The 71872-nt window shown below is 33.7% G+C and overlaps 6 protein-coding genes across 8 annotated transcripts; 5 read left to right on the forward strand and 1 right to left on the reverse strand.

Annotated features, from left to right (window-relative positions):
- Positions 1-2166: 2166 nt before the first annotated feature.
- LOC106102384 (facilitated trehalose transporter Tret1-like) lies at positions 2167-21475 on the forward strand. Its single transcript, XM_013281845.1, has 10 exons — positions 2167-2361; positions 13726-13976; positions 15689-15847; positions 16090-16229; positions 17357-17589; positions 18451-18592; positions 19178-19304; positions 19945-20135; positions 20604-20742; positions 21113-21475. The coding sequence occupies exons 1-10, from the start codon at positions 2348-2350 to the stop codon at positions 21235-21237; spliced, it is 1521 nt and encodes a 506-aa protein (XP_013137299.1). The 5' UTR covers positions 2167-2347; the 3' UTR covers positions 21238-21475.
- Positions 21476-24304: 2829 nt separating this feature from the next.
- LOC106100416 (facilitated trehalose transporter Tret1-like) lies at positions 24305-30547 on the forward strand. 3 transcript variants are annotated; one of them, XM_013279257.1, is made up of 12 exons: positions 24307-24678; positions 24778-24936; positions 25556-25695; positions 25772-26004; positions 26234-26372; positions 26630-26756; positions 27269-27432; positions 28089-28227; positions 28353-28566; positions 29041-29167; positions 29333-29502; positions 29646-30547. In XM_013279257.1, exons 1-9 carry the CDS (start codon positions 24477-24479, stop codon positions 28547-28549), a joined length of 1500 nt encoding a protein of 499 aa, XP_013134711.1. In that variant the 5' UTR covers positions 24307-24476; the 3' UTR covers positions 28550-28566; positions 29041-29167; positions 29333-29502; positions 29646-30547. The 3 variants fall into 3 exon arrangements, with proteins under 3 accessions (XP_013134728.1, XP_013134711.1, XP_013134719.1); XM_013279265.1 differs by having other exon boundaries at positions 29716-30547; XM_013279274.1 differs by having other exon boundaries at positions 24305-24402; positions 29333-30547.
- Positions 30548-31512: 965 nt separating this feature from the next.
- Positions 31513-35691, forward strand: LOC106102429 (facilitated trehalose transporter Tret1-like). The gene is made up of 9 exons (XM_013281909.1): positions 31513-31816; positions 31967-32125; positions 32749-32888; positions 32966-33198; positions 33436-33574; positions 33965-34091; positions 34692-34855; positions 34944-35082; positions 35397-35691. Exons 1-9 carry the CDS (start codon positions 31615-31617, stop codon positions 35591-35593), a joined length of 1500 nt encoding a protein of 499 aa, XP_013137363.1. The 5' UTR covers positions 31513-31614; the 3' UTR covers positions 35594-35691.
- A 34-nt stretch (positions 35692-35725) lies between these two features.
- On the reverse strand, positions 35726-40942 carry LOC106102439 (aminoacylase-1-like). The gene is made up of 9 exons (XM_013281922.1): positions 40755-40942; positions 40210-40379; positions 39770-39941; positions 39406-39555; positions 38012-38088; positions 37802-37912; positions 37276-37371; positions 36805-36938; positions 35726-36258 (listed from the first exon to the last, which is right to left on the reverse strand). Exons 1-9 carry the CDS (start codon positions 40837-40839, stop codon positions 36054-36056), a joined length of 1200 nt encoding a protein of 399 aa, XP_013137376.1. The 5' UTR covers positions 40840-40942; the 3' UTR covers positions 35726-36053.
- A 717-nt stretch (positions 40943-41659) lies between these two features.
- On the forward strand, positions 41660-58360 carry LOC106102393 (general odorant-binding protein 70). Its single transcript, XM_013281856.1, has 6 exons — positions 41660-41870; positions 47778-47871; positions 54124-54224; positions 54676-54711; positions 56674-56824; positions 57192-58360. The coding sequence occupies exons 1-6, from the start codon at positions 41787-41789 to the stop codon at positions 57278-57280; spliced, it is 555 nt and encodes a 184-aa protein (XP_013137310.1). The 5' UTR covers positions 41660-41786; the 3' UTR covers positions 57281-58360.
- Positions 58361-63990: 5630 nt separating this feature from the next.
- LOC106101115 lies at positions 63991-67164 on the forward strand. The gene is made up of 8 exons (XM_013280235.1): positions 63991-64163; positions 64371-64508; positions 64790-64971; positions 65237-65441; positions 65635-65736; positions 65828-66015; positions 66120-66353; positions 66764-67164. The coding sequence occupies exons 1-8, from the start codon at positions 64024-64026 to the stop codon at positions 67072-67074; spliced, it is 1500 nt and encodes a 499-aa protein (XP_013135689.1). The 5' UTR covers positions 63991-64023; the 3' UTR covers positions 67075-67164.
- The last annotated feature ends 4708 nt before the right edge of the window (positions 67165-71872 follow it).

Below are 71872 nucleotides of genomic sequence, written 5' to 3' on the forward strand. Positions count from 1 at the left end.
ATATAATATATTTAATAATAGATTTTTTAAAGCGCGGACGAAGTCTCTAGCAGCAGCTCGTCTACAATATTTTGCTAAATATATAGCGCGTGAAAAATTATCATGTTTAAACAAAATAACCAAATAGAACATCGTGAAATCATGTTTTGCCAATTCTATATTAATTTTTCTCGCTTTTGGTATAATATTCGCTTATTAGTTGTGCACGAGTTTAATGTAACGACAATCGAAAATGATCTGCGAAAAATGTTGACGTAAAAATAGTTGCCAGCAATAAAAAATGGTCTCCCGAAAATGTTAACTGGCTTATAAAATCTTGATTAAAGTTGCAAAAAATAACTTGTAAATCTTAAGTAAGTACTAACATTCGCCCGCGACTCTGTCCACGTGGAATTAAAAAAGCCGATTTCTTTTTCAAGACTGTCCTCTACATCTATGCCAAACTTCATCGAGATCCGATTAGCAGTTTAGTTTACAAACTAACACACATCCATTTGGCATTTGTAATATTAGTAAGACTAAGTATACTGTTTGGTCTTTTCATTTCAACTCATTAAACCGTGTTTAAATGAGGAAATAAAACTCATGATGTTTTAATACGTTTACCTCGTGACTTCAGGTCTAGAATACTAAGATAAAGGCAAAGGAAGATTTCAAAGGCGGTAATTTCTCTGAGAGACGCAATTTTTGCGACGCAAAGAATACATAAGCACGTCGATTACCTCTTAATCATGTGGCATTCGAGTCACATGATATGCCTCTTATCGGAATATTTAACTATTACATAAATAGTTTGACATTTTCAGTCAATTATACGTATATTAAAGCGTAAAAGTTATAAAACATAATTAAGGTAAATCTAAGGATTTCGTATATAAAGTAGGATACTTAGGGATACGTAACGGAAGGTGTAAATATCTGGATACTCCGATCTTAGATACCCGCTAAATCGATCCTCGTAATATCTGATACATTATACTGATATTGTAAATGCTGAAAGTTTCCGTCGATGGATGTTTGTTTTAAGTTTGTTGCATAAATAGCTGAACGAATCTCGATAAAATTTGGCATAGACGTAGAGGATAAACGGGAAGAAAACATAGGTTTCCTTCCATAATCCTAGATAAAGTGACGGTTATGTTTACTCGATATTTCTACAACGGTTTAATATATTGATATTTGGCACAGATATAAAACAAAGTCTGTAGTAACACAAGATAGGGTTCTACCCGAAAAATGTCAGTTTCCCGAGGGGATGGTGTTTTTTGTTCATTTAAGTTGTGTTTATTTTATGACTGCACGGACGAAGCTGTGGGTAATAGGTAGTAATTAATAATTCAAATTATAACCAATAGCCAATAGCGACTATAGTGTTTTGTTTTAAATAGATACGGCGATATACGATTTCGTAATTAGGACACCGGCCGCATTTCGTTAATATAACGTTTGGATTTTATTTTTAAAATGTTTATTTACATGAATTGACCGTAGCCAGTAGACCTGGGTTCTATTAACCTTGGTCCAGGGCTCAATGCCTACATTATTGTATAGAAGTTTTTTTTTTACTACATAATCTAAACTCATATTATAAAGAGGGAAGTTTTGTATTTTTGTATGTATTGACATAACTCAAAAACTGGTGGGCCGATTTCAAAAATTCTTTCACCATTAAAAAGCTACGTCACTGAGTAACATAGGCTATATTTTTTTAATTTTACGTGGACGAAATCGCGAGCAACAGCTAGTAATTTATAATGGAACGAAATTAAGGTAAAAATTGTCTTTGAACTCTACATGTAGTTTCACATTAACATTTAGTTAATATACGTATATGGGATTATTTGTAATTTAAAATAATTCTATAATAAATGGTTATTTATGTTAATAAGCACAACGTCCATCGCGCGTGATTGTTTTTAAATGTTTAATACGAATATAAAATTCTTTGTTGGACGTATAGCAAGTTCTATAAATCTAAATCTAGATTTTAGTCACCAAACAGTGCCTCAAACATATTTCTGAACGCCTAATTGCTCTTTAAGATGAACAAACGTCATTTTAAAATAAAAATAGCACATTTCTTGTTTTAGTTATTACCGAACAAAAGAAAATCCTGAAAATGAGTGTGTTTGCGCGGGAAATTGTCCATATATGCGAGCGACAATAATTTCGCGCCAGTTCATACCTTCCCGCCATAAGCGGTTGACGCGTTGTTTTTTTATGCGTGCTCTTTCACGCAAAAGTATAACTTTATTCTGATTTCAAATATGCAAATAATGTGATCAAATTTAGATAGTATAATAAATTAACTGTGATATTGTGAAGAACTATAAGTGTATTTATAAAAATGTCGGAAGAAAAGTAAGTGTTCATTTTATTTTTATATATTTTTAGTTATTTAAAAAAGGATATTAAATTGGCAAAATGAGCCCTTAATAGTTAATGTTCTCGTCTATTTTAGCAATAAAATTCCAAGTGATGTTTTCTGAATTCTATTTAATTTAATTTTTGTTATGTAAATTAGTTTTTATCTGTGCTCGTGCCATCTCTATTCTTTATATTTACAATACGATTAGAAAACGCGTTGGACTATTTTTAACGTAAATATTTCATAATCGCCTTCTGGCCTAGTAACGAATTAATCATTATTTAAAATTATTCTTATGTATAATAAAACATAAAACAGGTTAGAGTTTATTACATGTAATAAAAATGACATCAAATCAAACTAATCAAATAAATAATACAATATAGCAAGGATTTAATATACACTTACGAAAAAAAAATCTTAGTTTTATATTCATACCAATGTTTTAGTTTTTATACATTTGAAACATTACACAGATAATAAAAGTAACTCAAATAAAAAGATTATCGTGCTACATCGAAAAGATTTGCGCAGGAGCAACGACCTGCCTAATTTTGGTGAAAGTAACACAAATTCGTATAATAAAAACCATTCAAGTATGTCTCGAACAAAACAATATTATTATAAAGTAATAATTATTATTACAAACGTATTAATGTAATTGAATTATTTAAAATTTATCAACCGGTCCCGTCCGTAATTAATAGTGCTTGTTTTGATTGTTAATCTATTATATTGCAAAATTACAGTATAAACTCACAATGTGTATACAATACCCATCGTTCTCTCCGTATCCAAATTAACTAATCCATTTTTACGTACTTATTGTAAATATTATTCTGAATACGTAACATTGAAAACATTACAATTAACTGTATTTCAAAAATTAAATTAAGAACATTTTTTCATCCTACTTTTGTTTGAATAGAGACACAGATCATTCTTCAGTGGAAAACGGTGACATGCAAATTAACAAGTTTGGTTGTTCGTACGCAGAGATAAAACAAAGCGTTCCGTCCGAATGTCATTTGCAATCTTTACAAAAGGAATACAAAAAGCTTTGTCCGGTAACGTGAAGAAAATGTTTCAATATATAACAAGGGAACACACATAAAGACATTAAGGTTATAAATAAAAAATCTTTTAAACACACATATTAGAATTAAATAAAACCACAAACTTGTAGGGGTGACGTTTTCTTAATAAGTTTTGTATAAAATTTAACGCACGCGTTTCTATTTGGTAGCCCTCGGAAGGACAAATATGTGCTCGAAAATTAATTCCAGTGATCTACGAATCCTGATCGTAGTACAAGTTAACTTCTGAAATACTCAGTTAAAAAGATTATAACAGAAATATATGTATTTATTTCCTTTGCCCTAAAAAACCGATAAAACGCATTGGAGCTTTAAAATTAAAGTAATAAGGAACTTGTTACTTTTGCGTCAAGGTTTATAATCGACTGCCTATCTCAATAACATGAGATGCGGTTGCTATCCAGCCACATCCTGACTTATCTACATTTACATTTTTACACGCGTTTTATTTAGCACCCCAACGTATTGGTTGTGATAAAAAAGGTCAACATATTGTATATTTATCGCTATTCACGTGTATTAGAAATACTGATAACGAATTGAATCGAATTTTTCAATGCCGTCTTCAAAATAATTTAAGTATAGACTGCAGAAAGTTGACATGGAACGAATATAACCTCCAAAAACTTTATCCACCAGATAGATGGAGCGTTTATAACCTAACAGTTAAAATGGTGCGCGAATTCAACCACGTGGTTCGAATATTTCTATTAAATAATTGATATTAACCATAGCTTAGTATTAGATTTTAATCTTGTATGTAATATACATTTTAAATACTTGAATGAATGAATGAATGAATATGTATTTATTGCCACAAAGTAGAAATTACATAAAAGGTTATTCTAAAGAAAAAACAATCGTGGCAAAAGGTAGCCAGCTCAGCGCATGCAGGACGGACTAAGCCGTTCCTGCTCTGCTTGTAAGAGACTTGTAAGTAACGTAAGGAGAAAAAGGTCCTGGCCACCTCCAGGGCTGTAGAGAGGGCACTAAGTGTCGCCCATTATAAAAACGTAACAGAAACCTGTAGCTTAGTTGATTTTAGTGACAAACTAATTTCTAATAGTCTGCCTACATTTAAAAAAACGCATCATAATTATATCTAATAATAGCTTTCGCCGGCCACTTCGTCCGCGCGAAATTAAATAATAATATAAAACGTAGCCTATGTTACTCACAGATAAATTATCTTCCAAGGGTGAAAGAATTTCTAAAATTGGTCAAGTAGTTTTTGAGTTATTTAATCAAAATTTTTTAAAAAATATTTAAAAAAAATCAAACAAACAACATTTTCGTCTTTATAATAGGAGACTGATGAGCCTTTATCCTTCATGATTGAATTATAACTTAAGTTCTGTTTCTTAATTTAGTCGTGGTATGAAGATGGTGTCAATTTTCCTAAAACTGCATAATTTAGTAACGCGAACTGGTACTGAATGCCAAGTTTACAGCAGTTCGACACAGAGTGTTAGTACCACTGTGACAAGGTGAAGGCGGCTGGCGAGGTTCCAACATCTTTCGTATGCAGCCACACTTTGACAGCGTGCAACGGTTATTGACTTGTTTGGTTTGTTCAGCATCTATTTATAAACAATGCCTCGAGATAAGGAAAAGTTAATAATTCATACTAATGTTCAATGCAAAAGATTGCACGGATAATAAATAAATAAATAAATCCTTTATAATTTCACTTTAAAAATATACACATTTCATGAGAGCCTTGGCTCCTGCACTAGGTTCCCCTGTGCTGCAGGAGCCAATCCCTTTCCCCATTTGTGAAGAGCAATACATATTCATAAGTGTCTAAACATAAAATACAAAGAAACACATTAAATTTACTTATTATAAAAATGACGAATAAAAAAACAAAGGAAAAGAAAAATAATGTTACTAAATATCTCCAAAACAGCTTAAATTATTTAGAAATGCGTAACATAGGTTGGAAGAAGACAGGCTACTTAACAAGTCTCTTTTTAATTCATATACACATATATTCAGATACACCCCTGTAACATTTCGGGGAATACGAATATAACAAGACCGTTAACGTCAAGCCGCTAACGCAGGTCACTAGCGTACACACAACTACCCTTATTTATGGACAATCAAAACAAATCTAAAACAATATTCACCACTAAGTGGGACAAAAGTAGGTGTAGGTCTCTCTTCTATTCCTATGTCCCCAAAGTGGGGCAGAGGGTGTTCACAGTATGCCGCCAGCTCGCTCTGTACTGGGCTCTGCGTAGTGTCTTGGACCATGACAGACACCTACACTTTGGCCTTCAAGTCGGCCAAAGTGTAGGTAGTATGTGGAAAATGTTTTCAAAGATAAGCAATAGTTTTCATCTCTGGCTCTGGCGGAACAGGAAAATACATCTATTTTAGTGTGTTTTCTGAAAACAAGTATAAACAATTGCCAAACGAGATGTCATGAGATTTTGACTAAAAATAAGTACCTCGCTTTCAACGGTATGGAATAATTTTAGCTTAGTTACATAAGTGTTTACTAATTACCATAATTTGGCAGCCACATAACTCATATTGTGTATTGTTTCTGCCAAAACTAGAAGACACCGTCTTCTATTTATAAAACCAAAGTTCTGGTCAAGAAGATAGTTTTAGATTAAGAAATAAATAAAGTCATATGGATCTTGTGTCCAAGATAACAGTAATATTCCAGCGACTTACTTTTTCAAATCAACAAAGGCACGTCATACCAACCAGCAGTGGACAATCTTAGGCTGACAATGTTAATGATGATGTCAATATTATGTGTGTTGTGCGGAAAGTAATCATAACGACATTGCACAAAAAACAAAAAAAAAACAAAAATAATACACGACTACTTTTAAATTAAACTTTGTATCGTTTTGGTGACTTAATAATAACGTACGAAGTTATTGTCGTTTATGAAGTTACTAGATTTCTCCCGCGACACCATCCGCGTGATATTAAAAAAAATAGTAAGTAACCTATGTGTTCTTCCATACTATCCTCTACATCTACACCAAATTTAATCGAAATCTCTCTAGCGCAACAAAACTCTAACAAACATCCATCCATCGATCTAAACTTTCGTATTTATAATATCAGTATGAACTATGATTGCTGCTTTTGTTAAAAAAAGTCGTGTATAGACTGTTGTAAGCAATGATTGTAACCTCGGTTCCTCTTGAATCACTCGAATTCTCGTATACGTCAAACTCTAATCAATTACCTCATTGTTAGCTGGGTTGGTCTAATTACTTAACTTGTCACAGCGGTCCAAACTTCTCTGACGGGAAGTTGAATGAAGATTGCGTCAAAGGTACAAAGTCCCTACAATTCGTGCCAAGTACTTTAAACGAGAGAGAATATTTAGGTTATTTTTAACTTATTTATATCGATCACTTCAATGTCAATGTCGCGTTCAGATTTCTCAAACTCGTTTGGACATCCCGAATTAGCAATGTTCAGTCGACTTGTCATTTTTTGCAGATTTTGTTTGTTTTCTTGTTGAGATAAAATAACATATTTGTTCATATTACAGTTCTAAAACGGTCATTTAAGAACTATTGATTTTTGTTTTTAAAATGTTGCCAGTAAAATATCTGTAAATAATTGTTCACTCTGTACTCCAAAAATAAATAAATAAGTCATAAGTTAATGACGGTTTTAAAAGGGACTAATTATGTACAATTAGGTACTATAGACAATACTAAAATGAGGTCAATCGCCGGAACCGATTCCGTTCATTGGAAAACTGCGAATAAGTCTCTCAATGTCTATGACCTTTGCTGATAAAAGACTAATCTACTCAGAGGCACCAAGCTTAATTCTCTTGTATGATTTAATAAGAGAGGTCTCTAAAATGTGTTACCAGTTAATTCATTTTGGCACCAATTAAGCAATCAGGCTTTTAAAACTTCACCAAAGGAATAAACTAATGAAAACAAAACCCTATCGTTAATGTGAACATACGCTTGGCACATTGAATAAATACTTGTGATTACAGCTGTTTTATTGTCTGCTATATTTACAATTACATAATAAATAACATCTGTCTCATTTACCATAAAGCCATGCTCTCTGCCAACGTTTTGCAGTTTGCTATAAATATTTGTGTGAGGATACGGTGCAATCTGGATAGTTTTAGATCATTCTGCATAAACGTGACTGCGTTAAAGTGTAGTTTTTTTTTAATTGCTATAAAAAATTGTTTTAATTATTTATTTAAAAATGATCACGCTCAAAACCTGATATGCTTTACAATTACGACACGACGATACGACCTATGGATGTTTTTTCGCTATTTAAATTAGGGACGAATAAATTGGATCAAATCACGCGACAGAGAAAAATCTATAAGCCATTGCAGCAAAGAAGCAAGATTGACATAGTGACGGTAATTTTTAGCCAATGGTAAAGAACTTCGTTCTCATTTAAGCATTTGAATTATCACATTTTCAAATGAAAGTTTTGCGGAATGTAAGGAATAAAATAATTTTTCTATGATATGCGGATAAAGCCGCAAGGGAACAGTTAATGTTAGTAATAACGCGCGTGTTTTTCTGTCTAGCTTTGTTTTAATATACCAGTATTTGCTTAGAAATCGTTGAATGTAGTCCACACTTGTATAACCAGTAATTTGCAATGCGTTTGTCGTTTGACACGAGCCGTTTGAATTCGTTATATTGCTCGGAGTTTACAACAGTACTGTTTTATACGTATTTATTAGTATTGAAAATATACATTTTACCGTTTTTTATATCACTTCTTACTAATAATACAAATGCAAACTTTAAGATGGATGGTTGCTTATGTATCTCCTATATGACTATATGTAGAGACTTAGGCCATTAATTAAAGTTTTTTTTTCTCATGGATAGACAACTAGTTTTAGAGATTTTTGATTTTCGTTAGTGTTCTTGTCGCTGCAAGATGCCATTTACTTTAAAAGTGCAGGCACATTACGCCACATGTGATGCGCTGGCGTTGCATCTCCGATGTTCCGTCCATATGGGTTCTGTTACTCCCTCTGTTGTCCGATAATGCCGCATAATGCAAATGACATTTGACGAAGCTGTCACACGTCACATCTTATCACGTCAATAACATCAAGCGAGCACGTCGCGGGCTAATGACTTGGAGTGTTCATGTCACAGATAATAAAGGGTTCAGGGATCAGTTTTAGAGAGGTTTACAAATTCGATATTTGTTTTTATGACTATTATCTTGCCGATCTGATAAGATACAGTAATCGCTGTATTATTGTGTAAGTACAAATGTAAATATACATTTATTGGATGCAATAAAAAAGAACAAAGTAGTAGAATGCTTTTGATAAAGTTGCTTTATTTAAATCAGCCATGATGGTAATAATTTAACGGAATATGGAATGGATTAATTCGAAAAGAATATTGAATGAAATAATCTAATGCAAAAGTTGAGTGGATAGACGGGTTTTTCTAAGAGTTTCAGCCTAAACTTTTAAACGGATCTAGATGTCAAAATGTCCACTGTCCTCTTTTAAGTAAATCCGCAGAATAACAGTATATTTTAAAAATTAAATTTAAAATAAAATGACGGTTCAGAAAAAATTAAAAATATGTTGTTTGTTCTTTTTTTTTCGTCTTTATCTTTTGTTTATAAAGGTTTCTTGTACGTTGATTTTCAAAAAAAGGCCCATTTTTGTACAACTCCTTTAGCGCAGACGTAGTAAGTATGAAAGAACACATAGGCTACTTACTTTTGTTTTTTTAATACCACGCGAACGGTGTCTAAGTCCTAATGCAATGAAAAGTAAAACATGCCGAGTTCCACTAGTCTTATATAAATCATCAGTGGAAACGTGATAAAAATAATAATGGAAAATCACCTTTAGAGTAGTCTCCATATAGCAAGTATTCACGATAATATTAAACACATAACACACACCAGATGAAACTGGTTAATTATTACAAATCTATGCTATTATAATAAAGCGTAAACACACACTTCTTTGTTGCCTAAAATGTCAGCAATTACAGCATGTTTTTGAATAATTCTTTTTTTAATAAAAAGCCCTACACTTACGTCATGCTTTAGGCTATACATTTTCACGTCATTGAACTTAGGGGGCAAAAACTTTGGATAAAAACCCTAATGTGGGAAAAAGACCGTATGTTGCTGCCAACATCAAGGAAGCAAGGTTTCCACGGTTTGTCACCGTTGTCATTTTGAAATTTGCAATTGATAATTTGACACATGTAAACAATAAAATAGAGTTATCATAATTTTATGCGAATGAAGTCGCACGGAAACAGCTAGTATATTAATATAAATAAAATATTAATAACCTAACCAGTTTGTACCGATATTTATAGGACAGGTATGTGTTTAGTTTTTGTATGGAAAATATTTATTTAATAAATATTCAACTTTCATATAACTTAAATACTATTATAGCTATTTATTATAGTACTTTTAACATACGTTTAAAAAATGTTGTACAATTAAATATTGGTTCCCTAAATATAAAATTGCAATAAAGAATAATAATTGGGAATTAAACAAATAAATTACGAGTAATGTAAATTAACAATAACAGACATTTTTACTGTAGTAGATATGTAGGAGAGACGGGATCGCGCCAGATAAAACCGAATCTGCCTACCCCTCTAGGTTAGGACACCTTAAGCACGTGTGTTGAGTTGTTAGTCCATAAACGCTGTTCGATCAAGAATGCTCATTTACAAACACGTGGCGTTAAAAGTGACATCACGGCTTATATAAAATTCATTTACTTTTGCTATTTTTTCATTTGGAATTAACAATACGTGAGGACCACAATAAATAAATTTATGACCGTATAAATATTTTACTACTCCTATTTCTAGAAAGATAACTTCATAATACTAGTAATAACCAGGATTTAGCAGTATTTAGTAGTTCAACATGCTTTTAGGAAAACTGAGAAAGAAATCAATTTATGTAAGGAAGCCAATGTTAAAATACATGCATTTATAATATTTAGATATGTACTAAATTCCCACTTAACTCCATCGTATTGATGTTATTTACTCATGTCTGCGTACAATCGATCGTTAGCTTTGCAATCTGTGATTGCTTTTAAGCGATTTTTAGTATTAGTAACAGTTCTATGACCTCGCTTTGTTGTCCTCGTCCTCGTCCTCACTGAGGGGCTCCGAGCTTACCCTTAGATGTTACTAGGCCATAGTCAACCCTGCTTGCTCAATTTACTTTGAATAGTTTCCGAAACTATGAAAAATTAGAAAGCTACATTTCCACTGAGTATAAAATAAAAAACTGGCTGTATTATTTTTTTTATAAAAGAGTATTAGTAGATTTTTGTTAATTTAGTAATATTTCCTTTTACCATTCCAACTAAGCTCCAGGCTTGTGCTAGGATATGGTTCACGATAATAGTCGAATGTCAGGATTCGAACCCTCGACCGCAAGGTCGGTAGTCCGTACACCAAACCATTATTGGCTATTGGCGCATAAATTTGTTAGAGATTTTTAAATTCACAGGAACGAAGTCGCGAGCTAAAGTTAGCCATCTACAAACACTATGTGGTTATGTTACAGTTGTGAAATTTCATTTACCACCACTAACAGTATTAATTATTGTTATCACCTGACGCAGGATGACTGCACGTGATTACTATCTTGTTTGCGGACCACTTAGAGTACGGTAATTGTAATAAGCAATTACCTACGAAATACAGAGAAAAATAGAATCAACACTTCCTTGACTAATAATTCTCTCACCTTCATAAAGGATTTTTTACTTGATTTAAAGACAAAATAATATTTTCGAGTGATTTGCCGTGAAGTTCTATCAAAGAACAAGTAATAGAAGGTCCAATAATGCCCAACAGATCATAATATATGTCACAGATGTAGAAAATAGTCTGGAAGAACACATATATTATTAAGTTATTTTTAATTTCGGAAGGAGTCACAATAAAAAGTGTTATTAATAAAAATAAAAGTTTTTCGACAATAAAATTCTGGTCATTTGAATCATAAGATAGACTTTATTTAATACTACCTGTTGCCCGCGACTTCGCCCGCATGTAATTATTAAAAATAATAGGCTACGTTAGTCGCGGATAATGTAGCTTTCAAATTGTGACAATTTTTAAAAACGGTCCTGTCGTGAGCCTATTCATTACAATCAAACTAACAAAGTTTTCATCTTTGTATTAGTACTAGCTGTTCCTTCTTTTATTGTTTACATTTGGCAAATTATCAATAGCAAATGTCAAAATGACATGACATGACAAACCTTGGCAATCTTACTTTCTTAATGTTAGCAGCAACTTATGGTCTCTTTCCCACATTAGGGTTTTTATCAAAAATATTTACCCCATAAATTTAATGGCGTTAAAATATATCCTAAAGCGTGACGTAAGTCTAGTGCTTTTTATTAAAAAATAATTATTGAAAAACATGCTGTAATTGCTGACATCTTAGGCAACAGTGAAGTGTGTGTTTACGCTTTATTATATTAAGTATAGATAGAAGATTTATTTAATTAGCATTTACTATATGACAAGTGGAAAATCATGGTGAAGTTCAAATTCATTATCATTAATTAGAAGTAAATTTTCATTTAATGACAGTATGATGGTATTTACACACTTTATCATTGTGTCACGGCCAAATGTATTAAGCAAATAAAGTAAACACGTAATAAATATGTGTACCTACATTTATAACGAAACATGTGAAATAAAAACCATATGTACATATGTACAGTCAGGGCCATACGCATTACTCCACTTTCACACAAACTCGCCTCTAAGAAAAGCAGTCAGTTGTGAAAACAACAAGATAATGTGATTTGACGGTGGTGGAGACGAATAGGAAGGGGAAATGTCCTCTTTATGTGCGTCTCCTCCTCAATCCTCCGTCACTCAAGGGTAGGCAACGCATCCGAAATTGCGGATGTTTATGGGCAGTGGTCGCTTTCCATTTCGGTGGATTCAGGTAGCCGCTTGCTCGTTTGCCACCTTTCATTATAAATAATAATAATAATAAAAAGCAATTCGCTACCTCTAAATGACCTTTTATTATAAACACATTTAAAATGGTTTCTCATTGGTTGTTATCCTTTTCTCAATGCGTACAAAATGTCCAAACGAGAACTATTAAAGTGGGTCACCGTTAGATTCCCTGATTGTACAAGAGTCTACAGATACAACCACGCTACGTCAAACAGGTCGAATTGTAAAATATTTATAGGTTTAACAACACTAAAAATGTTTTACATGTGAAGTTTTGTTTAATTAAATGATGCAAGTGGTATAGATAACATTAGAAAACCTTTGATAAGATATTACTATTTGCATTGTAATTTATTCTATAAATATACTTTTGTAACTGTATTTGATGGAGTAAAAAATAAAAGTATAGTAACCAATTTGTAGAATGAAATGAAAATAAATATTTTTGGTCTAACTAACTACATCTTTGAAGATATTTGGCGCTTTTTTGTTTTATTAAAATTATTTATATTAATTTTTCATTTGTCTTGTCCTTTCTATTAGCATCTAGTAGATCCAGGTCATGGGTTTCTTTGCTACTTTATAGCTTTTATTTTCCTGTAACGTTGTTTATTCGTTAATTTAAATAGCGACTGTATCGGCCTGGATTTCATTGTCCTTTGTTAGGGAAAATAATCACGACCTTTCATCAAAAACGTGATTGATCTACCTGGCGTTTGTACGGTAATATTACATCTAACATGTGCCTTAAATTTATTAATAGCAATTTCACTAATAGAAAAATTGCATTAAAAAAATAATTTTTAAATTACTCAAAAACGATATCTCGTATTTACATGTACGTAATTGATAATATAAATTCTAACTTACATCTCAACAAACGAACATTAGTGTTCAAGTTAAACAATTAACGTTGTTAGGTCAAATAATCGCCATTAACACAAAACATCGATAACCCTGAGTCGACGTGGTCTTTGATAACCTCTTTAATTTCAATGAATTATTCAATGAATAAACAAAGTATGGAACAAAAGAGCGTAGAGTTGTTTGTAATTATATTTATGCTTTGTTTGTACAATGAACGCTTCGCCTTTATAATGTACTTTTAAGTATTTTCTTATTACCAAATAAATATTTTGCTTATATCTTTGCTATTAGAGGCAAAGATATAAAAGAAAGTCATTACTAGGTTTAGATATCTCGAATATTAGTTAATAATTGGTACACATATTACGACAGAAAAATAAAAAATAAATCCATTTCCCAGGAAAGATACAACGCCGTTCGTCAAGAATGGCAACACAGCGATTATTACGAAGACCGCAATACCGGAGAAGCCTCAGAAGTCCAGTAAAGCTGGCAGGGGGAAGGCATTCAAGCAAGTACTGGCTTCCTTTATCGCCAACATTGGTACTGTTAACACGGGTATGGCGTTCGGCTTCTCCGCGACTGCGCTACCCCAGTTAAAAAGTCCTGATTCCAGTATTCATATAAATGACAATCAAGCCAGTTGGATCGGTAAGATAAATCATATTTCTTACTATTGTTATAAATGTGTTTATATGTATGGATGTTTGTTAGAGTTTGTACCTTAAACGGCGGAACAGATCTGGATGAAATTTTGAAGGATAGTATGGAAGAACGCAGACGGAGTCGCGGGCAAAAGCTAGTATTACATATTTTCTAAATCTACTTATACTGTTCGTTATTAAATGGTGACTAAGGGCCACATAATTCTTGGTCTCTTTAGAATTGAAATCGCATTATTGCTATGTGTGATGGTAGTGAAAACCTACCGTTATTTACGATTGTGTTAATGTCAGTCAGGCTTTATCGGTCAGTACTCTACTGATTTATCAGTGTTTTATATCTATTTCGGTTCAGTCAACTGCATAATTTAATATAGGACCTTGTTACCTCATGATAATTGCAATACCAAACTTTATTTATACTCGAAAATTTAAGTCAGGATAAATTCAAACTTAACATAGAACTACAGTAGTTAGAGACAGGTCGAGACAATTTCAATTTTGTTATACACAAGAACCTCGATAACATAAAAACCTCTATAACTTCAAAAAATAGTTTCCTTCCCATCAGAGCTTAAAACCTCTATAACAGAGACCCTTGATAACTTAAAACCTCTGTAATTTAAAATATTTTGTGTTTCCCTTGGACTTTGACTTATCGAGGGTTTACTGTAGTTGCAAAATTTACTTCAAAACACAAATGCTTAAGTTTTAATAATTTTCATTAACCAATAGAAAGTTAATCCATTAAAACACAAAGCTTTGTATTTATCTCTGTTATTGTAATTAGATATTCTTAATCTATTTAATAATATAAGATGTTATTAAGCTGTTATAATAAAGTTTCAATACGATTGATAATGTGATTATATTTTAATGATCAGAAGCGGTCACTGTAATCTGTTATGTATGTGATATCTAAGTAATTAATTTAAACTGATTAATTATAGTTGTATGAACTTTCTTATTGATAATGATTTGAAGAAATCTATACTATCTATACTTCTATACTATCTATACTATTATAAGAAACCGTATAGACACACTTCTTTGTTGCCTAAGATGTCAGCTATCACAGCATATTTTCGAATAACTCTTTTTTTTAATAAAAGACCCTACATGCGTCACGCTTTAGGTTATATATTTTTACGCCATTAAACTTAAGGGGGTAAATATTTTAAATAAAAACCCTAATGTGGGAAAGAGACCATAAGTTGCTGCTAATATCAAGGAAGCAAGCTTGCCATGGTTTGTCATCATGTCATTTTGACATTTGCTATTAATAATTTGACAAATGTAAACATTTCCATAATTTCATGCGGCTGAAGTAGCACTGTAACAGCTAGTATAATAATAAGATTTTTAATTGATAAGCTAGTTTCAGTAAAATAAGGAAGTATAAAAGGATAGAAACAAAGGACTGTTGCTAACTAATATTATAAAGAGGAAAGATTTGTATTTTTGTATGTATTGAAATAACTCTAAAACTACTGGGCCGATTTTAAAAATTCTTTCACCATTAGAAAGGTAATTTATCTGTTATTTTAATATCACACGGGCAAAGTCACCAGTGGCAACTAGTTCTTATATAATTCAATTACATACTATTGTTTATCCTAGCCGGGTGTTCTGGGGACTTCAGGGAATTCACCATCCCAAAAAATCACTGGCAGTTATAACAAGAATATGTAATGTTTCCAGCCAGTTTAAGCGCGGCGGGCACACCTATAGGATGTATCGTGAGCGGTTACCTGATGGACTCCATCGGGCGACGTCGCACCCTCATCGTCACAGAGATACCCCTCATCCTCGGTTGGATCCTCATCGCCACCGCACAGAATGTTCCTATGATTTATGTTGGTAAGGATATATAAATATGAAACCATTAAGTAATACCAAGAAGACTTGATTTTTTACAGAAACATTTTGTAAGATTAAGAATTCTAAAAACACGAACCTTTTCTGGAAACTACTTCACTTGACTCTATACGAACTGATAGCTCTTTAACTGATCTCATATTCCTTACTAACTGGACCAGTTTGTCGATTACCACTACAATATTTTGGTATAGTCTTTTACAAGAATAAATATATATTTGCAGGTAGATTGCTGATCGGTTTCGGGTCTGGTATGGTCGGTGCGCCGGCGCGCGTCTACACCTGTGAGGTTTCTCAGCCACATCTTCGTGGAATGCTGGGTGCACTGGCGTCAGTGGGCGTGTCCACTGGCGTTCTTATACAGGTCAGTGTTTACCATAATATGGTTTTTATCGGGCTTATATGATGTAAATAAGCTTTTTGATAATGTAGTAAACACTAATAAATGAAAATCGTTTATTACATTTTTTGAGTATAGGTAAAGTGCGTCAAATCATTAACATAATAATAGTCTCAGGAACTATATAATAATGTCATCACCAGGATATTTGCAAAGCCAATATGTGCAAAATAATACTAATTTTATGAAAATATCACGATTTAAACCATAGAATATATCATCCGTAATAGTTATTGACAGACTTTCTCATTTTCAAATTAACTTCTTTAAAAATGCATGAGAAGGAACATTTGAAAGCTTCTCTAATTTTATTGAAGGTATACTCATATGTGAGTTTCGGAAAAAAATATTCTATTTTAGGGTTGATACAATGTACAATCGTGACACTTTTATAATCGATAACTGTAAGGTAAATATTGTTGAGTACAAAATTAGATTATTCAACCGCGAACAAACATGTTAACACCGTCATTTGTCATTGACTCGTGACGTCACATTACACCACACTCGTGATAAGGCTCGCTAATTTTATACACAATCAATTTAGACACGACATTTTTGTATAATATTTGAACATAATCAATTATGATTCTTTACTCAAAACAAATGAGTTCGTGGGAATTTTTTTGATTAATTATAAAACTTGAGATGCTAATCTGTAATCAAACAGATACTTTAAAACGTATTTTACACTTGGACACACTTTACACTTATACACTTCGCTTCGTATGCACCGCTTACAATCTGACAGATGTCTAAATGTATAATGAATTTGGTTTTAAACCGTGGCCTGTAAGACATAGCATATTTAAAATTTTAGTATTCGGCCTTTAGTACCATGTCACTTACACTTGGATTCTAAAAAAAATAGCTTATAAAATTTCAAGCTAGAGTTTTTTTTCATTCTGTCCACCATTACAGCTTTTTTTATCTTGAGTATGAGTACTTTATATCATAATTTTGCACCCTCGCCGAATCTTCCCTTAATCCCAAGAGACCTGCAAATCATCGACCTAAAGTGTTGACGTGCTCGTTAGTAATCGTAAGATGGTAGATTGAAATGTATTCCAAGTTGTTACTTTTTATTTCAGTACGTGATAGGAAGCGTGACAACATGGAACATTCTAGCAGGAGTGAGCGCTATCATCCCCATCGTATCCTTGCTAGGCATGCTACTGATTCCGGAGACCCCCAACTTCCTACTGCAACAGGACAAGCGGGAACGCGCTGAGAGCTCCTTAGCCAAATTACGAGGGTCCACCTGCGATCTGGATGAGGAAATACAACGTATGATAGCCTTCAAAGAGAAGAATCACGTTGAACCGTAAGTTGAACATCTTAATATTAATTGCGCAATAGCTTTGTAGTTATAGTCCTATCGACTTGTGCAGCAATTCTACTGCGATCCATTTTATCAGCTTTTAGAAGCAGTTTATGTGAGACTGTGTAGCGCCCCTTTCTCTCCAGCGCTCTGGTTGCCTTTTTTTTGCCGAAGGGGAATGCCTTATGCTTACTCCGTGCCTCGGGGCAGACATGAGAGTTATGTGGGACTCTCCCCATAATGGGGCATACCCACTAAACCCCTCCGTTTCCTCCTGGCCATTATGTGGGGCGCCACGAGATCGCTTTTGTTTGCTACCGCGACGCCCCACTGAGCGCTCTGGGTGCTCGCCCAACTATGCTAAACCCTAATGCGCTAGAAAAGCGTAATTGACCATATAAATTTCAATTTATTGACGACGCAGAGGTAAGAATGTTAGAAATATAACACAAGCAGGAGAAACAGGACACGGTGTAATCAGTTAATTAACAACATTGTAAGCGATAGAATGATTTTGTGTATGTTATAATCATTTTGTTTACTTCATTACGTTGTTTGTTGCTCAAGGTATAGCAAACAATTGTTTATAACTTATTAATACTCGTAATGCGTGGAATTGCGGAATCACGTTTATAGTTCGATTTCATTACTTTATCGATAAATATTTACGTCCCTTGTAACTGTTTATATTGAAAACGTCACAGCAAACAAGCATGTAATAATGTTCCACTGCACAAATATGTTTGGAAAACAGTTCTCTGTTTATTTACTGAAAATAAAAGAAATGGATACATCTTTAGTTTTATTGTAATTGGAATCCTACTGTATTGCAACTCGTAACTCTTTTACGTCTTTCTTTTGCAGATTGAAGACGCCCAAAGAAGTTTTAAAAGCCTTATTGTCACCATCAGCTTTAAAGCCATTTACGATCTTAGCGGTTTATTTCTTCATCTATCAATGGTGTGGTGTTAATACAATCACATTTTACGCTGTCGAAGTATTTGAGGTAATTGAGAAACATATTTATTAGAAACTAGCTGTTCCCGTACGGCTTCATCCGCATGAAATTATGAAAATCTTATTTTAAAGTTTACATGTGTCAAATTGTCAATAGCAAATGTCAAAATAACATGACATAACAAAACCTGGCAGTCTTGCTTCCTTGATGTTGGCAGCAACTTATGGCCTCTTTTCCACATTAGGGTAAAAACCCTACTAAATATGTTGGATAAAAATCCAACATATTTACCCCCTAAGTTTAATGACGTGAAAATATATAGCTTAAAGCGTGACGTAAGTGTAGGAAAAGAATTATTGAAAAATATGCTGTAATTGCTGACATCTTAGACAACAAAGAAGTGTGTGTTTACGATTTATTATAATAAATAAAGTATAGATAAATCTAAATCTTGTTGGTCAGTCAGTTTTAATACTAGTGCTTTGGGTGAGATTTCTTTCTTTTGTAGAACTGTTGAGAGACTGTGTGTTTTGCTGTGATGCCCATTAGTCCGACGCTCTGAGCGGTCGCACAACCTCACGGCGTTAACGTCAGCACTGAAGTTGGTCGATTAATATATTAAATTCTTTACAGGCATCCGGAGCTTCCTTAGATAAATACTGGTTGACAATTTCGATGGGTATCTTACGAGTCATCTTTACAGTTGTTGGATGTATTTTGTGCAGAAAATGTGGCAGACGAATGCTTACTTTTGTCTCAGGTAACATTTATGTTCTTGTCAAAAAAATATCATTCATATTTTAACAAAACCCTGAACAAAAACAACTACCTCACGAATCCTCGCTGTGATGAAATTACTTGTAATATACCTACACTAGCTTTCGCCCGCGACTCCGTCCGCGTGGAATTAAAAAAAAACGAAAGTAGACAGTCTATGTGTTCTTCCAGACTATGCTCTACACCTATACCAAATTTCATTAAGAGCCGTTTAACCGTTTTGGCTACAAACTCTAACAAACATCCATATAAACATTCGCATTTATAATTTAGTAAGATTAATGAAATGTAAAAGAGAACATTGGTTAAAGACCTCTGCCTTTTTTTGTTTTTAAACTTAATTGAACATTAATTCCGATAAGTCTCAAAGAGTTTATTGACAGTTTCGGTACTTCGTCTTTTCTACGCTTTATGTTGTAAAAAAGATTTGTTTTGCATTGAATAAGCTCCGTAACTACTAAACCGATTTCAAATATTCTTTCACACTTAAAAAGCTACGTTATCACAGGAACATGGCTACATTTTATACCAACTGGAATATATAATAATAGAATAGATATGAGACGTATTCTTTCGGCGAGCTGGTCTTGATCGCTAGTATGAAATATGTTTGCCTGTTGCAGCCATTGGATGCGGTTCAACAATGATAGTGTTATCGGTGTACATGTACCACGTCCAGTACTGGAAGGACAACAACCTGCAGCCTGTGTACTCCTGGATACCAGTCGCCAGTATCTACGTGTTCATGATCTCCTGTACCCTGGGCTATCTGATCGTTCCCTGGGTTATGATAGGCGAAGTGTATCCTACTCAGGTAATTAATTAAAATTGAGTTAGTTTTCTATTTGTAGTTGTAAATTTAAGAATTATTATTTCTTATTTTCAAAGTTCGTCGACCATATTTGTGATAATATCATTTTTAATTTTGAAGTACCTAAGAGGTACTTTTACAAATGTTTACACTTGTGAAATAACAACTCCAATAAGGACGTCTAGATATTATGATCTCAGTTAGATTGGTAGCACACATCTACTTCATACTAATATTATAAAGACTAAAGTTTAGATGGATGGATGTTTGTCAGAGTTTGTAGCCTAAATTGTTGAACGGGTCTCGATGAAATTTGGCATAGATGTAGAGGATAGTTTGGAACACATAGACTACTCACTTTTGATTTTTTAATTCCACGAAGACGGAGTCGCGGATGAAAGGAAGTTATAGAAATAAGAGTGAAATAATGCAAGAGTTTTAATAAGTCTGTTGTTTATTGTTTGGTATCAGGTGCGTGGTATAGTGGGCGGCATGACGACGTGCGCCGCGCATCTGTCAGTCTTCTCCGTGGTGAAGACCTTCCCCTTCCTTAAAGCTTCGCTCAATGACTACGGCGCATTTGGGCTCTATGGCGCTATGTCGTTAGGAGGTAAGATGTACTACCTTTTAGGTAAATTCCCTACATTTTCATGTATTTCAATATTTTCCTTCTGGTTTGTTTCTTCATCCTTTTGTTCATACTTCATCTTCTTATTAACAATTACTGTTATATAAAAATGTTCCTTTATTATCTTCTTTACTGTATTTGAATTGATATTATTTGTTTGTAGTAGTACTAAATACTAGACATAAAGCTCGGTACTTATGCTCAATTCAACTTGCTGTCAATTTTCACACACACAATGTTGTAATTGAACAATCGAACTGTAGTTAGTATTAAGCATATGCGGCAGGCTTTATAATTATTATATTATATAAATATTTTTAGCACATTTTTTAACGTAATCCAAAACTTTCAGGTATAATATTCTTCTACTTCTTCCTACCGGAGACGAAAGGGAGAACTCTACAGGAGATAGAAGATTACTTCTGTGGGAGAACGAAGACGTTGAAGAAGAACAGCACACAGACAGCACTACCTTGAAGTAAAGGAAAGAAGAATTGTGATAAGTAGATACATACTCAAAGTACAATATTGTTATTACATGAATAGAATGGCGATGTAGATATTATTAGGGTCGCTTTTTGCATGTAGCTTAATTATAGAACATTCTGTACAATATTTAGATGTACTTTTCAAATTAACAGTAATAATTTAAAATGTATACATTTTTTTTTATAATATAAGGTGGCAAACGAGCAAGCGGCCTGAATCCACCGAAATGGAAAGCGACCGCTACCCATAAACATCCGCTATTGCAGATGCGTTGCCTACCCTTCTACGACGAAGGAGACGCACATAAAGAGGACATTTCCCCTTCCTATGCATCTCCTTCACCGTCAAATCCACTTTTCCTTCCCATCCTTTCTTCTTAAGAAAAGGGTGGAAAGGGAAAGGGACTAAAATTAGGCCATAATTTTTATGAAATCATGTGATTTTCATAAAAATAATTGTTATACAATTTTTGTTATAAACGAGATTATTTTTTATATACCAAGGTATTATTAAATAATACGTATTAGTAATAAAATTAAATCTTACGAGATTATGCTGATACAATTAAAAATGAAGTATGGTGCTAAATAAATATAACGATACGCACAGTATGTATAGTTTATTGAATTTTTGAATTTACATATTTGTATGAGAATTTTACTAAACTTGATAGATTCTATAGTTTAGAATGTCTTAAAAAACTGTAAGTTTAAATGAAACAAAACCATTCAGAATCCAGTCTACAATTTTGTTGAATGTATTGAAATGAAAAACGCGGGAATTAAAATCATAATAAAAGGTATTCTGCTGCTTTCAGAGTTAAGCCGCTTAGTATCGATCTCCCTTACACAATACACTAAGGAACCCTTAGTGACTATTTAAATACACTAAGTGTAACACATTTTCTTTAAAATTAAGTGTTGTTTTACAATAAAAGTGATTAACAATATCTTTTTAATAATAGTGCCATTTAACAATTGTAGATATAGTTTTAAGTTTTATTTATTTAAGTTATGTTTGTAATATAGTGAAAATCTGCATTTTTGAACGGCAGCGTATTTTTCTTAAAATGTAATAAAATCAATGTTTTAATTGTACTGGCCTGGTATATACTGTCTCCAGTTACTACAGTAGAACCTCAATAAGTTAAAGTCAAAGGGAAACACAAAACATTTTAAGTTACAGAGGAGAGAGAAATATTGTGAACCAGGAATTCAAATAACTTACATGCATTTATAAAATGTGATGAAAGTTTGTTGTATCAAAGATTTGACAAGTTAAATAAATAAATTGTAAAAACCGTACCCAATGTTTTATTTCAAACATTTATTTTGAATTTTCAAAAGATACATTTCTTCCCGCGACTACGTTCGCGCGGTTTCGAAAAAAAAAACTAACATGTATTCTTCCACACTATGTTCATTAGACATCATCATCTACTTGCCCTTATCCCTTACGGAGGGTTGGCACAAATGTGCTACTCTTTCATACATCTCTCAGCCGTCATATCTTAATCCACTCATTTCTTAAGCATATCCTCTTACACACAATCCATCCATACTTTCTTCGGTCTTCCTCTACCTTAGTAGCCATCCACATTCAATCTTAACACTTTCTGGTTTATGTCCCCATCGTTTCGTCGCATAACATGTCCATACCACGCTAACCTTTTGCTTCCCAATTTATGTTCATTAGACATTTCTATCCTAAATTTCAGCGAGATTCGTTAAACCATTCTGGAGATACGCAATTACAAACATCCATCAATTTTTATCACACATAAATATTTAGATCTTATTCGTTACGGTCTTTGGTAACAAGCCCCTATTAAAGTAAACCGGGATTATTTTTCAATAAAAAGTACAAGTAAATACAGATTGACTTTTGCATGACTTATTATGGAAACTTCAACGTTGCTTACACATTTGGATTGTAAACATTGACTAGTCGCAATGAAACAGCGTCCATTGATACAAGCGTTGTGTTTGCTGGCAGTGTTCTGCGCGTGCGTCGCTCGTTTGGACGACATTATTAAAATGAAATCAGGTAAATAAAATAAGTATTTTTAATCTTACTAATTTTATAAAGTTTAGTGTTCGAAATACATTTCAGAATGTACTAAAAATTTTTAAAATCGTTCATTTAATTCCTTTACTTGTGCCTTTGGAATTACTTGTTTGAAATCTGTTATCACATAAAAGAGATTGAAAGAACATAACCTATTCAAATGTTTGCAGATAAGAATACAGTTAAAAAGACGGACGGTATAGAATTCAGTAACATATCCCGGTCCACTCTGCTGCAGATATTGTCGGCCATCGAAGAAGAAACGCGTGGTGGCCCACCTGCCGCGAAGCAGGCCCCAGCCTTCACTGCACAGTTCGCAAACAACAAATACACGAGACCATTCATATACCCATTCGTACACACCAGAGATTTATATATGGGCTAATATAAACTAAAAACATCATTGCAATTAATTAAAGATTGATAATATAAATGTAAGATGTCTCATTTATTTCACACTAGCTTTTGACCGCGACTCCGTCTTTGTAGATTAAAGAAAAAAAACAAAAACAAGTAGCCTGTGTGCTCTTCCAGACTATCCTCTACAATTGTGGCAAATTTCATCGAGATTCATTCAGCAGTTTAGGGTACAAACTCTAACAAACATCCATTTATCCATCTAAACTTTCGCATTTATAATATTAGTATGATCTTCTCATTTATGCTTTCTAAAGTGTAGTGGAACTGTCGAATTTTGCAAGAATTGTAGAAGATACTTGTAATATCGACCTTACGTCACCGACTACTATCTTACTAATATTATAAATGCGAAAGTTTGGATGGATGGATGTTTGTTAGACTTTGCACCCCAAACGGCTGAACGGTTCTCGATGAAATTTGGCATAGATGTAGAGGATAGTCTGGAAGAATACGTAGGCTACTCACTTTTGTTTTTTTAAATCCACGCGGACGGAGTCGCGGGCGATAGCTCGTTTATATCTAAATCGCAATAGATTCTTCTCGGATGTTTCTCTGCTATGAAATAAAAAGATGTCAAACAGAAATTGTCAGTCGATGTCAGTATTGAAAATTTAACGTAAAATTTATGTGGAATTTGGTTCATATTTTGGCGACATAATGTAAATAGTAAGTTGTGTGTATTATTGATAGAGGTTACTTTGCCTCTCGTTTCATTCCTGCTGTTGTGAAAATATGGGAACATGGAGGAAGATTCCGAAATCTTGTACCCAGATCCAGGGTTATGGACAAAGACCTCGCTCATCCAGTTGTACTACGGGATATTGGTTAACCTAACATCGGTCACTTTCGGTATAGCTTTCAGCTTTTCGTCTGTCATGGTGCCACAACTGCTGACAGTCGATCCAAAAATTATAACATCAATGACGGAAGAGTCGTTGATAGGTGTGTGTTTATTTCATGAAAAAAGAACCCTAGATGTAAGATGTATGATTCAAAAGTGAATAAAATAGCTACTAGGCCTAATATGCTTTTACTTTTCAGTAAGTGTATTGCCTTTAACCACGATGATTGGTAACGTAATTAGCGGCTTCCTAATGGATACTCACGGGCGACGGCTGACGCTGATCATCTGCGAAGTACCCATGATTATCGGATGGTTCATTATCGGGTTTGCAACTACTGCCATCGAGTTAATTATTGGTAATGTTTGAAAATCAATTGTAAAATACTATATTGTTACAATACTTGATAATAAGATAGTTCACAGACGATAATTGATTAAAGATTCGACTGTAATAGTGTCGGTGGCTCAGGAGTTAATTGCTTGACTTGTAATCTGCAGGTCTTGAGTATGCGACTTCCGAATTTCATATGTACACGAGCTGTCGATCGCAAACTTCGTCAGGGCAGAATTAAAATATAACCTTTAATAAAATTTCCGCGCGCATCAGCTCCTTACGGTCAAAGTCCCGTCAACATCGATCCACCCGATCCAGGGATAGCAATCGATGGCCATATTGACATCGCGAAATTAAAAAAGCCTTTATGTCTATGAAATACCCGCGCGCATCGGCTACCTTCCAAAGTCCTGTCAACATCGAGCCAGCCGTATCGGAGATTACTCGAAACAAACGCGACAGACAATTTTTTTTGACGCGATTTTTGTTATCAGCATAGCATTGTCATCTTTTCGAAATCTAGATTTTTTTCTTTCGATATTATTATAGATACAGGCGCTCCAATTTTGATACGCATATAATTAGATTTAACTGAAGTTCTTACAGTGAAGAGAATATGCAATATTTATTTATCCGTGCAGGTAGACTTATACTTGGCTTGGGGTGTGGCATGGGCATGATTCCTCCTCGAGCGTATGTCACTGAGATATCACTGCCTAATATGAGAGGTGTGAATGGTTCCTTTTCCAGCGTCGGTATTGCTCTTGGAGTTATTTTACAGGTAACTAGGAAATTTCACTCAACAAGTGAGTAGTCCGACTAACAGCCATTAACGCTACCCATAATCTTTTTCCCAGGCGATTTTCGGTGCATTTATGAAATGGCCTAGTTTGGCATGTCTTAATGGTTTCTATAGCGTCGTTTTGGTGCTTCTCGCCTTCATATTTCCGGAGACGCCATATTTTCTTTTGATGACGAGCACGCCTGAGAAAACTAAAATGACTTTAAGGAAGTTCAGATCTGTACACTACAATATCGAAGCAGAAATGGATACGTTATTGGAATTCAAGTCGGATAACAGACTTCGTAGGTTAATAACGTTGCTTTCTATTTACTAAAATTTGCTTTTCCACGATATGTCCACTTTTTCCTTTCAAAAGTTTCGTGAAAATATCTGATAGCCTACTTTTTCCCATTCATATAGTTTGCAACAATTAGATATTTACTGATGGCACGATCGGCCTTGTAGTGACTGATAGTGCAACCTCTGTGGTATCAAACTTTTTTCGAAACGTCTAATGTAATTTAAAATGTTTCAGATTAAGTCTACATGAGCAGATGCAGATGTTGTTCAGTAAATCCGCTTGTAAACCATTCTCGATGATAGTCACTTACATAATAATATCACAGTTAGTTGGCATTAATCTTCTACTAATGTGGACGATCGAGATGTTGGATGTGAGTTTCAACCTATTTATTCAATTTAACACAATAATCATACTTAACGTTATAAATACGAAAGTTTGTTTGCTTAACGAATCATGATGAAAATTGGCCCAGTAGAACACTCACTGAGTTTTTCCATCCATCTAAACTTTTGCATTTATAATATTAGCAACATAAGTAAGATATCTTGTATTAAATTTCTGTTTAAGAAATGAGAACGAATCTAGTCTTGTTTGAAAACTAATATCTAATTTACTATTAATGTCCAGAAATCTAAATCGAGCGTTGACCCCGATGCTGGCAATATTGCACTAGCTATAGTAAGGCTTCTCGTTGGCATCGGTACTTCTTTTTTAATGCTGAAAGTGGGTCGAAAAATTTTGGCATTAGTATCGAGTAAGTACTGTTTATTTATATATTGCGAATGAAATTACAAAGTATTAATAATAACTAGCTTTCGCTCGCGACTCCGTCCGCGCGGAATTTAAAAAAAAAACAAATGTGAGTAGCCTATATGTTCTTCCAGAGTATCTTCTACATCTATGCCAAATTTCATCGAAATCCGTTCAGCCGTTTAGGCTACAAACTCTAACAAATTTCCATCTATCCATCCATCTAAACTTTCGCATTTATAATATTAATAAGAAGTAAGATAAATAAAGATGTGCCTGCTGAAGTCATCGAACAGCAGCAGAGATTGTTTACAAATTCTACGTCCACGTAAGGGTGCTGTGTGTAAGGAAAATCACCCATGGGGCCCTAATGATTATTGAAAACGGTTCACGCATTCGCGCGCTATGCAAGAACAAGAAATCTCTCGATCCTTGCAAAACGACCGAGTGTTCGATTAATGAAAACACGTGCTGATAGATAGAGTTGTGGATATAGTCAATTATTTTGCATTACAGGTTTGGGCGTGTTCGTTGTGTGTTTATTCTTTGGGATATATATAAGTTACAATACTCAACAGAGCGTATTGCCCTTTGTCTTCTTTATGCTTTATGTTATAGTTGCAAGCATTGGTTATTATCCTCTGCCCATGCTTCTAATTTTTGAACTGTCACCTTTGCAAGTAAGCATAGTTTACTCTATTATTTGACTTGTAGCCAGGTCTTTTGACATTTTTTGTGCATATAGACAAGTTGAGGAGAAATAGTTGATTTGAATTAAGGGAAGTGGTAATTTTAACAGTGGTAGAGCCCGCTTTAACATCTTCGCACGAATGGGTCGGCTCGCCCGGTGTAATACCACGACCACACAGAAAACAGGCTTGAAGTGGAAGCAATTCCGCGTTTCGTCTGATGAGTGTGGTGCCGGTGGCCTAATTTTAGTCCCTTTCCTTTTCCACCCTTTTCTTAAGTGGAAAGGATGGGAAGGATTTGATGGTGGAGGCGACTCATAGGAAGGGAAAATGTCCTCTTTATGTGCGTCTCCTCCTCCGTCAATCAAGGGTGAGCAACGCATCTGCAATTGCGAATGTTTATGGGCAGCGGTCACTTTCCATTTCGGTGGATTCAGGTGGCCGCTTGCTCGTTTGCCACCTTACGTTATAAAAAAAAAAAAATTGAAAAGTATTCCAATCTACAGGAGACCAACGGAATCTTCTAAAGACCCCGTGATTAACGAGAGTTTAACATATTATTATATGTTATAGTTTAAGTAAATGGTTTTAAACTTTTGTAATATGTTTATTCTAACATTTCATAAACAAAAAATATTTCTTTCCAGATTCGTGGCGTAATTGGAGGTCTGGGAATAGCAACATTAAATGGTACAACGTTTGCCGTTAACGCATTATATCTACCTATTTGCAGTCTTATTGGATTTGCTAATGTAACACTAGGATTTAGTATATTTTCTTTAATAGGTTAGAAATATCTCCTTTTATTGGTTGCTTACTTTACTTACTTTATTAGCTTTTCTTAAAATATTCTGAGTCTCTGTTTTTTGCAGTTTTTGAATTAACAATTGGTATATTTCGAATGTCCCCAGGTGCCTTATACGTCTACTTCTATTTGCCGGAGACAAAGGATTTGACGCTGCAAGAGATCGAAGAGTTCTTCAACGAGAGACGTCCTACATTGACGTCACAACGTCGTATTCGCTCGATGATGGCGTTGTCGCGTCAGCTCGGCAGTGCAGAGAGCAGATCCCTTATGAGAATCAAGTCCAAGAGCTTTAACAGATAAGATCCAAGCAACGTGTTGTATGTCTGTCGGTTTTTATTAGTCGAAAACGTTTTGTTAAATATTTGTAGAAAGTTGCAATTAAAATATTACATTAATTAATATCTATTGTATATTTCTTTTAGAGTTATAATAACTAATCGTTTAGAAAACCTTTTACGATTTAATATTATTTGCTTGATTTATAATAATTGTGTGAATCGCTGGCGAAAACGAGTTAAGAATATTTTTATTAAAAGCAAATCTGGGCCTTGCGTGAGATTTTTTGAGTACCCCTTTGCATAGCATTTTGGTAGGAGGTATAAAAAGGTTATTCAAGATTCGCAGACCTGTCGCATCTATCTTTCCAGTGGGGCCGCTACAGCCCTGGCATTGTAGCCCAACCACAACCTTCCCTAAAGCCAGCCCTAAGTTGGTCTATCATATAGATTTCTAGAAGTCTTACTTTTGTTTTTCCATGTTTTCAATTAATTAATATATTAAATTCTTTACAGGCATCCGGAGCTTCCTTAGATAAATACTGGTTGACAATTTCGATGGGTATCTTACGAGTCATCTTTACAGTTGTTGGATTAATTTTGTACAGAAAATTTGGAACACGCATGCTTACTTTTTTCTTAGGTAACATCAAAATCATATAATTTATATTTAAACTAAAAAGAAACCTAAATCAAATTTAACTAGCGAATTATCATTTTAGTGAACTTGCTTGTTCACTAAAAAGAAAAAAGAAGAAAGTTTTTAGGCGACAGCTCTTATAATGTAAATACTCTTGCTTTTTCCCAGCTATTAGTTGCGATTCAATCGATGGTGTGATCAGTGTACATGTACCTCGTATTGGAAGGACAACCTGCAGACTGTGCACTCCTGGATACCAGTCGCCAGTATCTACGTGTTCATGATCTTCTGTACCCTGGGCTATCTGATCGTGCCCTGGGTTATGATAGGACAATTGGGTTAGTTTTCGCTTTGTAGTTATGAGTTTCAGAATTGTTATTTCCAGTATTAATGTATTTTGCGTATTATTATTGGAGGCTTTCTAGGTGAGGTTCCTTATGTTTTTAAATTGGTTTAATGTCATCCAACGTTTCATATCTAGCATCTTATGGTCGAATTCTAAAACAAATTTCAAACACTTCGCTTCGTAAGCTCCGTTTACAATCTGTCAGAATCAAGATTACTACTGTGGAAGCACCAAAATGTCAAAGAACAGCACAACCTTGAAGTAATAGAAAGAATTCTGATAAGTAGATACATACTCAAAGTTCAATATAGTTATTTTATGTATAGAATTTCTTACGGCGATGTAGACATTATTAGGGTCGGTTCTTTTGCGTGTGGCTAAATCATGGAACATTCTGTACAATATTTTGATGTACTTTTATATTTTAAAATAATAGTAATAGTTTACATTATGTATACATTTATATTTTGGAGTAATGATTTTTTTTTCCATTAGGAAGTTATTGTTATACAATTTGTGTATGTGTAAACGAGATTATTTATGTTTATCAAGATATTATTAAATAATACCTGAAGTTTATTTTTGAAACGATTGGACTTATTTTGACTGGAAAGTAGATGCACGCGGAAATATTATAGACGACCATTTTTCTCTAATTCGGCGCTAATGTAATTTGCGGGCAAAAGTTGGTTATACAATAAAAGGGGTTAACAATTTTTTTTTTAATATTAGTGCTATTTAAAAATTCTAGACAAAGTTATAAATTTATTTAAGTTCTATTTGTTTTATAGAAAAAAGTTGTATTTTTTTAAGGCAGCTTGTTCTTGAAATGTAATTAAATCAATGTGTAGTGTCATATATTACATGTCTCCTGTTATTATTTACATTATGCCAGTTGCATTCCAACGCCAATTTTTAAGTCTAGGGTCCTATTTTACTGCAGTACTGCACAGCAGGCTGTCAATTAACTTGCATGCATTTATAAATTGTTGTATCAAAGATTTGACAAGTTAAATAAATAAATTACAGTAACTGTATCCAATGTTTTATTTAAAATTTTACTTTCATCTTCTAATTCTATCAATATTTTTTCCCGCGCCATCGTCAGCGTAGTATTAAAAACTAAATATAGGTTTTTAGACTATGATTCACTTCTATCCAAAAGTTGAACAAGATTCATTGAGCTGTTCTAGATACGCAGTTATAGTCCAATCAATTTTTGCCACACATAGCTCTTATTCGTTACGTCCTTTGGATTAACAAGATCATATTACAGTTAATCGGAATCGTTTTTTTTTTGGTTAAGAAGTTTTTTAAGGGACAAGCACAAGATACTAGGCATAAAATACTATGCCTATTTGATTTTCGCTATATTGGCTCTTATGCATGGCGCTGATGGATGCAGTAAGTGGGAGCTATCGACAGTTAACTTCTGCAAGATATATGTCAGGTCAAGGAAACTTTATTTAAAGCCGAGAATACATATGCTCGTAGGTGGGATGCTTGCATTCCAGTACTGGAACGTTCCAGCTACAAGAATGGTTAAAAAAATAACTAGAATACCTAAAATGTAAGTGTTACAGCTGCTTGCATGAAGCTGAGAGAGACTTTAAGGGGGGTAGGAAACTTAGTACTGGCACGTCTTATCTCAAATGATCTCGTGAACATTTTACTGGCATGTGTAAACGCATTGTATCAACAGTAGTAGTAATAAAGGCTACGATATCCGCCACTCCATAGCGTGCATGTTGCGAGAGGGCAGGTCAAGCATTACTCCAGAAATTCTAAATTGCGCCAGTGCTGACATGTAGTCAGCATGACAGCTACTACTCCATTTTACTGGCATAATTTCGTTCTTAAGTCACCGAGTACCATTTATGAAATCTACATCGCATTAGATTCTTCTTGAATGATTCTTCACTATGAAATAAAAAAGACGTCAAACAGAAATTGTCAGTCGACGTCAGTGTTGAAAATTTTATGTAAAATTTATATAGTTTATATTTTTGGCAACATAATGTAAATAGGAAGTTTCATGATACAATCTTTTATAGAGGTAGGTTTGCCTCTCGTTTTGTTCCTGCTGTTTTGAAATTATGGGAACATGGAGGACGAACCCGAAGTCTTGTACCCAGATCCAGGGTTATGGACAAAGACCTCGCTCATCCAGCTATACTACGGGATATTGGTTAACCTAACTTCGGTCACTAACGGTATAGCTTTCAGTTTTTCGTCTATCATGGTGCCGCAATTGACAACAGTCGATCCTAAAATTATAACATCAATTATGGAAGAGACGTTGATAGGTATGTGGTTACTGCACATAGATTATAATAGTTTAGTAAAGGCTTATGATCATTCCGTAAACAACACTGTAGAAGTAAGAAATTTATAGATTAACAGGATTCAAAACTGAACAATGTAGCTACTGTACTTAATATCGTTTTACTTTCCAGTAAGTGTATTGCCTTTCACCACGATGATTGGTAATGTTATTAGCGGATTCCTAATGGATACATATGGGCGACGGATGGCACTGATCGTCTGCGAAGTACCCATGATAATCGGATGGATCCTAACCGGGTTCGCAACTACTGCTGTCGAGTTAATTATTGGTAATGTTTGAAAATCTAGATGTCAAACTATTCTTTATTTATGATACTGAACAAAATAGTTGAAATTATAATTTTTAGGTTATATTTAAAGAGAAGATGACAATAAAATAGTGTTATTCAAAAGTGTCGGTAGCTTAGGAGTTAAGGACTTGACTTGTAATCTCAGATCAAGGGCCAGAGTTTTCGATTTATAAAAAATAATATCTACACGAGTTGCTGGTCACAAACTACGTTACCGCGGAATTAAAAAATAGACATCTATAACATTCCCTCGCGCATAAGCTACCTTCCAGTCAAAGTCCCGTCAACATCTGTCCACCCGTACCAGTGATAGCAATCCATTGTTATTTTGACATTGTTGAATTAAAAAAAGACCTTTAATGTGGCCGTCCATGTTCGCTCCCTTTTCGCCCTCCAGTGAAAGTCCCGTAAGAATCGGCCCAGTCTTTACGGGGATTACCCATAACAAACGCGGCTTGCTGACAGACATACACAGATAGACAGACATGTTATCAGCAACGCATGTACATACATACAGACACTCCAATTTTATTATGCGTAGAGAAGATTTAACCGACGTTCTTATAGTGAAGCGAATATGCAATATTTATTTATCCGTGCAGGTAGATTTATAGTTGGTTTGGGGTGTGGCATGGGCATGATTCCTCCTCGAGCGTATGTCACTGAAATATCACTGCCTAATATGAGAGGCGTGAATGGTTCCTTTCCTAGCGTCGGTACAGCTCTTGGAGTTATCTTACAGGTAACTTGGAAAGTTCACTCAACAAATGAGTAGTCCGCCTTTTAGCTATTAATGATTTCCATGTTCTTTTTTCCCAGGCGGTTTTCGGTGCATTTATGAAGTGGCCCAGTTTGGCATTTCTTAATGGTTTCTACAGCATCATTTTGGTATTCCTCGCTTTCATATTCCCGGAGACGCCATATTTTCTTCTGATGACGAACACACCTGAGAAAGCTGAAATGACTTTAAGGAAGTTCAGATCCGTGCATTACGATGTCGAGGCAGAAATGGATACGTTATTAGAATACAAGTCGGATAACAGACTTCGTAGGTTAATAACGTTGCTTTCTATTAATTACAATTTTCTTTACCACGATATATTCGATATGAAATCTAATGTTACCACTTTTTGCTTTCGAAAGATTCTTGAAAATATCTGGTTGCCTATTTTTACTCTCTACTGAGCAATCGATCCAATGGGAACTATTTTAATTGTGCCATTCTATGGATCGTGCTATCTCTGTGGTATGTTTTTTCTGAACATATAATGTAATTTAAAATGTTTCAGATTAAGTCTACATGAGCAGATGCAGATGTTGTTCAGTAAATCAGCTTGTAAACCATTCTCGATGATAGTCACTTATATAATAATATCACAGTTAGTTGGAGTTAATCTTCTACTGATGTGGACCATCGAGATGTTGCAAGTAAGATTCAGTAACACAATCGTCACTTCATTTACCGTGTACTTTGGTATTTTGATCTTACCTATTATAAATGTGAAAGTTTAGATGGAGGAAGGAAAGTTTGTGAGTGTTTCTAGTTCTAGATCATCTAGATCTATGCTAAATTTTATCGAGATCCTTTCAGCCATTTAGGCTGTAAACTCTAACATCTATACATCCATCTAAACATTCGTATTCATAATTTTAATAACTTAAGTAAGATATCTTATATTACATTTTTCTTTATAAGACAGGCACTTCTAATATGATTTGTTGCATTGGTTGGTTTTATTCAGTTAGTAATTTTAAAAGAAATAAGAAAGATTCTTGTCTTGTTTAAAAACTAATGTTCATACTTAATTTAATATCCAGGAGTCTAGGTCGAGCATTAACCCCGATGTGGGCAACATTGCGTTAGGTGTAACAAGGCTTGTTGTTGGCATCGCTACTTCATTTTTAATGTTAAAAATGGGTCGAAGAATTTTGGCATTAATATCGAGTAAGTACTTCTTATTTATATCGAGGATAACATTACAAAGTATTTACGTATAATTAAATTAAGTTGCGCTTGCTAAAGTTACCGTAGATCAGCAGAAAATGCTTACAAATTCGTCTGAGGGTTTATTTTCATTTATACTATATACTAATATTATAAAGAGGAAAGATTTGTATTTTTGTATGTATTGAAATAACTCGAAAACTACTGGACCGATTTTAAAAATCTATACACAATTAAAAACCTACGTAATCAGTTTGTAACATAGACAAGGTTTATTTACTTTACTTTATTTCACGGTGACGAAGTCGCGAGCAACATTTAGTTAGTAGATAACTCAGTTGTATACAGCGTGCATGGGGTTAATGAAAAAAATCAGTCTGTTCCAAAGCAAGCATCGTCCGGGGACTCAGTTAAATAGAATGCCTGGTAAGAACAAGTAACGACAACCCTGCGGGCCCTAACGACTAAAGAACGGTTCTCGCATGCGGGCGCTATGCGAGAACAAGAAATCCTTCTCCAAGCTTGCTATAACTACAGAGTATTCGACTAAAAAAACTGCGTCCTAGAGTTGTGACAATATTAAATTATTTTGCATTACAGGTTTGGGCGTGTTCGGCATTTTTTTATTATTTGGAATATTCATCATTTACAACACTCAACAGAGCGTACTGCCAATTTTCTTCTTTTTAATCTATATGGCATTCTCAAGTATTGGTTATTATCCTCTGCCCATGCTTCTAATATTTGAACTGTCACCTTTGCAAGTAAGTAGAGTTTGCTGTATTATTCGATTACGATTCCAGGTTGCTACTTTCTTCTAACATTTCTGTAAATAAAGGTATTTGTTTTCAGATTCGTGGCATAGTTGGAGGTATTGGTATAGCAATATTAAATGGTACAACGTTTGCTGTCAACGCAGTATATCTGCCATTTTGCAGTGTTATTGGATTTGCTAATGTGATACTGGGATTTAGTATTTTCTCTTTATTGGGTTAGAAATCTCCACTTTTATGACTTGTTTTATAAGTTTTTTTATATCACAAGGTGGCAAACGAGCAAGTGGCTATTTGAATCCGCCAAAATGGCGGAGCGACTGCTGCCCAATACACATTCGCAATTGCAGACGCGTTGTAGGCAAGGGTAGGCCCTTAATTGACGGAGGAAGAGACGCACATAAAGAGGATATTTTCCCTTCCTATGCTCCTTCACAGTCAAATCCACCCTTTTCTTATAAGAAAAGCGCGGTGAGGGAAAGAGAAAATTAGGCCTATATTTTTAACAATTGGTATATTTTAATGTTCCCAGGTTCCTTATACGTCTACTTCTACTTGCCGGAGACGAAGGATTTGACGCTGCAAGAGATTGAAGAGTTCTACAACGAGAGACGACCTACGTTGACGTCACAACGTCGTATTCGCTCGATGATGGCGTTGTCGCGTCAGCTCGGCAGTGCAGAGAGCAGATCCGTCATGAGAATCAAATCCAAGAGCTTTAACAGATAAGATCCAAGCAACGTGGTGTATGTCGTAGTGATTTGTCGAAAACGTTTTGTTAAATGTTTGTATAAAGTTGCAATTAAAATACTACATTTTAAATTTTCTGTTGTTTATTTCTTTTAAAGTAGTTAATGTTAAATAATACTTTAGAAAACCTATTACGATTAATAATTATTTGCTGTATGAGGATATCTTTTTCGTTTCTATTTGGTAGGTAATTAAGTAATGACTTGCTTCACATTTATTTAACTTGAAATAGAAATAATTTTATTGAAACAAGAGATTAACAATTACAATAACAGTTATACCAACTAAATGATAATTACAAATTGTGGTTAAAATACGATTAATCTGGTGATGCCCACACTAGGCAATGCCTGTATCGTGGGCATGGAAAACAGCAGGAAAAATCTTTTCAAACATTAATTACAAAAAACTTACGCTTAATGACTGACTTTTCGCATAATTAAACATTGGCTAATGCAACTATAACCTTCTCCATAACAATAATGCCGTGTTTGAAATCGTCCACATGAACTCTTTCATTATGAGCATGTATTAATTGAGGCGTGTTGAGTATTGGAGAGAATCCTATAGCGGGGATTCCCTGACGTCGTATGAAGCGCGCATCTGTAGTGCCCGGACAGATCACACTGTTGATATCCAAGCCCCTGAAATTGTAGCATATTTAAAATACATTTTGTACGTATTTCACTTAAACTTCCGACTATCTAATTTACGTTATAAATACGAAAGTATAGATGGATGTTTGTAAGAGCTTATAGCCTAAACTTCTGAACACATCTTGGTAAAATTTGGCATAGATGTCAAGAGAATAGTTGGAAGAACACATCCGCTACTTACTTTTGTATTCTTAAATTCCTCAAAGCCAATTAATTGCAAAAAGAAATATTTTCAATGCCTAATCTTAGTAATATTATATTTTATTAATTTGGTTCAGTTTAAACGCGTGTCGTCGATCGTTGAAGAACAAGAAGTAACTTAGAAGTAAGTAAAGATATCTTTGACTAAACTATCGCACAACTGTTCTGTGATTCTCGATTGTTTCGGCAACCAATTTATCTGTTTTCACAACTACAAATCGAGTAGTGTGAGCATCTCCATATAAGCTCATATAGGAATCAAATCGCGACTAAACAGTTATGCGATAATTTTGTCAAAGGTGTGAGCACGCTCAAAAGGTACAATATACTTACATATCCCGTACTGCTTTCAGTAAAGCATTCCAAAAGTACGCGTCCTTATCAAGTTTGGTTGTTTTTTCTTCTGGATTCTTCTCGAAATATTCCAATGTAACGTTTTCTCCGGCTTCTTTGCACCAGTTTAAAATCTAAGTGAGGAAAATAATTACGATTTCTAATTTGAATTTTATGATAAATGTTATTCAAATAACATTTGAAATAACATACAAAAACCTTCAGAGTTTTAGGAACATCTTAGGCGGCCCGAGCTGATGATCTAGGCTAGGTCTAATCTAGACTAGGATTAGCTACCATTAAGTCTGTCTTATCTTATTACCTATTGTACTGTGTATTTATTATAATTACTCTGACTTTTGTTTTAATTTTCTTTTTTACATTTTATGATCCTTTATGTGGGGCAGTACCTCATATCAGTAAAAATATATTTTAGCATTCTTATGACTAATTTCTAGACAAAAGTCTTACCATATTCTCAAAAGCATCGTGATCTTCGAAGGGAGATATTCTGATGTCGAAATATGCACTAAGCTGTTCCGGCAGCACATTTATTTGAACTCCACCCTGTCGGTGAGAAAATTGTCAAAATATACAACATCGAATTATTTACTAATGCCAGATAATGTTTATTAAATATAAATTCAGAAGAGTCATCTAGTTAAAGTGGGTTTACAAACATTTTGACAAAAGGTGAATGAAAAGAGGTGAAGACATGAAATTATTGTGACATTAAATTTTCAGTCATTTTTATTTTTTTAACCTGCCTTAATATGTAACTCGGTTTTGTTAACCTTTGTTTTGCAAGTTCTGCAGATAAATTAATCACATTGTTTTGTAACAAGTAAGTTAATTGCGCATATTAGCATGTTAATCTTGTAAAAACATTTTGTTTTAAATTCGAATTAGCACGAGGTTATCCTTTTTTTTATTTTACTTAAGTAATAATTCAGTTATGATCAAACTATTTACTGATTAACTAAAAGAAAAAACTTACTTCTAATTTTGTTAAATTGATTGTTGTAACGTCACCCAAAAGCGCACCATTAACAAATTTTTGTCTCTCCTTTTCTCTAAATTCCATTAATTTGTTAATAATATAATTAATCTGTAAAAGAAACGCTTTATTTAGTTTTCTCTTATCTTAATCCAAAATTAATTAGTGAAGTAATATACATTTTAACTAAATAACTCAAAGAAATTCAACCTTTTCGCCGGCGGTGACTTCATTCTTTTGGAGCATAGCACCATGGCCGGTCACACCTCTGCATGTTATTTTGACTTCTACAAATAAATTACGATAATAAAAAATCATTACTTAAATAAAGACTGTTTTACTCAAAAATAATGTAGCTTTCAGACTTTAAAACTATTTTTGAGTTGCCCAGTTTTTTTAAGTGCATACAAAAATACAAATCCTCCCTCTTTATATTATATATAAACTAGCTGTTCCCGTACGACTTCATTCGCATGACATAATGAAAATTGTTTTATTGATTACATTTGTCATATTCAATTGCAAATGTCAAAATGACAGACAGACATAACCATCATGTCATTTGTCATCACAAAGCATGGCAATTTTGCTTTCTTTATGTTGGCAGCAACTTATGCTCTCTTCCCACATTAATGGCGTCCAAATATATAACTTAAAGCGTGACGTAAGTGTAGGGCTTTTTATTATAATAAAAAAAGAGTTATTCGAAAATATGCTGTGATTTCTGACATCTTAGGCAACAAAGAAGTGCTTGTTAATCAGCTAAAAAAATATCTCAAATGTAAAGTAAAATCTAGTTATTTTAGTTAATGTCTGTTAAAAACCTTTGTCAATTACGGCACAATCTATAGACAATTTATTATCTCTTATTTTCTAGGCAGGTAAAAGGGGTTAGAATGTTTTCATATAAATGTTTCAACAATAGAAACACGTAGTTAGTGCGATATCACAAAGATGTTTCCCAGTATGTCAAAGCAATATTGTTCCACAATCATGAGCATTCGGCGTAAAAAGTTGGGAACGCATGGTGAAACTGCGCGCCAATTACCACGTTACTAAAGCGATATTATCTTTACTTGTTAGGCATTTCATAAACAAGAAGCCATTAAATGGATTTTCATATGTAAAAACTACAACTGGTTTCACAAGAGTCGAGGGAACCGGAGCTTATTAGTCCAATTTCGTCATATCAGTTTTTAAGATTTATATGCTCATATTGCACATTTTGTTGTAATTTAACTGCAACTTAAGTTTGAGAACTCATTTTGTACCAGTGATTGGGGGGTCATGGTTATTCCAATTATTATTAAATTTATAATATTTAGCATTTTAATTTTAATTTTAACTTTAGCAAAAGAACATTAAAATATATGGTATATAGTATGCATAATTGACACTTCACTACTTGAAACATTTTTCATCTCACTGACGGTACCTGGTTTCCGATAGTCAAAATCATAAACCAAAAAAAAAACAAATAATTCAAACATCTCAAATATTACCGTATAAAGAAGTTAGCGGCGAAAAAATCTTGTTCCCTATTTCTAGCCTGTATATTTCTAAAATCTCTTTGTCTTTAGACTTTAAGTATACAGAACACTTACGTCTTGCTGTCCGTTCTCCGTGAAATGCGTGGAATACTTTTGAATCATCACTGGGGTAACTTTCGTCCATCTCAAAGCCCACATTTAGTTTCCTAAATTCCTCGGATTCGCAGAATATTTTCATACCATTCATGCCACCAATCTCTTCGTCTGTTATTAAAAATTGTTATTTAGACTAGCTATTCAAATATTTGAAACAATTATAAACTAAACTAAAAACAAGAAATGAAAAATGACCACCGCGGTGTTCTCGTCGCTCGTTTGGCCCTTTCTGTTATAAAAAAAGAATCATCAATCGGTGACGCAGTATTGGAATTGGTCATAGAAATAGTCGTCATGAGTCGAGTTAGTGAAAAAGTTTTACCTGGTACGAAACTAATATGAACAGTTCTCATTAGCCTGACGCCGGCTTTCTTAAGGTTCCTAACAGCTTCTAAATGCAGTATACCATTGCTCTTCATATCCTGTGCACCGCGAGCATAGATCCAACCGTCTGCTGTAATATGCGCCTCAAACGGTGGATATTTCCAATGTTCCTGTGAAAAATCAAATTGTAATCTAAAAATTGATTAAATGCAACAAATGCTATTTGAAAATGTCAGGCGGTGAAGATTCTCAGTTGAAATAGAATAATAAACTTTAAGTGCAAATTATTGTGTTTTAAAATGAAATCACGAGACCATTAAATTAAGAATTAGTTGAAATTTTGATGGCATTTCTTTCTTCTTTAATAATAAGTTATGACCTATAATTTAGGTAGTATTTGGAGAGGTAATCAAAGAGTGTTTATTGAAGAAAACTTACTTCATAAACGGGCACTACGTCCATGTGAGAATTCAATAAGATCGAAGGTAATTCTGGTTGCGTTCCCTGCCATGTTATCAACACTACTGGTTTCTTCTCTAACAACTCGTGCACTTCATAAGGTAGATTTAACAGGTCTGCTTGTCTCTTCAAAAAGTTGACGCAGTCATCTGTTTTATGTTATAAAACTGTATTACATAACCTTTACTTTGTTTTACAACTCTATTTCACACAAACTATCAATTATTTGGTCACTAGCGATTACTGTGTTAAGTAGAGTTAAGCATAGACTGTAAATAACAACTGGTTTATTAAGAAAGTCCAAGTCTCTCACAACCAGTCTAAAACTATAAAAAATTCGATATATCATATTACTTCTAAAGGTTCTATAATATTACTCCGTTATGCAAAGCGTACTTTTGCAAATCAATTCAATCTTTTTAGTTAAATTTGCTATAAAAAATAACAACAAAAATATATCACATTGAAAGACAATTAAATGTGCTTGTTTTTGTAGAAATTTAATAATTAAATGTTTTACTTACTGTAATCAACATTTGGATGCACTGTAGGTATTCTTAAATATTCTCTGAATCTTTGTATCACTTCATCTTTTTCCCATTCACTCATCTTTATCACGGTAACGACTCTAATGGTGGTCACAATATGGCTGTCTGGAAGCTAATGGCAATAACACCGTTTGATAATATGCAAATATATATGTTGATAACCTTATCTAAATGACACATTCATGCAAACATATTCACACGGTTAAATACCACATTCATTTATTTTTAACTTTTAACAATCAGACGGATTTTTTTTTATATTTATCATCAAAACTATCAGTAAATTAAAAAGTATTTAATATTTTTCTGTATTAAAAATGTGAAAAGTTTAACTGTTAGAAAGAGTGAATCAAAACCATTTATAATTAAAAAATATTCTCTAAAACCTCAGAGTCGATTTGACTTATTTTTATTATGAATCATAGGGAAAGGAACTAATGTTATAAACCACCGTAAAGGACATCAATTGTATTGGTGACCGTAATCTGTTTATCTGACAGATCTGTTAAAAAAACTTCACGCTGTTTAGTATAATGATAAAAAAGTAATTCTACATTTACACTACTATTATAAACGAAAGACATGTATTTTTGTAAGTATGGAGTAAACTTATAAACGGTTAAACCGATTTAAAAAAAATATTTTACCAATAAAATGGTATATCCCTGAGTAAAGACATTACAGTAGATTTCAATCTAAATTCACATTTTAATATTGTTATTTTATTAAATTAATGTCGTCTCAGGTTTTATAAATACTTGAAATAAGATTATCGTATTAAAAATTTTCTTGTTTCATTTGTTATAAACAGGTGACAACCGTGAAACGGAACGCGTCAATATGAAATCGGCGCGAAACCCACCTACGCGGGCCTTTCAAAAATCTGTACATTCACGACGCGGGTCCCATACTGAGATCTGTCGCGCGCCTTTCGCCTCTATCCGCACGAAGCGCTAAATAATTTTAAAATATCGTGACTATCAGCAAAATAAAGTGCTTGTGATAAAAATGGTTCGGAAAATCAGTGTTTTCGTGTGTTGTCTCTGCGTTTTTGGTATATCTTTTAGTGATAGTGCCATATCTGCGGAAAATGTATGTAGATTATTTTTGTTTAACTAATTGACTACATTATTTTCTCTGTATACTATATTAAGACAAGCAGATGTTTTTTATTATTATTTTATGATTAAATATCTAATATCGTTAACATTCCTCGGTATTAAAACAATATTACTTTAAAAATGGAGATATCAACTGAGATAAAATATTATCACTTACGTCGATTCCGCTCTATTTCTGCGAAGTAACCTTGAAAGTGTGCGACAAGTTTAATTCTATGCAACACAATTCACACAGAACATTTAATAAAATTACACCAACAAAAACCTGACAAATAACGTGTCAAAAATAGAAACATGTATGACAATAGTTTTGAGTCAAATGTAAAAAAGTCTTTTAAACTCTCATTGATGTTCTCAAAAACATTAATAGTGTTATCATATAGATGAGGGAAGATAGATTTACCTGGGGGGAGAAAACCTGTTGCGTCCTACGGGAGTAGAATAAGTACGGGAATACGATGATGAAGGGTTGTTTAAACATAGGTCTCCTAGAAAAATGTTGATGTCAGCAACAGTTAAGTTTTACATAAATTCATAATTTTACTTCAGAATTAGGGACATAATTAACTAAATAGACTATCTAAGAATACTTTAGTACTAGTTGCCACATTAGTTTATTCTGTTTATTAACATTTTTTTAACCCATGCATAAAAGAACCAAAAACTCGGACAATAGAATATAATAATAATAACCTAGAACTTCGGTTTTGAATGTCTAGTAATACAATTCTTAGTAAAGCTTGTTGCTTAGTCACTAACTCGTAAAATATCAACAATTATATGATTCTACTAGCTGTTTCCGTGCGGCTTCATCCGCATGAAATTTAAAACGTTATTTTATTGTTTACATCTGTCAAATTCTCAATTACAAATGTCAAAATACCAATTACCTTACTATGGCAATCTTGCTTCCTTGATGTTGGCAGCTCGTAGCTTATGGTCTCTTTTAAACATTTGGAGTTTTTATTCAAATTTTTTACCCTCTAAGTTTAAAAGCGTGAAAATACTAGCCTAAAGCGTGACGTAAGTGTAGGGCTTTTTATTGATAAAATAATTATTCAAAAATATGCTGTGATTGCTGAGATCCTATTCCACAAAGAAGTGTGTGTTTACGCTTTACTATATTAGTATAGATGTACTACATGAAACATTGCATATAACCATTTTTAGAGAATATTTTAATTTTTAGTAAATTACACTCATAAATAACAATTTAAACAAATAATATATGTATGTTATGACCACTCCTATTGTAATTAAATACACATTAGTTAAATTGCGTTAGTTATTTCCAATAATAACAAAACTGCATGTGTCTTCGTGTTCTTCGGCTTCTAACATTGTCACCATAGTATATACATAAAACTAAGATAAAACACGATGATAAAATTAATAAACAAATAAAAGATTACGTTTCAAATTAGCTATAAAATATAATATTTATGTTGTTAACAGTGTTGCATCGTTAACGTTCTTTGTAACATGTAAATAAATACTTACAATAAACAATAATAGAGTCAAGTTAGTATTTACTTCACGTGTCAGTTGCAATCGTTGCATTCACAAACGCACAGGCAGTTGTTGTTAACATTTGGTGCGTGGAAATGAAACCGTATTAGTGAAAGTGAAACCAACAAAGCGTAGTCATAACGCACATTGATTATGGTTTCGATAAAGCCATTGAGTTTTACGCAGAATCCATTCGTTGATTTCGTTGCATGAATTTTTGTGACGCTGATTGCTTTTGAAATAGTAGAAAGATTTTCGGTGCAATAAATCTAGCATATTTCATGTTTGAGATTACATGTTTTATTTAACTATCCTTTTGAAGTTACGGAATTTATTTTTAATATTTCAATTCCTATAATGCCAAATGTTTGTAGTCCCTGTCGCGAGATACTTCTTGCGTAAGCCAGGAAAAGAAATCAGCTCGGTTCTTGTCTTTCATTGGTTTTAAATCGATAGTTTTTCTAAAAATTATCCGTAAATACTAATATGTCCTTTATTAATGTAATAATTAAAAGTATTAGAAAAAAAATAGTGCAGTCTTTGCTTTCTATCTAAATTGTTTTTTTTTTCGAACAGTAATAAATTTATTCAGGAGTACGTAAAACTTTTAAACTGCGTTAATTAGATAAAATTTATTACTCTAATTAAATTGCTAATTTAAGTCCTCATGACGAAAACATTAATAGGATTTAAACTTTTTCGTATAAAAACTGGTTGTGGCGATATTTTTATAATTGATTTTGAAGTTTAATTTACTTGTATATACATATAAAAACCAATTAACAGTGGTAGAGCCCGCTTTAACATCTTCGCACGAATGGGCCGGCTCGCCCGGTGCAATACCACGACCACACAGAAAACAGGCGTGAAGTGGAAGCAATTCCGCGTTTCGTCTGATGAGTGTGGTGCCGGAGGCCTAATTTTATTCCCTTTCCCTTTCCACCCTTTTCTTAAGTGAAAGGATGGGAAGGAAAAGTGGATTTGACGGTGAGGAGACGTATAGGAAGGGGAAATGTCCTCTTTATGTGCGTCTCCTCCTCTGTCAGTTAAGGGAAGGCAACGCATCTGCAATTGCAGATGTCTATGGGCAGCGGTCGCTTTCCATTTCGGTGGATTCAGGTGGCCGCTTGCTCGTTTGCCACCTCGTATTATAAATAAAAATAAAATTAACTAATACTTCTTCTTAAAATTAGATTCAACGTTCGTTGTATTAAATTTTGACCAAAATCATTAAATTGCGATAAATTTTAGCGGATACTCAGACAAATATAGATGATCTAACAGAACCACAGCCTACACAATACCTTATACAGTTTGTATGACCATAAATGTATTAGCAAGGCTACGCCCACTGTATGACTCAATACCTGCTAACTTGCGTTAAATACAATTCACTTGAGAAAAAATGAGACTCCAATTCTCACTTTAAACGGTTCAAAATTGATCATTTTTATCCAGGATACTTATAAAGGATTCAAATTCGTATTTCTACAGTTATCAAACGTCTAAATTAGACTTAAAACATATACGATTGTTTTAAGCCATAAAACTAGATATACCAATATATTGGTAAAGAAAATTCAATTAAATTCTATTCAGTAACAAACACTATATTTATAATGAAAACAGATAGCATAGAACACATAGCATTAAATAGTTTCTCACATGTCCGGTTGCAAATAAACCCATGACATACGTTCACATGTTACAAGAGTTACGCAATTGACTTTGGAACTTATTGGTATCTCAGATCTTGCGAGACTACAAAGGTCCAGTTTGCTCTACGTAGAGTTCAATCATTCACTTATATAAGAAACATGTTTATTGCCATTTGAGTAAAAGGATATTAGTCAAGTAAGAATTAACAAATAAAAAAGTTATATTATGCAATTAAAATTATTGCACTTTTAAATATAGAAACTAACTAGCTTTTGCTCGCGACTTTTCGCGTGGATTGAAAAAAACAAAATTGAATAGCCTATGTGGTCTTCGAGACTATCCTCTACATCTGTGCTAAATTTCATCGAAATCCATTCAGGCGTTTAGGCCCTAAACTCTAACAAACATCCATCTATCTAAACATTCACATTTATAATATTAAAAAGATTAGTAAGATTGCATAGAATGACTATCGGCCGATACAAGTCTGTAGTATGGGGCCTTCGACTAAAAATCCTGGAACGAACTTAGTAGGTAGAAGGCTGATGTCTTTATATTTCAGTTCATATATTCCTTGACATGACGCATATTGGCTTAGTTGCAAAGGTTAAATGTGGATTTGTGTACTGCAAAGTGGAGTATTTATTCGTTTTGTTAACCGTATATAAGAAGCACATTTTAATGTATCTCTTTTACCTTCGTACAAGATTCCTAAGCGAATAAACACGTTCATTGCCGCCACGATTTTAAACGAATCTGGATCTGGTCGCATTGAACGTGTTAAGTACGGTTCTTGTACAAATTGTACAAAAATAAACCGGACATTATTACAGTATTGATGCATCCTATAAAATGTTTATTACAAATAACAATTTACAATGTTTATTATTAAGGTAGTACGTGTTCTTTGTATGGATATGTTCAGCTATGAAGTGACCATTATAGTCGTAAGACCAATAGATAGTGTAAATAATTGCACTTCGAGCTTCGATAGTTTTTGTGAGAAAGTGTGACGAATGGAAGAATGAAGACTCGTGTCTGTCGGCTAACTGATTTCAGTTTTTTGACGTCTGTTCCATATTGTTTTAGGGTCAGTAACCTAGATTGATAAAGATATGAAAAATAAGGTGTTGACGCCTATTCTTCTGATCTAAAAGGCACAGTTTAACTTTTCAATTGTTTTATTAAGCAAAAAGTTAATAATCTTACTTATATTATAAATGCGAAAGTTTAGATAGATGATTGTTAGAGTTTGTAGTCGAAACTGCTGAAACGGATCTCGATAAAATTTGGTATAGGTGTAGAGGATAGTCTAAAAGAACACATAGGTTACTAAGTTTTTTTCATGCAGATGAAGTCGCGGGCAAAATATAGTTGATAATATAATATGAAACTAGAACGCGGAAAGAGCATAGAAAAATCCTGATCTACATTTTTAAATTTGACCTTTTGCATTATTCATAATCGATCTAACTTCACAAACATCTTACCAATCATGATCGAGTCTAGTTAAGAAACAGATTTGAGAATCGTAGACCTATTTTTGCAACAAAGTCTAGATTAAATATTTCGTCAGAGATAATTTAGCATAAATTTATACCATTTGCAATCATCAAGATTTGCCAATATAATTTTTAATAATATCTCCTGGTTTATAACTTTCGATATTGTATATTTTATTAGCAAATCAAAGAAACTTTAACATCCGTAACTTCTAACTTAACACTAATTAAAAATTGTACCCTCGAAGTGAAACAAACGTGGGCGATTCGTGAACGAATCAGATTGCGGCTTATTGGCCTTCATTTATGTAAGCGTTAAAAATATTTCAATGTAAAAGTGACAATAGTCCAAGACCAACAAATTTCAATCAAGATTGTATTGTAGTCCGACCATGGTACATAATTTACCTTATTTAGTTGAGTTAAGCCTTTGATGTGTGTAATGAAGGCTTGATATTGCGTGCCTCGTCCAACAGATGGCGCGAAACAAAGGATGTTAAGTAAAGTACGTTTAGTTATGATTCGTTATTCAGGATATCGTAACATAAAAATAAATGTTCCGAGCCTTTGACTTGAATCGTTATAACAAGATTATGGTTTCTTGTGTACTTTTTCTCTTTTTCTCTCTGTAAAACACAACAGAATATTTTTGAAATGCTTTATGAAGCCGTTATCTGGGGATTTTATTGAGCGTTTTCTCTACAAATAAAGTTACTTTGGTTAAAATACTTCTTTCTTCCTTACTTATGTGAAGTAAGAGATAATTCACGCCACCAACAGATGTTAAGTGTGAAGTGTACATGTTGATATACAGTTCGATGGCACTTTTTTGTCATTTTAACGGACATATTAGCACAATGACTTTCACGGAAGCGTTAAAATAAACGTATCCTGCAGCACCAAGTCTATACATATAATAAAATTTAAGTGTATGTATGTACCGAAAGAAAAATTCGCGATTTCCAAATGATGAATTTGCGTTGCTGATAACATAAAACTATAAAAAAACCTGTCTGTCCGCAAGTCTCGTTCTTGGGTCTGGGTTGTGGGTAACAAACATTTCAAATGTCTATGGTAAAACATGTCTACAGTATCTGTAATAATAACTTACAAATCAATTATTTCTCATTAAAAAAGTATTTCCATATTAGTAGGAACTATAGTTCATTTCAAATAAAAAGAAATTAATTGAATCAATTTACCAACAGGAGACAAGATGCCGGAACCCACCGACAGCACCTCAGAAGATAGAAAGAGTAATAACGCTGTGTCAAGACGAAATTAAACTCTCCATACTGAGAGGTAAGTCAATCATATTTAATAACATTGAACATTAAAGAACTCATAAACAAGCTATACACGGAATGTCTTTGTCCGTTTATTCAGGTTAAAAATCACCCATAACGAACCCTTGTTGGTCAAAATGTACAAAAAATTATACAATGTATCATTTCAAATTCCATCGCCGTGAGTAAGCGTTGATAAAGGATGCCAAACCCTTCGGACCCTGTCCTAAATGTGGGTCACCCTTTTAAACATTACAATAAATATAACGGTAAATTGATTTTTATGTTTTTTAAATCGGAGCGTCGAAATTCACGAAGCATTTTTAATGCTTCTTTAATTATGGTTTATTGTAATCGCTTTTTTAATGGATTCTGTGTTAAACGGCTTTGTTGCCGTCCAGTTAAGTGTGTATATTAATAATTGCTCGTACACAAACCATCAAAAATTAAAAACAAAATTAACAGCAATGAAAAATATTGCGGTCAAAATCAAAGTGTCAAAAGTTTGAAACATTTCAAAATTGGAACGTTTAATTTAAAAAGAATTTCAATTACTGTTAAAGTTTACTTTCGAGATCTCGATTTGAGTTAATTAAAAATTATCGGATGGAAAATTAAAGTTAATTTAAACGAGTTCATAATAACGTTTATGATGACAATTATTATACTGGAGCAGTATTATAAAGTACACGATATAAAAAAAAAAACATAAAGACGAATTGAGTACCTCCTTCTTTTGGGAAGTCGGTCAAAAAGTTGTTGAAATATACCCATATTTTTAAGATATGTCAAATCATATTATTTCTATTTATTTTTTGAAACATAGTAGTTAGCTTTATTTCCCGCCTTATTCGCGACAAATTAAAAAAATAAAACAGCAAACTCATCTAGGCCGTCTGGTTCTGGCGATATCTTCTAACAAACATCCACCCATCCGAATTTCGCATTTATAATATTTATAAGAAGTAAGATTTATTTCATTCTTAGACGTCCTTTCTTCTCTTGTCAATGTCAAATTGTTTTTAAACATATGAAGTAATAAATAGCGTTAAAGAATTAAAAACGTTGAATTCGTTCTGCATAGTCTTGGCATTGGAGTATATTGCATCTAAACCAAGGATAATGCACAATTCCCACGTTCCATCTGCCCATTACATGAATCGCTTAGGATACCTCGTTGCAGCCGCGTGCATCGGTAATACACGACGTGGGCAAGGTCGCTGTAGTGAAAGTGAACGCAATACCGATGTGTACGTACATTGACTACGTAACGCTAAAATTGACGATGCTTTCTGATCTAGTTTAAACGTGACTACTGTTTAAATTTTCCACTGTAACATTTCTTTTTCTACATTACTACTCGTATCTACAACTAATTAGAGCTATGCAGCGGCCCAAGTTTGATCTTGGCCAATGCGGAAAGGCGGCATAAAGGTGCTATAAAAATAGTTGATTTTTTGGAGTATACCTAGACACTTTTCCTGATCATTCCAACAAAAATGGACATGAGCGCTATTCAGTTGTCCCACTGTTGAGCAAAACTACATACATCTGCGCCAGTGGTATAATAAAAGCACACGTTCCTTATTTAGAGCAGCAGTGTCGAAGGTTCAGGTTGCTATAATGGTTGCCAACCTCCGATAAGAGATGGCACTCGAAGAAGAAGAACATACATAAACCAAAGCACTATATTAATGCAAGGTTTTATGTACGTAATTGAATGTTAAATTGTAACTTGACTAAGCTGTGATTAAGTTGATCCACTGTTGCACATTTAAAACCTGTTCAGGGCTGCAACTGGACTTTTGATTTAAGTTTTTATAATGCAATCTTATTAGCAATATTAACTTGTGCAATTTCATATTTGTAATCTTGTGTGACCCTAATTTATTTTTCAATCGTTATATTTAATGTGTGTGTTTCTAGGCCGCGTTGCGAGTGGCTAAATGTTGTAATTCAAAATGATTTTATGACAGCCCTGAATTTATTGCTATCCATTTTGAAACCCTGATGAAACCATGTTATTTCTGGTTGTTGCAAAATTTTATCTTGAAATTATGATTTATCAAATGAAATTCAAAACATTACGCATAAATTAAACACAATATATCAAATTACATTAATAAAAGATATCTTTGTGCTTGCATAAGTAGTTTTCAAAGAAACAATACATAAGTGTTGGTTGTAAATTACTCTAATACTTTGGAGCTCATTTTTGTTAAAATGTAAAGTTGACTCAACAGATCCATTCGTGATGTCAATGTTCAGTATGTGTCATTTTGTGTGACTCAATATAAAACTATAATTAATGAATCTTACTTCTTGATAACATTTTTATTACGATTATACAGCTACGACACTTATAACTAAATAAAAACAGTTACTTTATTAAAGAGCCAGTCTCATTCAGCCAATTTGACATTTTAATAAAAATCTTACAAACAATTGTTGACTTTTAGAAAGGAAAAAAAATATCTATTAACTAGCAGTTCTTCGCGTCTTCACCTGCGTGAAATTAAAAAAAAAACATAGCCTATGTTACTGATAACGTAGCTTTTTAATGGTACAAAGAATTTTAGAAATCGGACCAGTAGTTTCTGAGTTATTTCAATACATGCAAAAATCCAAATTTTCCCTCTTTATAATATGAGTATAAAAATGGATGTATGAAGTTTATATTACCGTAACACAAATAGGTAAAAGGACATCGTAAAATATCATTATCATAAAAAATCCCTATCCAGTTACATACCTAGTATTTAAAAAAATTAAATGTAAGCTCTTTATCTACATAGATGAAGAGCTTACAACTTCTCAAAAGAAGTTCTCAATTCATTTCTATTTCAAGCATATGGTTATGCTTCCGTTCTAGACACGTAATAAAACGTAAGGTCAGTTATTATTATTATGATCGCGTTCACTATTTCGTAACCTTGTCTCGCATTATCGGACGCTAAAGGTTGCTTGTTCAAGTTTGGCTCTTGTTCGTTCACGTGAGGTACGAGCTGACATATTTTTTTTATCGTGGAATTTTGAAAATTAGAACAATTGTTTCCTAACATCCTTAAATCTTTCCGTAGTGTTTTTTTATTTACGCGTCACTAGCATATTTTTTATTTTTTCGTATTTCACTATTTTTATGACAAAGCATATTTTATATGCCAGGACGTCTCTCGTACCACTTCCTAAAAGATGTATTATAAATTCTATTTCCAATTTTACTAGTACTAAACAACTGTAGAAATCTCTATAAAAAACAATAATAGACATATTTTCGACCGTTATTCGGTAATCAAGGCATCCGTTATAAGCTAATGGTTAGTATTATTAATAGTTATATCTAACATATGAATAATAATACGAAACCGCAATTCGATAGTCAAATTAGAACAATCGGTGTCGAAGCATTACCGTCATTTTTTGCACACCTTCAAATCTTCGACAAAAGTAACGGTACAACATAAAGGTCGTGCCACATCGGACATTTACTCAAGAAGCAAAGTTCTTGACATTTGTTTTTATTAACTTTATTCGTTCATTTATTATTGCTCGATTGTTTATAGTCAATTTTCGTGTTTTGAAATTTCAATTGAAATATGTTTTGAAGCAATTCAACTTTTTATATTCCATTTCAAAATAAGAATACGCATACGCATCTTGTTACATGTAAACTGTTTCTCGAATGGAATGGAGAGCATTACCGTCCCTATTTTAAAAATATTTTTCTTCGGCTAGGATTCTTATTGAACTTTTAAACGCATTTACCAACATTGCAATACGATTTCGGTATAAATAGTTTCGATAGTTAATGTGGCACGACCCTAAACTTATATACATATGTAATATATTTGAAATCGCTAAGTAAATATGGTCAATTTCTTTGTTAACGGTAATCAAAAAATATCTACGTTTTAGCGCCGGCTTCAATGCTTATTGACAAAACATTGTTATATGACAACTTTGCCTATTAAGAGACAGGACTTGTCAAGCATTTCCCTATAATAAAAACAAACATTAAGTTTTAGTGTTGCTCGTTTGTGTGCTCTGTATTTTGTAAGTGTAAATTGAATCGGAGTATTCATGAATGCGTTATAATATTACTTTAATGTCAACATGTTATGCACATCTGTGATTATCACTTTAAAATTTTAAAAAGGCCTACACGCGTGACGGCTCTTTCCCTAGTCAATTTATTAATAGTCAAAGTATTTACATAAGGCATTACCGAGAAGGTTGACTTTAACTGTTTCGTTAAGGACTGTATGCGTCACGATGTTTCCATTACCAATTGTTTAGACCTCTCGATAGCTGGTAATTGTTAAAATCTTTATTTTTATAATCGAAGAGATGAGGTCACTGGTATAAGGATAAAATGTTTTAGGCTTAGTAAATGCACTGCACGATTTCTATTGACCTTTGTACGATGTCACAGTAGAGGCAAATGTATTGCGGTAACGATTTAACTACAGATTACGTACATAAAGAAAATTCTGACTAATATACAAAACATTGGATGTATGGATGTTACAAAACTTGTTAACAGCCAAATAAATCTTGAGGATCAGAGAATTTTAGCCGAGCATTGTTTACTGATTTAGTTTTTTTTGACGCGGACAAAGTCACGATAGACAGCTAGTATTAATTTACTTGTTTGAATAACTAATTAACAAGCACGCATTAATTATACAAATAATTCTGACACGTAGCGAATTAACAATGATTTATTACGCATTTGTTGCATTTTGCGAACACTAATTAAATCAGAGATGATCATACTATTAACTAGGTTATTTAATAATTCCGTTTTGTAATCGGAACACAGAGAAATATTTATATAACTACCTGTTCATCGGCTTCATCAGCTTGATTCCGCGTTTCACGCATGACAATATATTCCAATTTATTAACTCTTAAATTAAATAGCGTGAAAATATATAACTTATTGCGTATCGTAAATGTAGCGGTAAAAACATTTACTTCCTCGAATCATAAAGGTTTGAACGTTGCACAATGTTCGGATGCAATCCACACGTTAGCACCAATCGCAACCGAGTCCAATATATTACCGTTTAAAACTTTGCACAAGTCAATGCTTGTTGAACTGTTACATGTGCCTTTACAACATCTGTTGTCAGTGGATAAGAAAATTTGAAGACTTCTTCGTAATTATTCTTAGCTATATTAGCTATATTAGCTTTCGCCCGCGACACCTAGTGGAATGAAAAAAAATGAAAGTAAGTAGCCTATGTGTGCCAATAGGTTGAATGAAATTAATCCGGGTAATTTAATGACATGATTTTTCTAGCTATAAGATACTAATTATAAAGATTCGTACTGAAAACGGTAGTGTTACAATATCCTGCAAGAATTTGTCGGAAGCAATATAAGTGCGGGAAGTAATTAAGTTTTTACCGGTTATTGGGTAATATAGAATGCAGCGGGAGTTAGAAATTAAATCGTTAGTTGGCGAATACTTTAGTAAAACATTTCAGTCTTAAAATAAATAATTTTAAGTACGAATTTACATTTTTTGATTAAATTAAAAACTTGTTATCGTCGACTTATAAGATATTAAGAATTACAGTCCCAAAGAAACCTTTTAAATCTACCAACCACAAGACATGGTAAAAACTGCCATCGCAATCTCGCTCAAGGTGCTAGCCCTAAAATCGGTACTTATGCTTACAACCAAAATTCCATTTATCAGATCATCCAAGATATCCAACATTTTACACTTCAAACTGTGCACATTGCAATCATTCTGTCGTTGAAAGTGAACGTACAGAGACTCCGTGACCTACCTGTCCTAGATAAACTTGTTTATAAAATATTTATCACGTCCATTTAACTAGATTTAATTCACCTAACTAAAACGGTGCATTCTTGAATAAATCTTTAATGAATAGATATATTTTCTCCGATAGATTTCATAATTAGTCTGTTTTAAGTCCAAATAACTATAAAGTAACTATAAACAAGTAATCGAAATTGATAGACATGAAAAAACAATACTTTTTTGTCAATAAATCAGTTACCTTTTGACTTGACAGCATGAAGTTCGTTACAGATCCTTAATTCTGACAGTTTTACCTAAACTGTCAAACTATTACTATTAACTATTACTACTTAAAACTATTCAACTGACAGTTCAAACTGTAATTTAGTATTGACCTGTAGAGGGGTTTAATGATCTGTCATGACTTTCATAACCTGGTGCGACATTATTCTCTTAACATTTATTATAACCTATAATTTTCTCCAATTCCAGAGGCCCTAGACGTGATAAAAGAGGAGCATACGATGCCAGCGCAGCGACGACGCAACAAGAGAGAAGTGCCTTTTACGCATGACGAGAAGAGAATTGCTGGGGTAAGATAAACGAATATACAATGCTTTGCCACACTTAGAAATGGACTGGACTAACAGTCCTTAAGTGCTATTCTTACACCAAAGACACCTAGCGGTTCGTCCTTACTTTGTAAGGATGGTCTAGCGATATATGTTTTGTTATTTTGTGATAATGTTAATTAGATAATTTTTAAAATCGTTTTATTAGTTTTTGGGTTTATTGATTACATAAAAAAATACAAACCTTTCCTATTTAATATCAAGTAAGTTAAAGTCCAAGAGAAACAAAACATTTTAAGTTATAGAGGTTTTGGGCTCTGATGGTAAGGGAACATGTTACCGAGGTTTGAGTTATCAAGGTTCTACTGTAATAGTAAGGTTCTACTGCATTTTGACATAATTTGTTATTTGCGACATAACTTTTTTTGTGGATTACTTTCTTGTATAAAAATTATTATTTCTCCATTTCCAGTGTCTACTCCAGTGCGTTTACCGGAAAGTGAAAGCGGTAAGATTCATCTTTACTTTTTTTTTAATTATTACACTTTACACGGATTAAAAAGATAATGAAATATGACACGGTAAAGTTTACTTGAAGCGTTTAAAATTTATGTTAAGTAGACCGTAGCTTAGCGTAGACTTTTTTATGACTTACCAAATATTTTTTATTTAAAAACGTGTAACACAAAATGTTCGCTTATTAATATAAAACGACATTATATTTAGCACTAGCTGTTGTTCGCGACTTAAATTAAACTAGTGAATTAAAAAAAAATACCAAATATAGCCTATGTTACTACAGATAAATTACCTTTCCAATGGTGAAAGAATTTTTAAAATTGGCCTAGTAGTTTTTGCGTGAATCAAATACATACAAAAATAAAAATCTTTCCTCTTTATAATATTAGTGTAGATATAGATGAAAATATTTGTTTTTGTTACCATGGATTTTGATGAAGTTTAGGTATTTAATTATTTAAAATAAATAAATAAAAGTAAAATCTAACATTGACATCAATGTGTCTATCTTATATGACTAAGATTGCGGTTTGAGGTTTCGGGCTCATTGGAGTTACTTTAGATTTAATATTAAATTACGGTACAAGAAAATTATACGAATCAATCAACCGAATGAAAATATTAGTTACTTTATGCTCTAATGACTATCCCACTTACCTACTGACTAGATCTAGACTAGATTCTAAAATCGAGTAACTCTGAAATTACATCTGTAGGATAGTACGAAAATTTCTGAGAAAGTATTTGTAACATCTACTTGTATGCGATATACAGCGCCCCTATCGGACGTAAAGTACACTAACAAAATCATATAAATTGTAGTTCATACGTTTTTCCCGAAAATTTTTGTAATCGACGTAATGCGGCATTATTTACTTGAATTCCAGATTTTATTTTTATGTTAATTTAAATGGACACCTAAACTTTCGCGATACAATTTCAAGGTCGACCGTTCCCCTGTGTAAAATAAAAACAAAAGAACAAAAAAGTTTTTAATGCTTTATGGTTCTGTCGCAAGTCGATCGCTCCAATTTGTTAACTATAAAACATGCCGGCAAGCTATAAACCTGTGAAAGAAATTCGTCGTCTATTCGAAACGAATCGAAAAGACGTCTGGAATATAAATATGGCCATCATAAACCTTCGAGAAGGTGTTATTAATACTTTTATTGATATTAGTCCCCTTTTCAAGGTCCAAGTAACGAGCAAACACGTAGGTTAAAGGAACAACATATGCTAAAAGTTATTGCTAGCCTATACAAACCTATAAAGCTGATTTATTATATACCTTACCAGTCTAATTCTTTTTATACTTCCATCTGTGGATTTATTTCCAATGCGTCTTGTATATTTTTAACTATCTAGGGATCTAAGGGTTGTTAAGACAATAAATTGGTTTGATTGGCGATTGTTCGTGATTTATTTAATGTAAATCTTTAGTTATTGCAGACCTAAATCTTAAGGCTTTACAAACGTGTTTACAATTTTTATTAGCATTACATAAGTATATTTAAGAGCGTCGGTAGCTCAGGGGTTTAAGCACTACTTGTAATCAGGTCTTGGGCTCGAATCCCGCTATGTACCAATGTGATATTAGATTTTTTGAATTCATATGTACATAATTTACCCAACGTTCTTACGGTGAAAGAAAACATCGTGATGCAACCTGCACGTATCGGCGAAGAAATTCAAAGATATGTGTAAAGTTAACCAACTCGTACTGGGCCAGAGTGACTATGGCCTAGTCATTCTAACTTAGGGTAGGCTCCGCGCCCCTTAGTGGGGCCGTATAGTGAGCTGGTGATAAAGCATATTTAGGATAAATTTTAAAAATAAAAGTGGGAAGAGGAACATAACAAGGAACGAACAGCACATACTATAAATTCTCTGGCGTGATATTTGTTAGTCGATGTAATATATTCCTATTTATCATTATTGTATCATGTTCCAGGTTGACGGCTACGGATTCCCTACGCTGGAGGGTCTGGTGAGCCTATATTCCGATGGTGTGAATGAACGCGGCTACTTCATGGCGGTGCTGGAAGCGTCCCGCGAGTGTCTTATGCGCAACCACGACAAATTCTCCAGGGCCGTACCTATGGGTAAAATATTTAATTATAATGTTTTTGTTTTAATTTAGTTTAATTTAATAGTCATTATTGACATACTAGCTTTCACCCGCGACTCCGTTCGCGTGAAATTAAAAAAAAAGCAAGTAGCCTGCGTGTTCTTCTAGACTCCACATGTATGCCAAATTTCATCCAGACCGGTTCAGCCGTTTAAGCTACAAACTCCATCTAATAAACTTTCGCATTTATAATATTAGTAAAATAAGGAAAGCATTAAGAAGAAGAATTAATTAAGAATTAAGATTATCTGTCAAAAAAACTTTTCAAAAGTTTGCTTTTTAATGCGAAGAAATGTGCAAAGTAATTTATATTTAGTTAATATATTTATTTCTGTTTCCAGATAATGGTCGCAACTGTGATGTTTCCTTTGATATTTTCGAATGCATATCGGATCGCATCGGCGAGTACTGTGGCACTTCTGGGCTTTAATTTTTTTAATTAAGTATGTTATAGAAAATACTAAAAGGCGATAATTAGGGTGATACCAAATAAATATACTTTTATTGACAAGAATGTAACTTTGGAACTCAAAACTTCTTTCTCTTGCCACATTAAAAACTGCTTACTTCGAAGGTAATTTATTTAGTACTAGCTGTTCCCGTGCGACTTCATTCGCACATAATTATAAAAATTTTATTTCATTGTTTACAACTGTCAAATTATCAATTGCATGACAATGACAAAGCATGGCAACCTTGCTTCCTTGATTTTGGCAGCAACTTATGGTCTCTTTCCCACATTAGGGTTTTATACAAAATATTTACCCCCTAAGTTTAATAGTGTAAAAATATATAGCCTAAAGACGTAAGTGTAGGGTTTTTATTTAAAAAAATAGTTATTCAAAAATATGGTGTAATTGCTGACATCTTAGGCAACAAAGAAGTGTGTGTTTACGCTTTATTATGATAGTATAGATAGATATAGATATGTAATATCTGAATAATTTTACAACTACATAAAGGTTCTGACAATATTATGGCAAAGAATTTTCTTCTATCAATTATGTCTTGCCAAATACCACTTTGCCAAACACCTTAATTATCGCCTTTATCGAATTCAATAACTTAAGTTACCAATATTATAAAAATACTTACTGCCAATTAAAATTAGAATAAGTAAATAACGTACTTTGTACATAGTTATAGTAAATAATATTGTGATGCTCAGTAACTATTAATAATAAGATAATAAAAGTTATTCATTTGGAATGTTCTGTAAAAAAACCACTAACAAAAAGATTTTATGTCCGTCCCTTACAGAAATAACGGCTATTAAACTGCACACGTAGTTAATTACCTATGAATTACAAATAAGCAAGGTTAGGATTTTTAAGCATTATTCCCGTCCCTTTCATTTATTTTGAAATAATAGAGACATTTGTATTGTTATTTCGGTCCTGGAAATTTGCAGTGAGTTCTTTGTAAAATTTTTGCAAAATTTTGAGCTTTATAACGAACTGATAGATTAATACTAGTTGTATAAGAATGTTAATAAAACCTGTAAATAAATTGTGTTGTTTTATTTTAATCAATAACGCCTGTGGCAATATTTCCGCAATATGTCTGTACATGTTTTTAAGGAGTTTAAATTCACGGTTGGATTAAACTGAAATTGTGTTGTGTTTATTCAAAGTATACTTGTTTATCCCAAAATTTATTTGTATAATCTTCGCCGAAAGTCAATCTTGCATTGTAACTTATAGCACCAGGAGTGCAATAGTATTGATAGTTGATAGGTCTTCATCAATCTTCATGAATACAGCAGCCTGACAGGGAAATGTATTATAGGAAACTGTAGTTCAGAATGTGCATCCATTAACAATTTCTTAACATTTACAAATAAAATAGCAAAGTTCTTATTGAGACATTGTGTGAAATATTCTGCAGGCGTTCCTTTTTTTAATTCTAGGGCGAATCCTTTTTTTTAATTCTAAAGAAATCATCTATTTAGATGGCTTTAGAATGGTTAAAATATCTACCATTGAAAATATTATAAATCTGTTCTTTAAATGAAAAAATAATTCCTAGCTGTAACCTAAAAACTAATATGTAAATGTACAATCGTGCTAAGGCCAACTAATACCCTTTGCAACAACAATAAGATTTAATTAAGACAGTTACAGGATACAATATTTCAATTTTAATGTTATTCATTGTTAATATTCACACCTTGGCCAAAGACAATATGTGGAAGTTCTCATTAAGAAAAAAAGTAATTAGGCAATATCTATTTAGTCTAGTAAACTAAAAAAAATATGTTAATTCGTACCCGACAATGTTATCGGCCATCTAATTTATTCGCAGGGTTTGCCCATAACATTCATAATCTTAGCTTCTCTCCCACGCGTTTTCGTTTCCCGATTTTAATGACTATCGTCAATGTAATTCTTTAATTATAATTCAACAACCAAATAAAGGTACTGACTATACTCTGGCAAAGGATTTTCTTCTATCAATGATTTCTCGCCAATACCACTGACCTCTACAAATGGATATGTTTTTTCGTGTCTTTTAACTTTCGCGATCTTGTCACTGACGGTAGCTGTTGGTGGCAGTTGTGAGAATTAGAACATATAATAGAGACAGAATTAACTGTCATTAACATCAACAAGCTCATTGTAGTCGGTACAAAGAAAAAGCTTCTCTTCCTTTACCAAGTATAATCCTATTTGCACAGATCACTGCTAATAAGGCTTTTCTTTTTTCCTTTGAGTGAGTCGTAATGTATAAGACAGAAAACTTATTTGTTATATCCAAAACAACAATCAAAAATAACATCTGCAGCAGTTAGATATAAATTTTACTTACATTTTATTAATCAAACCAGTTGCATAATAATCTTTGGAGTTCTGCTTCCTAAGTTAAATGAGGACCTGTATTACAGAAAGCAAGTGAAATAAGAGTAAACGTTAAAAGAAAGAAGTGAAACTATAGAGAACGAAAACGTATTAGTATGAGGACATTAAAAATCGAATGAATTGTAGGAAATTCGATTTAAAATTAATTTTGCTTGAATCTTTTAAAATAATAATTTTACACCCGCGTACCTTGTACCAAATTACCGGTGTAATATTGTCAGTGGCAAAGATAATTATGAATTATCACACACAAGTTCCGAAACGCATTTAGAATTGCTTGAGACAGACTTCCTACTCATAAAGCACGGGCCGTAAAGCGCGAACAAAATTGTCGATCGCTATCAACCATTGTCATACCGTCCCACGACCTCTAGCGGATCCGTTTGAATACTGAATTCAATTGTAAAGTTAATATACATGATAAGTTTTACCTCCAAGTCATTAATTACATCGGTTTTTACTAACAAGACAAGACTGCTAGTAAAAGACTAGAGATTTTTTGTACGGTTCTCAAGCTTTGCTTCTCGTTGATCAAGCTGATTGAAGTTCTTTGTTTATGGTGAATTTACTACCTATGATTATATTTAATTACTAATTAATATTATGTGAAAGAAGATATGCTTAAGGGCACGCATTCTTTTTTTTTATATAACATAAGGTGGCAAACGAGCAATCGGCCACCTGAAACCGCCAAAATGGCGAAGCGACCGCTGCCCATAGATATCCGCAATTGCAGATGCGTTGCCTACCCTTATACGACGGAGGAGGAGACGCACATAAAAAGGATGTTTCCCCTTCCTATGCATCTCCCCCACCGTCAAATCCACTTCCTCTTCCCAACTTCTCCTTATAAGAAAAAAGTGGTAAAGAGAGAGGGACTTAAATTAGGCCTCTGGCACCACACTCATCAGACGAAACACGAAATTGCTTCCATTTCACGCCTGTCTTCTGTGTGGTCGTGGTATTACACCGGGCGTGCCGGCCCTGCAGTGCTAATCTTAGCTTAAAGCGGGCACTACCACTGTTAACTGAAATGTATGGAAGCAGCACATACTGTGCCGACTCTCATAGGAACAAGGGCAAACTGATGATGGCATCATGCAAACTAAACTTAAAGGATTCTGAGAGATGAGATAATTTCAATAAATATTAGAGCGCATGTCAGTCATTAATTAAACTTTCACTAACCTTTATGTTCAGCGAAACTACAAATGAAGCCAGTCGTAAAAATTGTTTCAAACTATAAAATCAGATACTTTCGTAATGTAAGTATCACTGCGAAAATTGTATAATAAAAAAACAATGCTCCCAACCCTATTCATTACACCATTATACTGAAGGCCCGTATTGACTTGCTAACAAGATATAACTATTTATAAAAACCGTCCAATATCTAGGGTTGTCAATTAAAAAACTTTATTCGATTAAAACAACATAAGGATGTGGTATTTTGAGATCAAAATGTTACCTTTGTTTTTAGATTTTTTGGACAAGTATGTCAACATGAAAAAATCATGATGTAGGACCAAGGAAGAAAGCTTATAAATAAGAAAAGAATATAACTAACAGATTGTAGAAGTACACTTTAACCAACATGTTATCCTGAAAACCCTGTGTGTCAACCCTACGGGAGTAGGATAAGGTAGGGGAGATGATGATGATGTTGTTAACCTCTCTTTAGTCATTTTGGATTGTGGCTTATAAAAAATACGATGGTTAGGGTAACAGTCGTTTCAAACGTTTGCAAACCAAATTGGTGTTTGATGTTAGAATCGGCAGCCCTAACGCTAGGCTTCGGGTCAAGCAGCACCGGACGCGCAGCCACCGTGAAGATGCGAGATGCCCTTCGCGCGCTCCATTGTGCGTCCTTTTGACCTCCACCTCCTCCTGCACCTCCATATACTTCATCTCCCCGAGCCCCGCCCTCAGCGCTTCTTACCTACGCATCACTATTGACTCGTTAACTACGTGCTATTCAAACTGTAAAGCGTTAAAAGGCGATATCTCCAAACCAGCTTGTATTTGGCCAACTGCCAAAATGCATGTGCCTAGTAAATCGTCGATCCTTTTGCAATTGGTTTTATTAAGTTTTCCAGATAATACTGAACATGTTTTTATAGCTAATTGTTCCGAACATATATGAAAATAAGTGAAATAAATTGTACCGCAATTTTCGAATAGTTTTCCCAGTTAGGATAACAATAAATCTCCAAGATGCCATCATTTATCATGATAAGGTCGAAAGGGTCAGTTTTCGCGTACCTGCCATACATTACAGATATTGATAAAGTAATTTCCTTTAGATCCTTCATATATACTTACCTACATATTACTCTATAGTGTAGTAAAATGTAGTAAATTCATGATAAGAGTAGGTTAAAAAACTCTATTTCTTCAATGGTTAATCTGAATACAAAAGTAATCAATCACCTTGAATTACAGGAGGTTTTTCTTAATATATAGACGAACGCTAATACCAAATTACCATGTCTTTTTTAAAATCTATTTTAAATTATAAGAGTTTACAAAACAAAAAACAACATTTAAAACTAAATTCACCCTAGAATGCGTCGGTCTTAAAATTCGAATTAATGATAATATATCAAGGGAGCAAGCAAACTTGAATACAATGCTTTAGACGGAAGGACATGAAATATATGGAAATAGTGTCCAATATAACAAGACACATGGGCTAAATGTAAACCGCTCTTATATCATGAGGATTCAGGGGTCATTTTTAAAAAGTTTCACATTTCAGTGATTACAATTCGATACTATGATCCAAGATGATTACACCGGAACGGACATCGGTGGGTTTGTTTCCATTATGTCTTCGTCTCATGGAGTATAGAAAAAACCCAAGCATTTTCTCAATTTTTTGACAAATTGTTCCTATAACAATTGCTTGTACGAACAACTAACCATCCACCCCATCTTCGCCTGGTTGGCCAAGAATTTACTTTTAAAATTTTCCTGTCGTATCCATATCCTTCCGTTGATGTAAAATATACCTAATGTTACTCGGTAGTACTGTACCTTTCTAATGGCGATTTTTTTTAATATTTATTCAATGTTTTCGAAGTCAAATACAAATAAACAATTAAATCTTACCTTTTTATAATATTACTATAGATAAGAGTGTTATCACGGGATAGTACCGTGGTGTTATGGAAATGTGAATTAAGAAATATATCTCGTCTCAATTAGGCGTTTATTACAGCATTGTGCAACATCTCCAAGGCTGGAGCACGCGGAAGGCTCACAAACACCGGACGTGTAATAATTGACTCGATAATGAACACCTACTATACTATTTCAATTAAACAATTACGATGCAAATTTTTTGATTTTTAACTTACCCATAGACACAGTAAGAGATGAGTCTACCTCTACCTGTCACTGGGTCACGGAATCGTGAAAGGTGCAATGATCAAGAAGGAAATAAGGACTGGGATGATGGAAAATAGAGTTACCTGGAGATCGAAAACCTGATGCTACGACCTTACGGGAGTAGAATAAGAACGGGAAGAAGATGACGATAGTCTTAGAATCCCGTTTCTTTCCGACTTCACTATGCAAATTTATACTCCACAATATATTGGTACAAAGTACTTATCTGTAGAAATATATTTTGTATGATTAGTCGGATTCTAAAACTGTACCTAACTAACTTGCAGATATTTTTTCATGTTCGCATTTTCTAAGATACATAAATTAGCAATAGAATATAATTCTGTTCCTGGTTGCGACGGAGTAGAGGATACCGCGACCCTCGTATTTCAGCCGGCAGCATCTTCGCTAACTTAGGAATGTGCACACTCACAGACAATAAACATACAAACATAATAACTAAAACTTTGTATATCTTGACTTAATTGTCTTATTACGTATTTTCCACCATATTAAATAAGGAGAGAAAACCTGTTACATGGTTTACGTCCATACTATTATGGGTGCTAAATTAATTACATACATAAATAAAACAAAAGCAAATTGGTAAAACCATTCCTCCACCAATAAAGTCAAATTTAACACAGAAAGAAATTGAACACATGGTGAGTTTGTCCTGTTAAAATTGACCAAAACAGTCTGATATTTATAGACGAGTTTATTTCTACTAATCGCTTCGCTAATGTCTAGCTTATCACGTTGTATACTACCATCCTAACATTAATAACAATGCCGTCCGGTTGTTTTCTCGCGACGTAGCTTCGCTGGACGCTCATTTTGGCGCCGTATATAAACGACTCTTTGTTTTTTACCATCATAGTCATATGTTAGACATAACAGTGCAACGTGAAATGAGAATTTACTGATGTGCAAAATGTGGACCGTTTTCAGTGTTTATGTTGTGTGTGCGTGCAGTTTAGTAAGGACTCAGGTGATACCAAGCAAATCTAGAGCAAGCGATGGTGATTTTAACAATGTTAATACAGACGGCTCTTTCGATTTTGGGTAAGCTTTAGTTATTTGTGATTTGTAGATAGAGTACATCTTCAAAAATTTAAAGTTAAATTTACAAGCACGAGTTTTAAACTTAACATAACATTAATGATAACTCATTCATTTTTGAAACTACATTTTATTAGATATAAAAGGATTTTATTTTCTGTTTTATAATCATTAGTTAAACAGTTTAGTAAAAATTATAAATTTCTTCAGGTACGCAAACACAGACCGAGGTGGTAGCTACCACTTAGCGCGCGGTAACCAAAACGGCGTGGTAGGCGGTAGGTTCGGAGCTCGGGACCCCGCCAGTGATACTGTCAAAGAGACAATCTACACAGCCGGACCTAGAGGGTAAAGTACACATTTATATAAAATTTTCCCATCACAGCTGTTATGAGTAGAAAACTATATTAATACTATTTACAAAATTATATGAAAATCCCAGTGAGTTTCAGAATTTTTTGTTAAATTGCTTTTGAAAAATAAATTTTAACTTAAAAGTAATTTTCAACAAATTTCTGATATTCTTTATGTAATTGCTTTGTACTTTCATCTACTTGCGACATGATTTTTATCCGCACTCATGTCGTTACCTTTTTTTTGCAACTAATTTCTACATTCGACTTCCATAGGTTCCGAGCCAAAGGTCCCAACGTACATAGACAAATAGACTTAGATCAACGACCTCGGGGCCCGATAGGGAACAAGGACGACCCCTACTTCGACCCTAGCGAGGACCCGAGTTACTCCTACAAGTTCGACACGCGAACATACTCGAAAAATGAAAATGCCGACAGTAGGGGCGATGTTAAAGGTTCGTTAAAGGCTTTATTATGCAAATTTATCTAAAGCTGTATTTGTATTGTTATCTGTTTAAGGGCATTTACACGTACTATCTTATCGAGGTAAATGTGACTAAACTTCTTGCTTACTTCTAAAAGTAGATTGAACATCTAAAAAATGTAAATTGAATTTGTTTGAGTCGGTTTTTATTTTTCAAACGTGTTAACTGCACAATGTAACTGGCAGTTTTATTGTATTTTTTTTAATATCACAAAATACTCATCTTTATTTTTTAGGCCACTATACATTTGTGGATGACGCGGGCGAACGTCATGACGTGACGTACGTTGCGGGTCGTGACACGGGTTTCCACGTGTCGTCTTCCCATCCGGATAATCCCAGCGTGATAGGCTCGCCCTTCCATCGCGCGCCGCTAGTGCGGGGCGAGACACGTCCCCGGGGTCGCACAGCCGTCCAACGAGGCTTAGATGGATCTTACAGGTGATAAATTATATTTGTGTTTATTGACGCTTACTTTTACAACCAGAGTTTTAATAGAAGTAGCTTGCGAGCGAGACCACTAGATAAGATCAGCAGATCTGCTGATTTGATCTAGTGGTTATAATTCTTTATATACTTAAATAATATGTGTGTTAGTTTGTCTTCGTAAGTTCTGTTTAATTTTTGTCTGCAGATTTATATCAGCAGGCCCTGATCAAAGAAGATCAGAGAGTAGTGACTCGCAAGGAAATGTAAGAGGATCTTACACATTCCTGGATGACAAAGGTGTTCAAAGGTACGTAGAAACAACATTTCTGTTCCTCACACAAAACACTCTGTTGCCTATCATTTAATAAATATGGAATGTCTTAATTTTTTATATTTAGGACAGTAAACTACATAGCTGGTCCCGGCATCGGTTATCGCATTGTTAAAAACAGCAAAGATCCATTCATACCGCCTTTCTTCCCCACAATACCGAGCTCCTACGACCCTGACTTTGTTAACGGGGCTATTGGTCCTAGTGTAGCCAGCTTTACTCCGGATGACAGTGCTGGCGAGGATGTGTTCAAAGGTTAGTTGTATTTGGCATCCATCATAAATATTATAAAGATCTAAAGGTTTATAAATAGTTTATGTAGATTGGGTAGTCGAGGTATCAATAAATTTGTATTGCAGGACCAGATGGTTCAGCGGCATCAGGCCATGTTAAACCACCTCCATTCACAACTTCTGATAAAGACAGACCTAGCGGTACTTCCGATATCGATGCGGGTTCTATAAGTAGCAGTAACGAGGGACCTGGTGAAAGTTTCCAACCTCCTTCGTATAATCAGGGATCAGAAAGTGAAGATGTCAGCTTCGTCGATGAGGATTCAAGCTACGGAGGGCCACAACCCACGCCAGGACCAGGTGATAACGTATAGCACTGCTGATGGCATCTGATTGATGTTGGTGATCTTGTTATTTCTAAGTTACGCTCATTGTTAACTAAGCTAGATATAAGTAAGCCGTTCCATGAGAATGTTCATCTGTGTACAGATGGTAGGAAATGAAGATTGGATACTTCTGAATGTTAGAGAAGAATTTGCTAGTATAATGAAGTCAAAATAAAAAAGCATTTGTAATTTAACTATGAAAACAAGATCACGAGTTTCAATCCAAATAGCACGAAAGGTTGAGAGTGCACTCTGGAATATGAACATATGCTTGCAATAAATATTGTACACGGACAAATTGGTTTTTATTACACCAACACCTTACAGCACTGGCACATCGTAAATCACGAGCACAAAGAACTTAGTAATGATTAAACCTTGCAGGCAAACCGTGGCGTCCCACAAGGAAGCCATTTAGACCGACGAAGAGACCTTATGTGCCACTTAAACCTTCACAATCAAATGATAAACATATTGAATTTGAAGGGGAAATTCACGACATTGAATCAGCTGAGTTTGGATTCGATGAACACAAAACGAAACCGGGGACTACGATAATTAAAAACATAGGTAAAAAATATTTCGGCATACCGCCCGGGGTAGCGGTTAGAGCCCATGTGCAAAGTATAGATTTGTATCCGTTTGGACCAAAACCAATCTCTCCGTCAGAAGCCATAGAGAATGAACAAAACTAAATGCTGGTGCTGTAAGGTTTTAACAAATTCCCCGATATGTGAATAATTAAAACGAAAACATTGTTAATAAACAGTTTTTTTTTATTTTAATGATATTTAATTTATTGTACCCTATTATAAGGTTTTGTTTCCGAATTCTTAAATATCGGAAAACAACTTATTCATCATAATTAATAGAAAAGGGACAAAAAAGTCCGCATGTCAAAACAAAGGACACGTTTGGGTAGAATTTACTATGTCCAGTAGAGATTACAAGTATTAAACTCCGACTTAATACCAATTAGTTTAACAAAATGGTTTTACTTAATGTAGTTAAGAAATGTTTGAACGACGGTTTTGTAAAGAAAATATATTTTATACAACTAACTGTGTAACTATTATTTCAATGTTATAACTAATGTTTATTATGACACACAATAAAGGAATAATCATCAACTTACTCGTGAATATTTTTTTTAATAATATAAGGTGGCAAACGAGCAAGCGGTCACCCGAATCCACCGAAATGGAAAGCGATCGCTGCCCATAAACATCCGCAATTGCAGATGCGTTGCCTACTCTTGAAGGAGGAGGAGACGCAAATAAAGAGGACATTTCTTCTTCCTATGCATCTCCTCCACCGTCAAATCCACTTTTCCTTCCCATACTTTGCTCTCAAGAAAAGGGTGGAAAGGAAAAGGGACCAAAATTAGGCCTCCGGCACCACACTCATCAGACGAAACGCGGAATTGCTTCCACTTCACGCCTGTTTTCGGTGTGGTCGTGGTATTTCACCGGGCGAGCCGGCCCATTCGTGCGAAGTTGTTAAAGCAGGCTCTACCACTGTTAAATATAAATTTTATTATGCCCGTTATTCCACGAAGCGCCTGTTGAAATAAAATAGCAATGCCTTTTAAATTCACTTGCAGTTTGCAGTAAACCGAGACTTCGCACACATAATCAATCTCTTCACTCTAGTGCCGATCCACTTGTGTATTTAATTAAATTGGACTTGTTATACAACACGCAACAAGGGTTCAAACCACATCCAACCCTTTGGTAGAGTTTCTATTTAGTTAAACATTATTCTATGATGGAAATGCCTCAGTATAGTTCGATATTCAAACATTAATATTTAAATGAAAATTTTAATAATGTTATAAATCGCATTAATAATGTGACAAACATACGAAAGTTTAGATGGATGGATGTTTGTTAGAGTTTGCCGCCTACACAGCTGAACGGATCAAGTTGAAATTTGACATAGATACATTAGAACCTCGGTAACTTAAACGTTAATAACATAAAAACCTCTATAACTTAAAAAAAATAATATGTTCCCCTCCCATCAGTTCCCAACCAAAACCCCTATAACATAGATCCTTGTTAACTTAAAACCTCTATAACTTAATACATTTTGTGTTTCCCTTAGACTTTAACTTATCGAGGTTCTACTGTATAGGGCATAGGCTGGAAGAACACATAAGCTTTTTACTGTTTAAATTCCACGTAGACGGAGTCATAGAGCGTAAGTTAGTTATATATAATTCAAAATCGTTTCCTTCTGATTGATTGAAAAAAAATAGTAAGCCAATATTTTAGTTTCAATAATTTCTTAGTAAGTTGACAACATATTTCCACAAAACTTTAAAGCCATCCATAAAAGTGCACTCGCCTTAAGCCTCATGTCGGGACATGCTCTCAATGCAAGAGCTTCGCTTTGAATGTCAACCTAATAAGTATTCACGATCGCTTCTTGAGTACTCGAGCTTCTTATCTTTTTTGAAAATATCGTCTCATATTCTTTTAGGACAATGCTGTCACAAGTAATAAAGATGCACAATGATGTTACAGGGTGTAACATTCGCATAATTACTCGTTGTTTTTGTTTCCCAGTAGCATTATGTACTGAATACTTGGAGACTTCCATGTAACGCGTAACGTCAGTAAGTACGCACTACAAGGATCTATTAGTAACCTTTAGACTACCTTAAGTATGATTAGAGTTACCTTAATACTTAATTTAGCGGTCTTTTTTAAGTAAAAAAATATATTTTTAGTAAAGTCATATTTTTTGATGTGAAATAAGTGCAGGAAATGGTAGTTTTTTTTCAAATACTTCGTCACACTGGAAATTATCAAATTAAGGGTTAAGGTTGGAATTAATATAAATTTACGTACTACCCTAAGTTAGTGATGTTTATCTAAATTTTATCAGCATATACGTTTATAACCTTAGAGTAACTAATTGTCTCTTGCTTTTAATATTTCTGCCATGATTATTGACCGACTTCCGAAAAGAAGGAGGTACTCAATTCGTCTGTATGTTTTTTTTTTATGTGTGTTACGGCATAACTCCGCCGCTAGTGGACCGATTTTGATAATTCATTTTTTTCTTATACAATTTGTTGTAGCGTAGAGCAAAGTAATCTTAGTAAGTTGACAATTGAATCATTGGTCGACGTCATTGTGATGTCGGAGCTTTAAGCTTCAGCATTTGTTACACTATATAAGATTCTCGAGGAACTTCCACCGCCACGAAATTAGTCTCTAAATAACGTCTAAGAGCCACTTTAGGACGTTATTAAACTACCGTGAGACACAGTTTATAATAATTAAAAATAATGTAAAATCTGCTTCACACCTACACTTTTAAGTGAACTTTTGAACAACAAAGTCAAGATGTCTACAAATATCAGTTCGATTGTGTAGTTTAAACTGAAGGTATTTTTATTTTATTTATTTAAGGATAACTTACAGCTAACTTACAAGAAAAAAATAACAAAAGAAACAAAAAATTTAAGGCCAATTAGAAGTTATCGGAGATAGAAGGTATGTATCAGATTTGAGTAAACTATTTTAACTGTGATATAAATTGCATTGGTCTAAGTTTTTATTGTTTTTTTTATAATATGAGGTGGCAAAGAATTGATTTATTTAGAGTTCTTGCCAAATGTTGCTTCTGCTCCTAGAAACCTTGTTATATAACTCTGTTAGTATGCTGGCGTTTTTCCAAATAAATTGATAGTTCGTCGACCTTATTATGTTCCAGTCTTACAAATATGTTACAGACATTTTCAGAAACATAAGTTATGTTGTATACTGTACGCGAAAAGATTACTAAATTGTTATTTTCGAATTAATATAAACCTGTGAGGATTCATCCGCATGAAATAATAAAAACTTTTATTGTTTACATTTATCAAATTCTCAATTGCAAATGTCAAAATGCCAATTACCTTACTATGGCAATCTTGCTTCTTGATGTTGGCAGCTCGTATCGTATAGTCTCTTTCGCACATTCTTATCTAAAATAATTAACCTTTCAGTTTAATGGCGTAAAGATATATAGCCTAAAGCGTGACGTATGTGTAGGGATTTTTTTAATTTAAATAGGACTGTTCAAAATTATGCTGTATCACTAATAAACTGACATCTTAGGCAACAAAGAAGTGTGTGTTTACGCTTTATAATAGTATAGATAGTTGATCATTTATTTCAGATATCAAAGATCCATAAAGTGTTAATGTGAACTAACAAACAAGTGTTAGTATTTAACTTTGTTGCATTCCTTTTATATTATTTTATAGAAACACCTTAATCTAATTCTTGAAGCAAATAAACAAAATCACTAGAAATATCTGTAAAATAACCGAACTGTGGGAATTTTCAACATTTCCGTTGAATAATTCACTGTATTGAATTGGTAATTTTAGAGCTCGTATAGATTTTCCTGCTGCAAACGTTCTAGAAAAGATTTTCGTAATACGATCCGTGTCATTTATTTTTAACTATCCGATTTCTGTATTAAAATAGAATAAGAGTTAACCGATAAGATAATCATAATCAACTTGCCCTTATCCCTTACGGAGGCACAATATGTGCTGCTCCTCCATTTCTATCAGTCGTCATTTCTGAATTCACAACTTTCTTAAGCATATCCTCTTTTACACAATACATCCATACTTTCATCAGTCTTCTTCTACCCTTGTAGCCATCCACATTCAATCTTAACACTTTCTTGTTTATGTCCCCATCGTCTCGTTGAAGAACATGTCCATACCACTGGCGCTACTTTTAGATAATAACATATCAGTGAAACGAATATTTGTTAAATTGAAATAAATTATTTGAATTAGTTTTGTTTAAATCAGATCTAAATTAAAACAGCTTATAACATTATTTTAAAGTTACATTTAGATGGAAATTGCAAGTATGAAAACGGAATTTGAAATCGTATTTCCATAGTCCACAATTCTCAGGCTCAATATCCATGAAATGCATCTGGTGCGGGCTGTAGACTCTGTGTTTGTGTGCTCTGTGCTTGTGTTGTATCTGAGCTCGCATGTTGTATGCTCTGTGCTCAAAATCGTATCGGACGCTCCATTGAGAATCTCCGCTTGCATGTTTAATTTCCTCTCTCGTTTGCATTTGTTAAATCTAACTTCATTGGAAAATGGATACTGATTTTTTTCAAGATTCATAGTAAGCGGTGTTTTATTTCAGTTCTTATTTCGTTTTGTTGTTGGAATTTAGTGTTTCATTGTATTACTTGTGCCTTTATTTCTGAAACGTTACTTGCTCTTTGGTATTTCTAGTATTCAAATTGTGCGTAATATTGAGTATATTCAGTTCAAAAGACAGATGAAGCCCATTTAAGATTATTAATAAAAAATGTTTATTAAAGTAAAGAAACTGACTATACTAGTGCCATCTGTTGCTAAAAATTTTCAATTAAAATGTTCCAAGTATTTTTTCTTACATTTATTTCATTATTGTAAATATAAACTTGACTAATTATCCGATAAAACATGACTTA

The sequence above is a fragment of the Papilio polytes genome, unplaced genomic scaffold (genome assembly GCF_000836215.1).
Source record: "Papilio polytes unplaced genomic scaffold, Ppol_1.0 DF824303.1, whole genome shotgun sequence".
Classification (NCBI taxonomy): Eukaryota; Metazoa; Arthropoda; class Insecta; order Lepidoptera; family Papilionidae; genus Papilio; species Papilio polytes.

What these genes read in the sequence shown, in the direction of transcription:
- LOC106102384 (XM_013281845.1), top strand. An exon ending in GCGAAGTGTATCCTACTCAG is followed by an intron (nt 20,136 to 20,603) that starts GTAATTAATTAA and finishes GTTTGGTATCAG; the next exon opens with GTGCGTGGTATAGTGGGCGG. An exon ending in TGGCGCTATGTCGTTAGGAG is followed by an intron (nt 20,743 to 21,112) that starts GTAAGATGTACT and finishes CAAAACTTTCAG; the next exon opens with GTATAATATTCTTCTACTTC.
- LOC106100416 (XM_013279257.1), top strand. Translation starts at nt 24,477, where the DNA reads ATGGAGGAAGATTCCGAAATCTTGTACCCAGATCCAGGGTTATGGACA. An exon ending in CTCTTGGAGTTATTTTACAG is followed by an intron (nt 25,696 to 25,771) that starts GTAACTAGGAAA and finishes TCTTTTTCCCAG; the next exon opens with GCGATTTTCGGTGCATTTAT. An exon ending in TTGAACTGTCACCTTTGCAA is followed by an intron (nt 27,433 to 28,088) that starts GTAAGCATAGTT and finishes ATTTCTTTCCAG; the next exon opens with ATTCGTGGCGTAATTGGAGG.
- LOC106102429 (XM_013281909.1), top strand. Translation starts at nt 31,615, where the DNA reads ATGGAGGACGAACCCGAAGTCTTGTACCCAGATCCAGGGTTATGGACA. An exon ending in TATGGAAGAGACGTTGATAG is followed by an intron (nt 31,817 to 31,966) that starts GTATGTGGTTAC and finishes TTTACTTTCCAG; the next exon opens with TAAGTGTATTGCCTTTCACC. An exon ending in TAGTATTTTCTCTTTATTGG is followed by an intron (nt 35,083 to 35,396) that starts GTTAGAAATCTC and finishes TAATGTTCCCAG; the next exon opens with GTTCCTTATACGTCTACTTC.
- LOC106102439 (XM_013281922.1), bottom strand. Translation starts at nt 40,839, where the DNA reads ATGAGTGAATGGGAAAAAGATGAAGTGATACAAAGATTCAGAGAATAT. An exon ending in GCATCCAAATGTTGATTACA is followed by an intron (nt 40,380 to 40,754) that starts GTAAGTAAAACA and finishes AACATAAAACAG; the next exon opens with ATGACTGCGTCAACTTTTTG. An exon ending in CGGAGAACGGACAGCAAGAC is followed by an intron (nt 38,089 to 39,405) that starts GTAAGTGTTCTG and finishes ATTTATTTGTAG; the next exon opens with AAGTCAAAATAACATGCAGA.
- LOC106102393 (XM_013281856.1), top strand. Translation starts at nt 41,787, where the DNA reads ATGGTTCGGAAAATCAGTGTTTTCGTGTGTTGTCTCTGCGTTTTTGGT. An exon ending in TAAACTCTCCATACTGAGAG is followed by an intron (nt 47,872 to 54,123) that starts GTAAGTCAATCA and finishes CTCCAATTCCAG; the next exon opens with AGGCCCTAGACGTGATAAAA. An exon ending in ACGAGAAGAGAATTGCTGGG is followed by an intron (nt 54,225 to 54,675) that starts GTAAGATAAACG and finishes CTCCATTTCCAG; the next exon opens with TGTCTACTCCAGTGCGTTTA.
- LOC106101115 (XM_013280235.1), top strand. Translation starts at nt 64,024, where the DNA reads ATGTGCAAAATGTGGACCGTTTTCAGTGTTTATGTTGTGTGTGCGTGC. An exon ending in CAGTAGGGGCGATGTTAAAG is followed by an intron (nt 64,972 to 65,236) that starts GTTCGTTAAAGG and finishes TTTATTTTTTAG; the next exon opens with GCCACTATACATTTGTGGAT. An exon ending in ACAACCCACGCCAGGACCAG is followed by an intron (nt 66,354 to 66,763) that starts GTGATAACGTAT and finishes TAAACCTTGCAG; the next exon opens with GCAAACCGTGGCGTCCCACA.